At 33.4% G+C, this 61,214-nt stretch overlaps 1 protein-coding gene and 1 long non-coding RNA gene across 6 annotated transcripts; one reads left to right on the top strand and one right to left on the bottom strand.

The window, feature by feature from the left end:
* Positions 1-2,214: 2,214 nt before the first annotated feature.
* LOC105790853 (callose synthase 3) lies at positions 2,215-23,696 on the bottom strand. Of its 4 annotated transcripts, none has more exons than XM_052635232.1 (43): positions 23,537-23,696; positions 23,412-23,449; positions 22,863-23,108; positions 21,859-21,959; positions 20,674-20,798; positions 20,467-20,560; positions 20,198-20,308; positions 20,005-20,121; positions 19,806-19,898; positions 18,666-18,757; positions 18,427-18,553; positions 16,223-16,360; positions 16,013-16,089; positions 15,844-15,934; positions 15,158-15,283; positions 14,952-15,069; positions 13,812-14,146; positions 13,674-13,726; positions 13,524-13,584; positions 13,155-13,236; positions 13,021-13,070; positions 12,838-12,924; positions 12,319-12,453; positions 12,120-12,214; positions 11,954-12,038; positions 11,718-11,878; positions 11,463-11,586; positions 11,266-11,366; positions 11,021-11,162; positions 10,500-10,651; positions 8,481-8,590; positions 8,273-8,398; positions 8,071-8,139; positions 7,724-7,910; positions 7,483-7,633; positions 6,794-6,913; positions 6,519-6,637; positions 6,355-6,438; positions 4,557-4,989; positions 3,679-4,476; positions 3,540-3,590; positions 3,238-3,423; positions 2,215-2,761 (listed from the first exon to the last, which is right to left on the bottom strand). In XM_052635232.1, exons 3-43 carry the CDS (start codon positions 23,047-23,049, stop codon positions 2,513-2,515), a joined length of 5,943 nt encoding a protein of 1,980 aa, XP_052491192.1. In that variant the 5' UTR covers positions 23,050-23,108; positions 23,412-23,449; positions 23,537-23,696; the 3' UTR covers positions 2,215-2,512. The 4 variants fall into 4 exon arrangements, with proteins under 4 accessions (XP_052491192.1, XP_012474093.1, XP_052491193.1 ...); XM_012618639.2 differs by having other exon boundaries at positions 4,557-4,786; positions 4,877-4,989; positions 23,412-23,693; XM_052635233.1 differs by having other exon boundaries at positions 23,570-23,588.
* Positions 23,697-24,385: 689 nt separating this feature from the next.
* Positions 24,386-27,350, top strand: LOC128042901 (uncharacterized). Of its 2 annotated transcripts, XR_008198431.1 has the most exons (5): positions 24,386-24,760; positions 25,382-25,461; positions 26,262-26,358; positions 26,797-26,943; positions 27,027-27,350. It is a non-coding gene; the product is annotated as an uncharacterized LOC128042901 (long non-coding RNA). The 2 variants fall into 2 exon arrangements; XR_008198430.1 differs by lacking the exon at positions 26,797-26,943 and having other exon boundaries at positions 24,390-24,760.
* The last annotated feature ends 33,864 nt before the right edge of the window (positions 27,351-61,214 follow it).

The raw sequence follows: 61,214 nt of genomic DNA, 5'->3' as shown, positions 1-61,214 counted from the left end.
AATATTATTATTCTACCCGAAAATAGTCAGAATTTATTTCTAAGTATAAATTCTATTTTCTAGGAATAACAATTTTACTGGTTTCTATAGAGAGATTTATTTTCCTATTGAAAGTAGGAAAATTATTTCTAGTTTTGAGTTTCATTCATGATTGTTCGAGCCTACACTCGAAGCGGTTCGTGGTACAAGAATAGCAGAGGACATTCGGTTGAAAGTCGGGAACGTCTAGGATCCGTCTCGGACAAAGCATAGACATTTTTTGTGAAACATTTATTGCTATAAATATCACAAAACAGCTTGATTTTCCAATTTTTAATTTTTTATTATGACAGAAAATCATTTTTAAACTAGATTTTTCCATTAGTTGATCCTCTCTACCTTATGATAAATAAGGTTTTATCAACAAAGCCCCTTTCAAAACCTTCAGTTTTAAGGAATTGTGTTAGCCATTCATACCCTGCATGAGGTGTCTATTTAAGACCATATAAGGCTTTACTCAATTTATACACATATTTACTATGTGTAAGGTCTTCAAAACCTTTCAATTGTGCCACATACACCTCCTCTTTCAAGTAGTCTTTTACAAAGGCACTCTTGAAATCTATTAAATACAATTTGATGTCAAGATGAGTGGTCACAGGAAGCAACATTTTGATGGCCATAGGATCGTAGCTTAGTGAGTAATTCCACTATCTTTTATCACAAATAAAACAAGTGAATCACACCTCATCACTCCCTATTATAGATATCTCACATTTGTACGTAAAGACTAGAACACTTACCTCCAAATCCTCCCCACGAGAACTTGGACATTAAACACCTCACCAATGTTTACAATAAAAGTTTGCACTCTCTTATAAAAACATTTCTTAATGGAAAAATTAGAATACACTCAATAAGCTCTCATTATATAAACCTAGACAAGCCTTAAAGCATAAACCAAATTTGGCTTGCTAACATAGAATCTAAGTGAATACAAAGTAAGTGCTTGAAAATAGTTAATACTGCTGGAATAAATCGAGTTTGAAAAAAAAATTCTATCATAATGGAAAATCAAAAATTTGAAAATTAACCCGATTTTTGCTATTTATAGTAATATTCTTTTCTCGAAAAGTATTTGTGCTTTTTCCGGGACGAATCCTAGAGTTCTTGACTTTCAACCGAACACCCTTCACTATTCTCGTGCCACGAATCGCTTCGAGTATGAGCTTAAACAATCATAAATCAAGCACAGAACCGAAAACGACTTATTACTTTTAGTAGTAAAGTAATTCTCTCTCTACATAGAAATCGATAGAATTGTTGTTCTCAGAAAATAGAATTTACACTTAGAAAATAAATTATCACTCTTTTCGAGCAAAACAACAATATTAAAAACTATTGTGTCAATAGCTCTACCAATGCCATCAATTTATAAGGAGAGATAGAAGAATATTGATTGAATTAGAAAAACTCAAATAATATTAATTTAATAGAAAAATTAGTCTTTTGGTTTAACTAAAAGAAGAGGACAGCACACCCTAGTTAAATATGCTAAGGTCACCGCCCCTCATATATTATGAGGGAATTTTGAACCTCTTGTATCGAGTCCAATTATATGTATTTTTTGGATTGTAAAACCAACACTTCCAACCCAGTACATGGTTTTTTTTTCAAAATAAATATTATTTATTAATTTAATTTAATTAGATAACTTATTTTTTAAAATTCTCAACTCAATTCTAATTTTATTAAAATTTTTCCGTAGAAAATCTATGAGAATATATTTAATTTTTATATTTAATTAATTTACAATGACCAATTAATTTAATTCTATTTTTAAACATCAATTATCTGATTTAGAAAGATCAATTAACCATAAAATATTAAGGCTCAAATTATTTATAATTAAATTTTAATTTTTATCTATTAATTATAAATTCATTTAATCACGAAATCATTTATGACTAAACTCTCCCTAATTATATATCATTAGAGAACCTTCTCAATTAGTGCTCATCCAATGACCTTATCATTAGTGTGTAATCATCCTAAAATATTCTTAATCTCTTTGGAATAAACACAAAATAATCTAAATCCAAAGACAACTCGGTCCAAGCATGCCGAAACCCGCCTATTTGCCACTGCTAAGCCAAACCTAACCCATAAGCACGTTTTATTGTTCACAATATTAATGCAGGGTGCAAGGGAATTGAGTTGCCCAAAACTCTGCCCTTGAAAAGCAATTAATAACGTTCATGTCTATTTCCCAGCGGCGTTCAGCCGACAAAAGTAATAGATAAGCAGAATAATACATTGGTAAAACTTACAAATTTTGTTCAGAGCCATGCTAGGGTTAAACAATTGGCAGCCATATCATAAGACTGTTGCATTCAAAATGCCAAAATTGCCAAGCCCCGTCTTCCATCCATAACCATACTATAATTACAACAATTGACAAGATTTTCAAGATTGAATTCATGCGAGGGATCAATAACATCAATATAATTACAAACTGCGGCTGCTTAGTATATTACTCCTTGTGACGAGATGTGCGATCTTTACGGTGTCCGCCTAGAATACGAGAAATCTGCAGACCTCTGCTGAATGCTTGGTTGAAAAGCATTCGAGTCTGAAACTCAGAGACAAATGGAAACCAGGCAAGGAATGCAACAGGAGTGAAAAGAAGCAAGCCCATTACAATCTCATATCCACGAGCAAGTGTTCGAACTGATCCCCAGAAGCCAGCTTTCTTAACAACAGGCCTCAAAGCCTGAGCAATCTGATGACAGATATGGAAACAGCATTAACATCCATTATGAAGTAAAATTACCACGAATGATTAGATTGCCAACTCCTGTTAGTCTCCACAAGCATTCATCAATTTGTTGACTTTTTTAAAATGAGTGCCAAGAGAAAAGAAATGCGCAACTGGTGCACTATGACCAATTGCCTTTTACCATTTAAGAGCACAAAAATTCTAGGTGCAAATCTCTATATAGCTTTGAAGAACCATTTAGGTGGCAGCAGATCACTATAGATTCTAGAAAAACAAAACAACCCATACCAGATCAGCAAACCACAAGCATTCTAATTCAGAGGGCAAATTTTTTTGAGAAATCAGCAGTGCATAATGGTGGAAGCTCATCTTTTGAGCTTCAATATATAAAATGTGCATTTGAGAGCTAAAGAGAACTATGCAAGTTAACCATTGCCATATGATTGTAAAACTGTAAGAGAGAGAGGAGACAAGCTTACCAGGAGCATTCCCCAACCCGTAGGCATGAAGATAAAAATACACACTATAATGTCTTGAATTGTCATATGAGCAAGTGTGACCAAAATAACCAAAATGGACAAAAATGTCAAGAATATTAATCCCTTGATGAGCCGGAAAACAAGCTGATAGCTTGCACTGAACTTCCGCCTTCCAACAGATACAGTCTACGAAAAAGAAAAAATTATTAAGATAGATGATTCAGTTCCAAATTAATACCTGAACTTATGCATAGTCTAATAACTTCAGGAAGATAATAAGGAACTATTAACTAGTCACCTACCTTCATTACAAACAATATTAGAACAATCACAAGCCATGATGCACCATAAACCTGTGACAAGAGAAATGAAAATACCCAGTGTAAATATATCAGGATGAAAATCAAGGGAAAATGGCCATGGAAATAGAGGGGAACCTACCAAAAAACTTTTGGTTTTCCTTGTAACATGCAAGTGATAGACAAGCCCATACTGGTAGATAAAGAAACGTAAAGCTAACAATATCTCAGCAATAATACCACGCTTTCCAGAATATTGAAGATGCTCTTGCTCTTCTTCCCACCACGATTCCCAACTTTTTTCTGAAGGTACACCTATACCACCTCGGTTGTTTATCCACTTATTCCAATCAGTCCAATCATCAACAATCTTCTGCCACTCAAAACCAGAAGGATTGAATAGGAAGGGAGCAAAAAGCCATGTGCCCACCATAAACCACAAGGATGCAGTGATCAATACATAAGCAACTGTACTTCTGTAAGTATGACCAAAGATTTGGTACACGATAAGCAAGATCATCATCTCAATACCCTTAACAAAATGGCTACGTGAATAAAGCCGGTAGTTTTCAGCAAACTTTGCATGGAACACCACAAACCCTCGGCCTGTAGGCCTGTACTTAGCACCTCCATGAAGCAATGTCCTTCCATAATAGTGGGTTTTTGTTCCAAGAGAAAATGTGAAAAATACTGGTGCCAGTTGCAGTTGCATTAATATAAATTCACTCAATGCAGTTCGGAAACCCCTTTCCAAGCCAATTTCCATCAACATGGGTAGTGCCATCAAAAATCCAATTTGAACAAAAGATTGAGAAGCAAGAGCCACTTGAAGAGGCTTATTATCACGGATTGCTGGTTCCTGACTCAATTCTTGTTCAAGGCCACTGAGTACAAGATAGAGGCGCCCATAAAGGAACACATAGACGGTGAGCACTGTTACCTGCCAAAGAACACGGAATGATGTTTGGTTTGTATGACATTTTAAAGCTATAGTTAAAAGGGGAAAGTTTGCGGAATTACCAGAGTACTGAAATAAAAACCAACTGTAGTGAAATAACAAGACAGCATTCTGAAAAAGTCAAAACGATGTCCCAGCCGGTATATATCTCGACTCAATGTCTGCTCACCATTGCCATTAGCTATTTTGGCCTCAAACATAGATATCTGATTTAGACCCACATCCCTTCCCTTCCCAACTTGTATGTATTCATGATGAGTCACATTGCCTTCACGAAGTGTAGAATTGAAGCCTGTAATCACAATTAAATCACACAAGTTACAAATCAAAGTCGGGCAAAAAATCAAAACCCAGTAAAAAAAAAAAATCAAGGCCTTCCTACCAGCAAAAATATCTTCACTTAAATTAATGACTTTGGATGCTTTACTGACACCTCCTCTTGTAAGGTGAAAGAGCCTATCAAATACATCTGGATGACCATAATGGAATCGAACCCTATACAAACAGGAAACACATAAGTGATCCAGCATTGGTTAACCAAATGTAATAAAAATGTAAAGAGAGCCAGAGATAAAGGAATGAAGGAACATTTTTTGTTTGCTTGGAGTAAAAACCCACAGTACCATACTAGCATGGACAGGGAAGATCCATTAGTATGAAAAAAATTGATGATATTTTATGACATCTTATTTGAGAGTAGAGAAACAATTAAGTGCGATGAGTTGTCTAATATATATAATAATTTGACAGTAGATAAACAAGAAGCCGATGACCTCCAGAATTAGAATGTTTTACATAGTGATATCCCTATTATCCCACATCTATTAAGTATAGGTTTTCCCACTGTCTGTAACTTAGCTCAAATCTAATCTAGATTTAATCATATTCAAAAAAGGCTCCCAAAACTTTGATCAATTTCTATGGTTTAGCCAAAAGGAATGCACGAATTTTAGATGAGAATTAACAATGATAATTGCAAATGAAATGTTAACTATTCATGCATGCAGTTTGAGCTCTAGAATTAGAATTTGTTAAGTGGCGTTATCCCCACATCTATTGAGTATTGGGTTTCCCATCCCCTCTATCTATAACCAATTGATTTTAGGGTTTTATACTTCACATAGTATCAGAGCCCAGGTGTGTTCTACCGTCCCTGCCTTAACCCATGTGAGGTTGTGCACATGTAGACCCTCGTTGAGTTACACATGAAGGAGAACATTAATTGGTGTTATCCCACATAAAATATTAGGCTTCTTGTGGCCTTATATTAAAGTTGGGCTACCACCTAATACGAAGTAGTTTTAAGTAGGATGCTTCACAAAATGCATTTAAGCAACCCTAAAAAAATCTATTTAGGATTGTTCTCATGTTTATTGTTAATAAAGTGACCCACACAACAAACTCTCCAACTTAATCAATGTTGGATATTACCATTTTAACACTTCACATCCAATAGGCTCAACACCAACTCCTAAACCTGATCAAATTTTGGTAATACCATTTAACAAAATCTCTCTAGGCTCAACACTAATGACAAAAAAGTAGGCCTCCAATGTGGTCATGAATATAAAAGAACAAAAATGAAACAAAAAATAAAAAAAAATAAAGAGCAACAATAACCTGGGCTCTAACACCTTGTCTGATATCCAACTTAAAAAACTAATCACTAGCTCAAAAAGGTTGTCCTTAGTTTTCTTCTAGAAGAGGGGAAAGGGTAAATTGATCATGTATTCCAAAGGAACAAGCATATCTAAGAATTCACACTTATCTTTTTCAATAAGAGATTAAAATCCCAACAACCACCCCTCTAAACAAATATAAAAGTAATATTACTCTGAAAGGTCTAACAAAATAGCTTACTTTAGAGGGTTGGCTAACAGTCGCTGACCAATAGTAACAAAACTGGTCTCCTGATTTGACATAAACCACGCGAGAGAAGAAACACTGCACCAAACAGTAGAGTATCAACAACCTATGAAAAAAGAAATAGTTAATAACATAGAGAAAACAGGCCGCCAGTATACCTTCCAGTAAATATGTGCTCTCTGAGCCCAAGTATGGTTGGGTATCTTACACCATCATGCTTTTTGAGGAATTCTTGCAACAAATTCCTCATTTTCAAGGCCTCTTCCATGTAATTATCCTATGTGATACAATAAGAAAAGATAGAAACGCAATTATCCTTTGCAATGCATTCAAAAAAAGGAAAGGTATTTTTATCCCATGAGAACGAGCAATAAAATAATAGAAGGCAGCATCATGAACAATGATGTTTAATAAAAACATGACAAATAGCAACCTGGTTCATGTCTATTGTCTGCAAGCCTTCTCCTCGTGTGAAGATAATAGCATGGTTTTGGTTTTCTGGTTTTCCTTCACCCAAGATAGCAGGTCCTGGAAGCTTTATCCGATAAATTTCCTGTTACAGAAATGATCACAATGAAAAGATAATTAAAAAATGAAAAGCTTTAGGATGCAGAGAAAGTGATAGATATCCAAATTGAGAGTGGATATTTAAAACTGCGTACTTTGAACAATCAAGTGATAAAAATGCACTGAATTTAAAATTTAAAATAACCAACATGAAAGTTCAAGAACAAAATGCATACCCGAAGCAACAAATTCAATCTTTTAAAGCTGTCACTAGAAGAGTAGGCATATTAAGAGCACTTATTAGATGATACCTCTCTGTTATCTAACCAGTGTTTGATAAACCAAATAAACATCTGGCAAGATGCAATTTAAAGGCCAATATTGTATTTCTATCAAGAATGGTCATTGATCTTCTTACAGATCCGTCAAAAGGGGCCAACTAACAAAATGTTGAAGCGGCATCTTAACTTCTACATGTATGGCCATATGTCAAAATGGGCTAAAGTACTATGAAAGGCCCGAACAATTCCACTGTTCTTAAATAATCCCCAGGAAACACAAATAACAATCTAACAGCTAGCAACATGTGATATTGAAACCATGGTTTTGCATTACCTGGTCTAGATTTTGCTCTGAAGAATCAATGGATTTCGGCACAGCCCTCACTAGCACTGAGAAATAATTAACCTTGCCATTAAGCTTCTTCGACCTATCCTCACTACGTTGTTCAATCTCATCAATATATGCTACACGGAGTGATGGGTATCTGCCAATAAACTCCACTTAATGAAAAATATGTACACTTGTTAAGCAACTGAAATCTTCTACTACTACTAATGGAAGTTAGCATGCTCACTTTGTCATAAGCCTCAGAATGTCCTGTGCACGCTCACTACCAGATCGCTTCTGAATGCCATATTGTTGGCAAGACACCACATACGTAAATTTCATATCAGCTACAGCTTCACACTGTGCCTTCAGTGATCTGTTCTCTTTACTATCCTCTGTATTTAGTTCTATGGCCTTATAGCCTTCCATCAAATCTAAGCAGGTGGAAATTAAAACAATGTAAGATTGAACAAATCTCAGATCACTAATAATTCTTACAAGCAGATAAATTTGTAATCAATATGTACGACTAATTAGTGATTAGCAGCGTACAATCAATTATACTGGAAGTTTACGGGAAACAGGAACATATACCTTCATGTTTGGCCATATCAAGGAAAGCCTGAAGCTCCAATGCTTCTCGATAGTACATCATACCTCTAACTGCCATTTATAGTGCTCTATTAGTCTAGAAAAATGGAAACAAATCGCAAACACAGCCGCAGGTGCCAAAACAAGCAGGCACACACACACACACACACACACACACACACACACATAGAGAGAGAAAGAGAACCAGTTCTTGTTAAAGTTTGCCCCCTATATGATGCCCACAGACGAAGTTTTTCTTGTAATTCAGGAGATTCTTTAAGTTCTTCTTCATTGTTTCGTTCCACCCTTTCAAGAAAGTTATTCCATTCATCTGGAAATTATTAATAGCAATCAGCCACAACTTAAAAACAGTGCATAGATTTATCATTTGCAGCATACAAGCAAGTGTAAACCTGGAAAGATTTTCTGCAAGTAAAACAGAATGGAAACACCATCTTCATTTGGCTCTTCCAATTCTTGCAAGGAGAAGAGAACTTCTTCTGTGTAGTAAGGAGTTAAAACACTAGAAAAAAGAAAACAGAGGTTCAACAATTAGATAGATTGAAATAATGATAAGTATTAAATTTTACCAGATAAATGGGGAACAATAACTCATTTGAGGTACCTAACCAGCGGATCAACAATTACAACTACAGCAACTTATGAAGGTCAACTCAATTGCAAGGGAGTTTACCTCAAGTTAACAATTTTAACCAACTTGATAAGCATGGCCAAAATGAATATTAATAATTAAGTAAATTAATTTATTCTTAAACTTTATACATTTCATTTTGCTAAGTTATTTAATTTTTCATGCGATTACATTATTTAAGACAGGAATGGAATCGATTAGGTTCTTAAACTTTATAAATTTCAATGTGTCAACTTGTTTATTTTTAATGCAATTACATTATTTGATGCAGTTTAGTCAAGGCATGAGGCTTAGGCATGCCTATGCCAGCGTTGCACTTCAGCACCAGACAACAAAAGTGCCTCAAACCCTTTTGGGCAAGGCCCATTTAATCAGGTGCATGCCTGTTGCTCCTAGGCACTTTCTTTAGTAAGGAAATAGGCATAAAAAGCCGACGTCATTGAGGTCTTTTTAATTTCTTTTATTTTTCACTTTTTTCATCAATTATACCTTTACTAGTAAGAAAAGGATAGTATTAAACTCTATGCTTCTAAATATTTGAGTATTCAACAATAAACATGGACCATAAGAAATCATGTACATTGACCAATAAAAAAGTTTAATGTTTTGTAGATATAGATCATACTTTAGAGTTTACTAATGTCTTATGCTATAGACACAGAAAAACGCACACATAAACATATTGTGCTTTTACTTCACTCAGGCTAGCACTTATTTTTGCGCCTTACACCCCTGACAACACTATGTTACACAAAGCCAACTCTAAAAGAGGTAAAAGACAGAAACTTTGAAGGTAAAACCACGAAGAGTTTTACTTTGTTATTCTATTGATCTTTCTATTGTGTTATATAGAACAGTAGGTGTAAATAATAGTAACAAAACAAGAATACACCCCTAACAACACTCTGTTACACAAAGCCAACTCTAAAAGAGGTAGAAGACAGAAACTTTGAAGGTAAAACCACAAAGAGTTTTACTTCGTTATTCTATTGATCTTTCTATTGTGTTCTTATAGAACAGTTGGCGTAAATAATAGAAACAAAACAAGAATAGGAAAAATAAAAAGGAAAAGGGAGAAAATAAAAGGAAAAACATACACCAAAAGATCTTCCATTCCATGGAAGAGTAATAGACAGCTAGGTAGGGCAAAGCATAGGGTTTATAAATAGTAATACACCAAAAGACCTTCCATTCCATGGGAGAGTAATAGACAGATAGGTAGGGCAAACCATAGGGTTTATAAATAATAATTTTAAGTATTTAACTCTTTAGGTAGTTCGTGCTAACTATGAATAACCAAAATAAATGGCAATTATATTACTATGAATATCCTAACATTTTGCTGAAAATTGAGCTAGTTTAACTCAAAGTCTAGAACAATACTTTTGCAAGGCATTGATCAATGTCATAGATGGTAGCTGGCAGCCCAATTTGTCTAATCTACTCCTATTTAGAATATATAAATATTTTTAAAAAGCATAGAAAAAGCTTCTCTCTTTTTCTGAAGTCAACCAGTCTATTTATTTCCATAGGTAAAACAGCCCAAATACAAATAAAATGGAGATTTCTACTGTAAAACAAGCAAAACAAATGGCTCTGTTGCAAAGGAACACCCAATTTATATATCAATAATTGCATAAGAAAGTAGTACAAGAAAGCTCTCCCAATTCCCTATCCAATCAACAACATGATATATTCTTTAGTTATAAACCTATTAGATGCATAACAAAGAGTAAACAATAGCATTAGAATGAAACAATGAATCTAGGAGAAAGCTTACGAGAAAGAAAGCATATTGCGAACTTTAGGTGCAGCAGGCATGTCCATAAACAAAGAATTTGAGAAGAAAGAAATTCGCCTCCTAGCATCTATATTAGAGGGTACATCCATTGCAGATTCCTTTGTGGTAAGCAATAAATAGAGCCGGTTGATCTACAAAAAAAAAAAGAAAAGGAACATTAAGCATACAACCTAAAACCGATTGGCAATGGGTGAAGGGACCAAACTTTAATATAAGTCACAGCCATAGAGAAAGCCAATACTTAATTAATGTGGGCTAACACCACTAACACTCCCACTCATGTGTAGCTCACAGGGCCAACACATGGACAACCTCACCAAGGATCATCAACATCACATAGGGTAGGGCAAGGCACTAATATCATGTTCAACATCCAACCTAAAACCATTTGGTAAGAGGTGTAGGAGCCCAACTTTAATACGAAACCACAAGGAACCTAATACACAACTGATATGGGATAAAACCACTTAATGATCAGAAAAGCATAACAAAGAGCTCACCTTTTCTCTCCATGCTTCTGAAACAGGAGTTGGAAATTCGATAGCTCCAGTAGAAGCAAATAACTGATCTAACTTTTTTGTATCAAATAATTGATGAAGTGGATCAATCATCCCATCATGCCCAGACCCTCCATGTTCCAAGCTTTAGAGGAGAAAGCATCAAATAAAATAAAATAAAACAATAGTAAGTTATGGCACTAGAACATACTTGTGTTTGAGGAGACAATCACATGAAGATGCCAAACCTGGAGAATTCTTCATCCGCCATTATGTCCTTTGTCACAATCTCCAGCATGTCCTGGAAACAAAGTACCACTTGACCCCTTTCGTCCTGCTTATTTTCCAACTGCAAAAATCAACATGCTTATTTTACGACTTCCTATTTCACCCAAATGCAATAGGAATTAAATCTACTTAAACCAATTTAATTCTTGAATATTACCAAAAGTTTTATCAACTTCACAATGTGGTCATAGAGACTAGGAAGAGCACTCATTCTGTAAGTCTTAATCAGACTACCATCGGCTATACGTTTGTCAACCTTGGAAAATATGTCATCTATAACTCTGGAAACACATTGGAATCAATACAAATGAAATTAAGCAACAATATGCTTCACAAAGTAATAATTCCAACAAGAGGAAAATGCAGATTAACTAAATATTTGGCTAACATTCTAAGTTAAAGAGAAGCTTACCTTTTCTCACGCAGCCCTTCAACTAGAAACCTAATAATGCTTCTGAATGAAGCATAACATTCACGAATTGCACAGAACATGTAAGGGTCAGCTTCAATCCTCTTTTGCAGCTCTCTATCCCTACTATCACTGTCCTTGGCCATGTCTAATGCTATTGGGATCTACATGAAAATTCACAGCTAAAATCAAGAAACTCAACTCTAAAGGTCACCAGAGAAAAACAGGTTGAAGCAAACCTTGCTCGCAAGCAAAAAAGGTGGCCACTGGATTTCATCTAAATCACGGTCTGCCCAATAGGGAACAAGCAACAGATTCATCTCCCTAAAAATAAAACAACTCAATACATAGAAACAGTAAGATGAATGTAACACATATATAACATGGAGAACAGAGTGTAAATACTTGTTGCTTATAAGATCTTCCTCCCGAAAACTACTGATTATTTTGTTCCACAACTGAGCAAATTTTGCAGCCTCTTTCTCTTTATTAGACCGTGGCTGAGAAATAGAACAGTATTAGATGGAAAGTGTATTTTGTGATTCTTCAGCCAAAAACTCAGAGAGATCAAAGTTTATAGTATATAATATTAAAGAGATTTGACCTGCCCAAAGCTGCGAGAGAAAAAAAGCCAAAATCCCTTTTTCTTTTTCTCGCTCTTATCCCCCGGAATTAAACGGGCATTAAAAGCACCAGGCAATGATTCAAAACGAGACCGGAGCATTCCTAATGTTCGAATCTGGATTCCAAAACAATAATATAGAAATAATATAAACGTACAAACACTGGAAAGGGAAAACAACTAATATAGGTTCTAAAGAGTTTCTATGATAATTATAAAGAAGCCGAGAATGAAGGGGTTTTCGATATATTTAAAAAGAAACTGCCACTTTCATTACGTGAAGTTTACAAAATATAGAGATGCCATGTGCTCTACATCATCTACATAAAACAGGTGAACAGAGCAAAGAAATGGTTGACCACCACCATAGTGCATGTTTTCATAAAAATGCTTGGCAAAACCAAGACATTTTCATTGGAAAATTTGAAAAATAAGCAAGCTAGGAAAAGGTAATAGAAAAACAATGGTAATAACTAACTAGTTATGTAAAGCTCAACTTACCTCTCCAAGGCGTCGAAATGCACCATAAATACCTCCAAATAGTGTAGAGAATATTGCATACCAAATCTGGGTATCCATAAAATAGACCTTGAAAAGTAAAAACCAGCAAATTAGACCTTGGACTATCAGAGCCAAGTAATGACAGAAAACATGTATCAATTATGATCAAGAGATATGCCATACAAGAATGATTGGAGCCCAAAGAGCAATCACAACGCCTATGTTGTTCCTTGCTGCAATAAATGAAATCAAGAAATGAACTTCCATGTTCTGGAAAAGTCGAAAAGATGATAGAATTGACATTTTAAGATTCATACCTTGAGGGAAAAATTCATGCCATTGGAAATGCCTTATCCGAACAGACATAATAGCTTTTGTGGGACCAACTAAAGGTTTTATCTGTAACACCAAAAGGAAGAAGTGATGGATTATTCAGTCTCTAAAAACACATCAAATCTGACATGCTAATCAAAGAAGGAAGATGCAAAAGATCTTTTTAAGAATTAAAACAAGAGAAACACCAATGGAAGTGATTCTAGGTAGCTTAAGTTCATAGGATCGTAATCACCATAATAATGGCCAGCCTTTTGGTACCAATATTTTGATTGATTAATGATCAGTGGAAAGAAAAGATAGGAAGTATGATTGTATGTGGCAATTTTGAATGAAATGAATGGAGGGCACACCTCAATATAATAACTGAATGCCAACTTAGTGATGATAAGTAGGACCCAAAACATTGTATACCTGAAAGTTCAAATACAAATAGAAATCAAGTATCTCAAATAGTGGTCACAAAAGCAAATTGGTAGGTCCTACAAGCATTGAACTCTTACTTGAAGAGAGAAAATGTGCTCTCATGCATTCCCCTACCAACATAGAGACGAGGCTGAAAGATTCAAGCAAGGGAATAAGTAAACCAGAGAAGAAACAAATTTGAGAGAAGATGATGATATAAGAGAAGTTATCTCTACCTGTGACCACCACATCATAAGCATCACAATCTTGTAGTGTGAACTTTCAAGGAATCGACGAACAAACGGAAAGAGAAACAATATTGCAGCCAGCATATTTGGTGACAAGTAAATCACAACAGCTAAAATGAATAAGGAAGGTGAACTTGAGGCACTGCCAAACCAGCTTTGGATTGTTCGGGCAATTCCTGAAGGATTGTCTGAAGTATAAGCATAAGTAACGGGCAGAACAATCACCCATGCAGCTGCTGAAACAACTTTCAATATGTATCTTAACTTAACATGAAATGACATGCTCTGCTGTGCTTTCCAACTAAGGATTACATCAAGGACAGCTGCAAAACATTAAATAAACATCAGTAGAAACTTCAACGTAGCTGGTATACAATAAGATGAAAAGGTTGTGCAAATAAGAGTTAAACATGTATGCATAGACCCACAGTAAAAAAAGAAAATTCCAACTTAATTGATACACAAGCATGCAGATTAAAACACCAGACATAATCAAAAACACTCAATAATAATTGACACTTCAAAATAACCCCAATAGTATTTAGCACCTTAAATTGGAGGCTTTCATTAATCAACAGTATATAACAGATCATGACCAGTCATATTATTAGTGATGATGAAAAAAATGTTAAGGCTAAACCAACAATGTGCATGTAAACAACATAAGGTTAGCCACTTCGAATGCCAGAAACAGTCCGTACAGTAATAATAGATTGTCTACAATATATAACCAAGGAGGAGTTATATTAAGACAACCAATAAATTGTGATCTACTTGAAGTTACAATTCAGCATGCAGAAAAAGTTATCTGCCCTCCAAAGACTGAAGCAAATCTGCCAGCTCAGTAAATGTTTCCGAACTACAAATATTTATTGTTACCCATGCATGAGATCTAGGAACAAGGTTTTAGAGTTAAAAAGAAAATTGCTTAATGCTACGGACTTGAAGATATTCACCAGAGTAACCACAGAATTCAGAAAGCAACAGGATGCTTTCTTTTCTTTCTACCTTAATAATGGCTTCTCTACCATTTAAAAGGTTTGTTCCACCTAATCAGGAAAACTTGAATTGCCAACAACTAAAGCTATAATGACGGATAATAACATAGGATTAACCGGATTCACTCACCTTGGCCAAGCTTTAATATAGCAGCAGTAATAAAGACAGACAGTACTTTCTTGAACACATCACCCGTAAAGATGGAACTTGGTTGACCATTGCCATTCCAAGCAACAATGATCATAACCTTGAACAAATCAGACAATATCAACACCATGGCAAAAATATTCTCAAAGGAAGGAGGAAAATGATTTGCGAAAGTGTCAAAGTTTTACCTGCAAGCAGAGAATAAAAAAGCTCCACATTCGATCAAAGCTTCTAAAAACATGCCAGAACGAGCGTATCTCAACAAAGTTAACTTTCCCCACCCATCGGTCCCTAGTAGCTGGTGGCTTGTTATCCTACACACATGCCACAAAATTTAAACAGTAAATATGATAAGAGAAATTATTCTTGGTAAATAACAATTAGACAGGTGCAATTATTGCTCCCTTCGAACTTATTTTTAGCAACTAACACAACGTGAAATCTCCACCATAAGTTGGAGTTACAGACTACATACTTCAATTCCCTTGACCACAACACCATCAAAAGACTGACTTCTATACCATTACAGGAAATAGAGAACGGAACATTTGAGACTTATTAGAGACAGGAGATTGACATTTATTTAACTCTAATGTCCACTACAGAGTAACTGACCCAAGTAAATCAAGCAAACATGCAAAGAAAGAACCAATAATAGGACAATTTGCAAAATCACTTGAATTGCCACAATCGATTTAATTGTACAAAACCTCCAGATGCAAGAGCAGGGAACCATAGATAAACATACTCCTCACTCCCAATTGAACATTCTTCGTTTTGTTTAACAAATGCGAGGTCTGTTTGATATCCAAAACTGTTCTGCAATAATCCTAGGTGGGAAAGAGCAAGACTAGAGATCCAAAAATATGCTTACTCCATTTTTTTCAACAAGTTGTTCAGTTGGCAGGCAAAAGAAATCAGCATCAGCACGCATTGGCCAACCCAATCGGAAGCAATCAACAGACCTAAAATTAAACAAAGGTAAATAAATCGCCGAGTATAACAGTGTGGACAGATAAAAGTTGTAAATAAAAATTCCATACCAGAAGTATTCATTTAAATCATCATAATTTCTCCATTGTGAATGCTTTGATTTCCCTCGTTTACTCCTTTCAGCTTCCTGCAGTGAAAGTCAATTGTTTCACAGTCAGAAGATGAATTCTCCAACATCATCACCTTTTTTACTAAAATGGTACACAAACTCTGAGAGAGAGAGAGAGAGAGCAAAAGTAGACAGGAAATGCATATGATACCCTTCGAATAACTTCATAGATAGGTGTAACAACTTTCTTCAGAAAAGCTTCCTCCTCTCCTCCATAGGCTGGCTGGATATTCTCTCCAGTCAGTGGACTGACATTTCCAGCCAGCATACCATAAAGTTCAAATGCCATCTACAGTAAACAAAGGATAGAAGCATTTAATATCTACAAAATTAAAATAGATCTGGGAAAGTATCTATCAGAAAAAATTATTGCCAGAAACACAAACCAGGCATCATACAGACATTACATAAATTCAGTCCAAGACAAGTAGAAGAAACAACATTGAAAACGTCACTATGTACGGAAACAAATTACAAGGCTAGTCTTCTTTTATTAACATTGACAAGCCACATGTTGAGGTGTCCATGGATCAGGCTAGGTCACATATGCTAAACCTTTCATTTTAAAAGTCAGGACTGAGACAGGCTTATCAATTTACATACCAGTTATGTTAAACCAATAAAATATTGTATTATTAACATTTCTAAAGAAGCTTTCTAATTAAAATTAAATAAACATGTTTTTACTCGTAATAAAAAAAATTCAGGATGGCTCAAGCCTAAAAACCTATGCCCAAGCCCAAATGCACAAATCAGGCCAGGCTAGCGCCTATGGCAGACAGTCAACCCGTGGACACCAATGTCTAAATCATGGAAACAAAGTCATTTCACTAACAGTATTGAAATATGGGCTGACAGAACTTATATTAGCTTGTCCAATCATACAAATAACAAGGCATTTAACTCAAAACCAAATCAGAATGGACCATGAGAACTCAACTATATTAAAGAATCCCCAAGAGATTCCAAACTTAATCATTAAGATTCAATTTTTACCAGTCTCAATTCATTTTAAAGATCCCAGAAACATCTAAAACTTAATCATCATAAAATTTGTGTTAAACACCATCTTCATTTGCCTCAAATTTAGGAATGATAGGCCTATGACATTGTAAGTACTTGATGTTTAGCAGACAAGTGGATAAAATCCTAAATCCTACTTCATGACATGAATTTAAAACATAGGCATAAGAATCCCTCTTGGAAAGGTCAATAATGGGGGACAACGTGCTTTGATTGTTAAAATTTCCAAACGTATTACTTGCACACTCTCATATGAAACACCAAGTTTACCGACATGTGATATATTACTTGCACTCTCTCTTATATGAAAAACCAAGTTTACCCAAACATATATTACTTACACTCTCTCTCATATGTAGGCCCAATATTAGCAATTTAACAATCTTGCATCATTAAAAATAGAGAGTAGCAACAACAAACATAACAAACTAGTCAACAAGCAAACTAGGTTATGAATAGTAACAACTAGATAAAGTGAAAAGAATTAACTTAAATATAAGATACAACAATCCCAAACTTGGCCAATGTGTGACATATTACTTACATGCTCTCTTATATGTATAGGACCAATATTAGCAATTTAAACAATCTTGCATCATTAAAGATAGAACAAGTAGCAACAACATAGCAAACTAGGCAATGAGAAAACTAGGCTTTGAAATAGTAATAACAACTAGATCTAAGTAAAAAGAATTAAATTAAAAATAAGACACCACAATCCCAAACTTAGCCAATGTATGCAATAACAATACTCAATTCATCACTAAAAATTACTGCTATATACACATGAAAACTTGACTGTGGCACGATGACTTAACCAATTTTACAAATGTATCAGTTAACTAATAGAAATTAGCACCAGATGCAATTCAAAACCCAATAGCATATTACCATTTTTGGCTCCAATGAACTAACATTTTATCAAACCTCGCATCATGCATTAAGTTTGATAACCTCTTCTAATTAGCGAAAGTGCAATGTGATACTATCAAAGGATGACCTATTCTAATTTGACATCTACCATCCAGGGCACCAATGAAAACATTCAAGTGTGATAATGTCCAATTCCACAAAAACAAGATTTCTATCGAATAAAAAGCAAACTCTTAGAACAAACTTCATATCAGTTGCTATTTTTTTCTTATGGAAGTCAATCTAAATAATGCTAATAATATGGGAAAGAGCAGTTGGGTCAAAAGAAAATGACTATTATCTCCATAAACACTATAGACAAGCCCGACCCCATTTAGTTAAAACCCTAAAAAGTGAATACATGAGTAGGCACATTTATGATTTTGGGGGGGGGGGGAGAGAACAGTGTTTAGAGCATACATGATGATAGATGTAGCAAAGGCATTCTGGCATGAACCGCAAGTTTGCAGCTTCACCCCATATTAAAAGGTACAGACCCATGTACAATAATTTTCTCTGTTGCACTTCCTGCTGAATGGTGGGCAACCTGCAGATTTAAATATCAAGAAGAATTAAAGACAGAAAAATATGGGAACCTATTTATGTTGATATTAACTTATTTCATAGCATGACTGCTTGATAATAGCTTAGCGTCTCACCAAAGACTACTTTTGCGATCCAAGTACTTGCACCACTTTTTGTAGTTCTTAAAAAGTTTCTTCATCACTTCTGTCAGGGCATGGTCATCCAACTGTGCAAGAAAAAAAGTCGCAATTTTTATCCACATAAAAGCATCAAAATTCAAGCAAGTAGATAATATCCAAAACATTTTTTTTAACAGACCAAGATCAAGAATTTTGCATCTTTTCTCTTTGAGAAGTTAGATTATGACTGGAGGATTTATTCATTTTATGCTTTCCTGTGATAGTTCATAAATCATCACTACAGCTTTGATAAACCTTTGCAAGTTTAAATTTTCAATAAATTTTTCATTGCGCTTTATAACTCATTTTAGATATGATTTAATGAAAGATTTAAGATCAGAAACTGTAGAAAACTTACAGCAGCTAGAAACTACTTAATGCATTAAGTTACTTTTATTCAAGGAAAATTCTGTTATTCAATTACATTAATCTTATATGTTCCTACTAACCACACTTATTTTCCCTTTTGACTTCTGATCAAATGAAAAGATACCTCTAAAATTATCTCTCTACGAAAGGTCAAATACAGAATCGACTTAAAATTAAATTTTCAGTAGCTTACAAAAAGAATTACCATATCATACATTTAGCGCTTCTAATTTTCAAATCAATGCTTAATTTATTTCAATTTAACAAACAGCACCCATAACAGTTTTGGCAGAAAAAGAAAAACCATATCGCTCACTTAGTAATGCCAAGAATGACACCACACAAGGACTTCAATAAAGATCTATGAGATAAGGTTGCAAAATTATTTTAAAAGAAAGGAAAATGGAGAGACAAAACATAATTATATACATCAGTTAAAATCAAATATATTAAGAGAGAGAGAGAGCATATGCGCATACACATACGCGTACACATAGAACTAATAATGCCGTTTTGGTTATTTGATCAAACTCAATAGCCCCATAATACTAATTCACCCCAGTAAAAGTTTAGGAACAGAAAGACCCATAGTTAGGATAAAAATTCACCAATGAAATTGGCAATACATAAGACAAAAAGGGATAAACCTAACTATCACCGTTCCCATTTTTTCATAGAAAGTTCATAATCACAAAAAAAACAAAATTATCCACTTGACAAGCAAACCTTGGGTTGTTGATCAGGCTTTGGAAATTGCCGTATGTGGACATTTGCAAGCAATAAGATCAGATGCTCCCTTTGATTTGCCACATTATCTTTCTGAAGAGATCACAACTGAGATATGAGTATAGGTGCAAAAAACATACTGAACCGACTCTTGAACAGTATTCTATTGTTAGTTTACTCTAGTTAGTTCATTTTTCACCTGAAACCCAAACATTTCTTGAAGCCAATCTAGAATGTCTTCATCTTTCTTTCTCTTGTGATCACTGGGCCAAGGAAGACCCCTTGTGTTACGAAGAGCATAAACAGCTGCTTGGATCTGCATTTAGGTAAAAAACAGAATGTAAAAAAGGAAAAGTAAATTGTTAGTTCAAAAATACAAATTCAGAACATACCTCAGGGTATTGCATAATAGCCTGGTTTGCACTATCAGGATCAAGCGGAAGGATGTTGTAGGGGACCAAAATCTGTGTTTGTTCTGCTACTCTATCCTGAGCTTCCAGAATCTGCATAAACCTTAATAGTTATAACATCCTTCGCATACAGAATTTTGAAATTGTTCATAAGTTTCTAGTAAATTAATCTTAGCCATTGAAAGATATCTAAATCAAACAAAATACCATCAAAAAATGATAACAGGTCAAGAAATCTAGAAGAGTTTCACCTCGCGGTCAACTTCAATAGCCTGTGTCAAATTGACAGCCTTTAAAACCTCAAAGAGAACATTTGCAGTCTGGTATGCTTTTGTGAGTTGTGCCCTACAAAGGAACAAAAATTTTACCATCAAATGGAAAATTACGAATAAAATTCCACAACAATCATCCAAATAACTTAAATATTAAAAATATAAACATGTAATATGATGACTTACCGATCAGCCTTATCGGCAGCATTTGTCAAGGCCTGGATGTATTTTTTGTAATAGTGTTGATAAAAACTTTGCATTTCACGAGCATCACTTTTCTTAACCCTTCCCTGTAGAGTTGGATCATTCTCCTGTAATAATAAGATCATATCTCTTCATGAGACCAAGAACAAAAAAAGGGATGTGAAGAACTAGAAGTATAAACATGTACAGATGAAGACATGCAAGGATGCTTTGATAGTCTAATATGGTAACTTCTAAGAACTACATACGATCAAACAAAATAATATGTTTTTCTAAAACCCCTTAAGTATCGGATAAATTAACATGAAAATTCCAGCCCATGATGATTTTTAAACAAATATTGCATGCCCTTTTCTATGTTCCAGGTAAATATAAGCAATTCGTTATGATTCATAAACAATAAATGTCAGTTGTCACTGCTAAGTCTCATGTCACAAATCACTGTTGGAACTATAATCACCCTTGGGGTTATCAACACACAGCATCCAATGCAAAGTTATGTATGAGCTAACATAAGTTTCCATAAAAATAAATAAGCACAAAAATTCATTCAGCAAAAAGGACAAACAATGTTACAACAGATGCATCCAATGCATGGGAGAAAGGAAAAAGAGAGACAGTAATTTAGAGTTAGTTTAACACGGAACCTTAGAGGAATTATAATACAAGTGAAATTGAACAAGCACATAAGCTCATCCTCAATTAGCCAATTTGTGAAAATCCTTTTGGCATGCATAGATTTCTCAAAGAAAAAACAAAACAAAACAAAACAAAACCAAACCTAAGCTGCAGGAATGGTAAATCACATTCATATGAAAGAAGCCAAAAGCCTGAAACCGACTTTCAACTGATCCCAAAGTTCTAAAGAACAATTCTAACAACAAGAAAAAAAAATTGTATAAAACGGTCTGTGTTCTCCCCCCCCCCTTGCATAAAGCAGCTTAATTTCAGTGTGGCAACTCTTACTCTAAGAACATGTTTAACAAAATACAATTTTTTGACAGTGATAAAAGTAAAGTGACCAAAGATAATTAAATGCCAATGCTTATAGACCACAACATTATTGTCACACTAATCTACCCAAATTGCAAAAACATTTCTATATTTCAAAGGCCTTTCCAAAATATGCTAAGCAAAATCTTTAGATGAGAACACAACTATACTCACTCTTTCGAGACGCTGAAGGAGTGCAGTTTTAAATTGGCGAACGCCACGTCCACTAGAAGTGGGATCCAACCTGTGAGCTTTCTCAAATGCATAGAATCGGCCTACAAAAAAATAGCATAAATTCTACTGAAGACTGCAGATAATATGACAGAATCACACAGCAAGTAACCATGAAGCAAGAAGCAGATTAGAGCAAGAATGAAATGAAATAAGCAAATCCAAGATGCTTATCACTGAAAATAGACATATAAATAAACATGTTTATAGATGTAAAAAGTATGTTAAAAACATAAAATGCGGAATTTGATATATCAGCCCCAAAGCAAAACTAAGTATGTACGGATGTCAAACATACACTAAATTACCGCACTCTGAAAAGTATGATTTTAAGGTCTTGAGGACAGCAAACAGGAAAAAGTACTATTTCTTGACCATTTGGGTGAAATAACTCCAACACTAGAAAATGTCACAAACAGTTTTGGTTCAGAGTTCCAATTCTTGCTACTTATTTTATAACAGATAAAGGGGAACAAAATAAGGTTTTTTTTTTTTTCAAGATACTCCTAATATAGCAACAATAAGACCAAAAAAATCCATTTTTAAACAATATATAATTGGAAATAACCCAAGAGCTAGCAAGGCAGATGTTTCTAACCAGAGTAAGTATCATAACAAGAAAGTAATGCATATAAAAGCAGTAGTACCACAAAATAATTAACACAGTGAAGTAGAAAACCGTGTGCACCAACGTGTCAAGAGACAAAACCCTATGTATATCTTCACTGGCATGTGCAATAACACAGAATGTATATCCAGCAGTACACAATAAGTATTAACAAAGCTGGTTAGATTTCCTGTTATTCAGAACTGCTCCGGAATAAGGCTAGCTCATATTAACAGCTAGAAACAAACGCTATAATAATACGGCAAGTAACAGCATTAATCAAAAATCACATAAAAAACCCATAATCCTATTAGAAAAGCAAACTAAAGCAAAAACTTACAGAGGTAAGCCACCCTTGGGTTGCTTGATTCAACCTCATTGGCAACACGGAGAATGGGTGCAATCTCGCTAAGAGAAGATGGCACCACCTCACTATCAAAAGCGGTCTCTCCCAGATTACCAGCAGTCTGTGTTCGTGTGATCCGCCTCATCGGCTGTGATTGATCTGACCCCCTGCTCGAGGACATTTTTGCCCTCGTCTTCCACCCAGAATCTCAACAGAAAAAAGGGAAAAACACTCACTTCCCTGCAACATAAAAAAACATCATTTTCATCTTATACCATCCTTTTAGAAACATACAACATCAGAACCAAAATTTAACCCTAGCTCAACTTAAACACCCAGAAACCAAAAAAAGCAAAACAAAACGGGAAATTTTCGGAAGCCTAGAAAGCAAAAGCAAGTAAATCTGGCATTCAAACGAGAAGAAAAAGACTTGTGAGAGCAAATAAACTACAGTAACACCGAGTAAAAGTTAACAGGCCAAGCAAAGCAAAACCTTAATCGAACATCATAAAATAAAGTAGCTGGGAAAAGAAAGTGAAGTACCAGGTCACTAGCAAGAAGATGTTAAGCTATTAAATCATCTGCATAAATAGGAACAGGGTAAACACTGGAACAGTAAAGGTAATGTGAGGAGAAAATTAGAAAGCAAAACTAGAAAGAGAGCTCACAGAGAGAAAAAACCCTAAGAGAGAAGAGAAAACCAGATATAGAGTGAGAAACAGAAGGGCGGCTACTTTAAGCTACTTAGCATCAAAGGAAGCAAAAAAGAGAGTGAAGCTTAGAAAAAAACACAAGTTTACATTACAACCCGCAACTATGGTCTCTTCCCTTTTATCTTTTTCATTTTCTTTTTTCCTTTTAACTGCTATTGGTGGAGTGAGGTGGGCATAGAATGAGGTTTCAAGATTATTAAAATTACGAAATTGCCACTGTCTGCTTAAAGCATTTTGTTCTTTATTATATTAATTACTTGTTTAATTCAATTAAAATACACGCTGCAAATTTTCTACTATTAAAAGAATCTCTCTAACAATCTTCTGTTTACCTTAAATTCTTTTTAAATAACAGTTTTATTTAGTCAGCAGTTATAATTTTAAAATTGAAAGATAATAGAAAAGATATGTAAATTACCAACGGATAAATTTTTCATTTAAATTTTATTTATACAAAAGTTTTGTCAGAAAAACAAATTTCACCATTTATATCAAGAAACAGTAACAATATTATGAAAATCTTTTATTAAGAGTGGAATTATGTTTTGTCTTTTTATTTAAAAATAAGTAAATTAGTTTCTATCGTTAAAAGAAGAAACACATAATTATGTATAAATATTTAATTATTTCGTCTATTATGTTAATTTTAATGACATAAATGAATTAATTTTTAACAAAATGATAAATTTATTTTTGATTAATTTATTTATTTTTTGAGTAAAACAATAAAATATAATCTAATTTCTAATGCAGCAGGCTATGATACTTTTATCAACATGACATTGACAAATATGAATGAAAATTCCAATAACATCAAAGGTATTGGCTCTGGTTGTTTGAGAGTAATATATTTTCTTGAAAAGCTTTCCATCCTTTTCTAGTGTTTATTTGGCTAAAAATATTTTACTAATATAAAATTAATTACAAAACACGGGAAAAAGAAGCCCTTAATTTTGGAAAATGTCTTACCGTTTCTAATTCGGTAAGACATTTTCCGAAAAATTAGAAGCCGGCATCGATTTTCTGCTTCCCCTTCCCCCATCCTTGACACCTGATCTTCTGCTTGCCGTCAGCCAACACCGATTCTCAACACCAGACACCGGCGTTCATCAAATCTTTTCCCCATCTTTGCCTTTCGTTGTCAAAATCTGCACTGGCGTTCATCTTCCTCTCTCGAAGGTAAGCATGAAAAAAATTGATATGGGGAAAGGGTGTTGTCTTTTCTGATGTTTAACTTTGGTTTGTCGTTAGCCGGTTTGAGGAAGGGAAAAAAAGAAACATGTGTTAACTGTAGTTTATATAATATCTATGGGATTTTGACAGGATATTTATCTATTAAACAAACTTGAAAGCTGAAGTTCTGCTCTTTTTTACAGACAAACAGGACCATAAAACAAAAATCCTCTAGTTTCATGAACCCATTTTTCTTCATTACAGATTCGATCACAGTGCTTATTGTTACTTCTTTTGGGTTAAAGTGAAGCAGCGTTGGTTATGATTTCTGGTTTTTGTTATCTAAGATAGAATGATTACTGGAAATGGCTAAGGATTTTGGGTATAATAGAGAAGAATGATAACATAGAGAACTAGGAAAAACAATGCAACATTCAACTTTATGGTACCTGGCCTAGATTGTGAATACACATCATTATTCACCTATTCAGCTATGGGATTATGAATATGGAATTGATTCACCTATTAAGCTGGATATTCGGTATAGTTAGGATCTCTGTTCTTAATTTCTTCTTATCCTTCTGTAATTTTCTGCTTTTTAAGTTCACATAGCTTTTTGTTTAACAGGCTGCTGAAAAGAATCAAAGTACTAAACCAACTAGCATCGTTTGTGCTGATTGCGAAGGAAATGGTAACGAAAATTTTAGGTAATTACTTTTTTTGTCTGGTCTTTTTTTTTTCCTGAAATTAGGTCTCTTGCTTCATATAACTATAGATTTTGTTGATTATCATTGTTCTCTTGATATCTACTGATACCGACTAAACTATTAGAATTTAAGGCTGTAACTAAACTGTTAGAATTTAAGGCTGTGCTGTTAATATTGTGTATGGCAATATGGCATCTTAAACATCAATCTAGAAGGATGGTTTGAACTCCCAATTATAAGAGTGTTTAGTAATGATTCTAATTTCTTTATATAATATATATATGAAGAGTAAGCAGATCTAACCATCCAGCACGTCTTTTTATATGTAGCCTATGGTGCTTGTATTCATTCGATGCCGTGTAAGGATCTTAGATTGGTTAAACATAGATATACTTAGGTGTTGCATGGTTCATAATGATTCATTACATGGGGCTATGGTTTCCTTTTGATGGAAGGGACAGAATGAACAACAATTTCATTTCTTCTCAAGTGTGGAAGAAGCGTTTCTCTCTCAATTCACTCTTCTCTAACTTAAAAAAAAAAATTCTTCCTATTGATTAACTTATATTCTTCCACATTATGAGCCTATGTTTATCAGGTGTGAATACTTTGTCTTCTCTAACTTATTTTAACTTTTTGGATAATTATTCCAGACAACTTCCTTTATTAACAAATGTTCAAGTCAACATTTAGGCTCTTAAAGTTTTTCAATGTTCAACTCAAGAGTTCATTGTTTGAGTTCTATTATTCTGAAACGACCAACAGACAAATAATAACTAGTTTTTATATCAAACTACCAGGTGCAAAACAATGTTCTCAATGCAAAGGAACTGCGTTTAATTCAGTTGATCACTTCAATGGACAATTTAAAGCTGGTGGGCTGTGTTGGCTTTGCAGGTACCGTTTTCTTTTCCCTTACCTACCCTGATAATGATACCGAGCAGTAATATCATCTGTGTCATTTCCGGATATGATCACATTCAAAGTTTGTTATTTATTCTGTTGTCTGCATTCATCAAGGATTGAAAATTCAATTTCCTTTTTGAATTGGTATTGAGAACAACATAGAATACTGATGTTGAATTTCTGTTCTAAAAGAAAATAGAATTTTTATCTATGAACAATTCAATTGAGCACAATTCATAGTACTTTTATCTGAAATTTGTGTTTAGCGCAGACAGATTCTTGAAATGTTTTTTTTTCTTTCACGGGTAGATTCTTTAGATCTCTAAGAGAATGACTTTAGTACTTTACCTTTTCTATTGGCAAAACAAAGTAATTGATAATTGATACCTAGTATTAGGACTTATGGGCTGTTGAATTTGTCATTTCCAGTTGTAGAAACTGGCACATTCTTGGTTCCAAAGAAAGTGCTAAAGTCATTCAAGGATATAGGCAATGGTGATGCACTCATGCTTTAATCTTCCTGCAACCATGGATTAGCATCAAAATTCTTGGAAGTGATTTTATTTCAGTGAATCGGTAGCATTCTAATCCCATGGATGAAAAATGTAGAAGTACTAGCAATTGGCATTTGATAGAATTAATGTGTGCTCTTGTTGCAGGGGAAAAGGGAGATTTTATGTGGGAATTGTAATGGGTGGATTTATGAGCACCTTGGATGACTGATATAAAAGCTACAATTTTGTCTCACCAGAGGAGATTTACCATAACAAGCTTTTTAATCTCGCCCTGTTTCTTGGATTTTGGCATGCACAAGTTTGTTATATACTTAGTAAAAAAAAAGGGAACAACCTTTTTATAATTATTCAATCTTTGTTTTTTTGTATTTTTATGACACAACTAGAAATAATTTATTTGCTTTGCTTGTTTTCAATGTATGACGGTTAATATTCTAGCTTAATAATTAAGTATTGTTATATATTTAATTTGATTTATTTATTTATAAATAAATCATTGCAATATATGTAAAAACAATTTAAATTATAAATTTATTAATATATATAATAAACTCAATTAAACAATGAAAAGATAATAAATTCTTAAATATATATTTGTTTCATTTAAAACAGCTTTTATGAAATATTTTAAGAAATCGCTAAACAATGAAAATATTTTACATAAATTCATCCAAACACAAATGAAAATATTTTACATAGATTTATCCAAACACCGAAAATTAAATCATTTTCGTAAAAGTAAATCATTTTTCGAAAATATTTTCCGAAAATATTTTACTAGCAAACAAACGGAGCTTAAATAAATTCAAATTTCAAGAAAATGGTAAGATTCTTTACAATCAAACAAAGTTATCGGGAAAAGAAAAAGTAATCATTTCAAATATATAAAAGGACCATTTTATCTTCAATAAACTCATTATTATTCAATATTTATTGTTATTTTATTTCATGTTCAGTGTTAAAAGTAAGAAATTATAAATGAAAGAGACATGTATTTAAGAAATAGTGACTAATTCTCTAAGTTAGAGGTAAGATAATCATGAAATATATTTTATTTTTATGAGTGGGGATTCAACTCTCAATATCATACTTAAAAGATCAGATGAGTAATTATTACAATATGTATTGTAAATTTAGAATTTTCCCTCTTTATTAGGTGGCGCTTAAAAGATTGGGTTGATGGTAAACTAGAAGTTTGATTAAAAGAAAGGGATAAGCATTTTGAAAAGGAAAAATAGGCTTATAAGATCATATCCCACTGTTGGAGATGATTGTAGGTTTGTTTTGTCCTAACTCTGAAATTCCCATATAGGTTTTTTTCTAGCTAAACCCCGTAATCATACACAAAAGTCCACGCTCTCCTCAAAATGAGTTTAGCTATTACAACCCAGAATTAACAAATGGAAAGCTTTCGTTATTCTAAAGTAAAGTCGATTATTTAACCTAATATAATTATTATTTACAATTATAATTTTCAGTCTATAAGTAAATCTGATATGTTTGAATGATAATTAATTTTTTCTATCATTATAAATTTGGAGAGTGAATGAATTATTAGAATTTGAGTTTTGTTCATTGGTGTCAACTGTCAACCAATAACAATTTTACTATGATTTTATTGGCAGTTAAATAATAGACATTAGTGTTGAAAGAAGTTATTAAACTAGCCTTCCTTCCTTTAAATTGATTGTATGTATAAAATTATTTTAAATATAATATATTTATACTATTTTAAATATATTATATGCATAAAAGTTGCATCAAAATTAATATTAAATAAAATATGGTGATATGAAATTATAAACATAAAATTGAACTATAAAAATACATTTTTTTATGTCTAAGTCGTACTTTAATATTTATATTATATGAGTAATTTAAATAAAACACGATATATTTTTAGACATAATTCGAAATGTTTAATAATAAATAGAGGTGCTCATGGGCCGGGCGGCCCGGCCTAGCCCGACGGCCCGCCCGAAATATGGGAGGGTTTGGGTAAAAATATAGGCCCGAAATATGGGCTTGGGCAAAAAACGAGGCCCATTTAGAAAATGGGCCGGGCTTCGGGCACCACTTTTTCGGCCCGGGCCCGGCCCGATATAATAAATATATTTATTTTTTTAATTTTAAAATTTTTTTACATACTTTTTTAATTTTTTTTAATTTTAAAATATTTTTAAAATACTTTTTTTAATTTTAAAATATTTTTAAAATACTTTTATTAATTATTTTTAATTTTTTAAAATTTTAAAATAAAAATAGGCCGGGCCGGGCCGGGCCCGGGCTTATGATTTTTTTCCCGGGCCGGGCTTGGGCAAAATCTTAGGCCCATATTTCGGGCCGGGCTAAAATTTTTTTATGGGCCCGGCCCAGCCCGGCCCATGAGCACCTCTAATAATAAATATAAATATCATTACTTTTTTAATTTTTTTAAGGTTTAAGGGTGTAAACAACTTTTAAACTTTTGTAAGAAAAGCAATTAAACTCCTATTTTTTCCCACTCAATTAGGTATTTGAACTGTCAAAATGTATCAAAAAAAATCTTTTAACCGTCAATTTAACCGTTGACCATTAAAGTTAGCGGCACTCAATTTTTTTCAATTAAAACCATCACGTATTGCATCATGATGTGATATGTGGCGAAAAATGATAAAAGATAAAAATCAATAAAAAGTTATAGAAAATATTAAAAATGATAAAAATCATTAAAATTTTATTTAAAATAGAAAAAATTATAAAATCTTAATGAATTTATAAACAATGTATTTTTTATAAAATCAGTAAAAATATAATTTTTATAAAATTGTAAAAATATTATAAAAATTATAAAATCAAATAGAGGAAAGTGTTATATCGTTGAATGAATTGATAAAAGTTGACGAAGATTTTTACATCGAACTACTATGAGAGTTGCTTCTATTGGGAGTGTTACATACATGGGTAAAAGTGTAAAATATTGATAAAAGGTCAAATATGTGAGTTTAAGTGTTTTAAAGTATTTGAATTGGTTAATTGAATGAAAATATTATATTTAGATCAAGAAACGGATCAATTGGTTGATAATTGCGGGAAAGGAAAAGTCGTCGAGTAGTTGTCGTTGAAGTTTTTGTAGCTATTGTGATTAGGTAAGTCTGCAACTTAGTTAAATTAATTAGTTGTTGTTTTTGTGATATATTATCTATCTATATATGTTGTGATTGAGCTTATTTACGGGTTAAATGGTTAAGGATGAAATGGGCTAAGTTGAAATGATAATTAAATTAAAGTTTATGTTTGAAAATGAGAAACTACATGGACGAATTCTTGTGATGAAATAATGTGTATATGACTAAATGATATAGATATGAAACATGACCTATATGAACATTGTGAATGCTTAGGATACAGATGACATGTCATTAGAGGTTATTCATAGTTTTGAGTGTTGGTCTTGGATGTCCTACCGATGGCTGAGGTCTTGCATTTGTTGCAGATTCTCCATAGCTCGTGTGAGCAACATCGTGTTGCCTAACATCCTGCCCACAGCTCGTGTGAGCAGGCCCATTTCATAGCTAGTGTGAGCATTTATAGTTACAGTGCAGTTACAGTTACAATCACACTTTGTGTGAGCATTGTTCCCGAGTATCCAACGTTATTTCATTTAGTTCATCGGGTGTTAAATGTATAAAATGGAACAGAAATGCAAAACTATTATAATGAATGAGACATTGAATGGAGAAATTGATATGATTTATTAAAATGAAATGTGATATACAAAATGGTTATGAGCTAAATGTGTAAAATGAAATGGTTATATGAAATAGATATACAGAATGGTATATGAATAAGTTATATGGAAACATATATACGAAATGATTATATGAAAATAGTTGTATGGAGTTTTTATACGAAATGTTTATATGGATAGATATGTACAAAGGGACAATTGAAATGAACTCTTGAAATGGAAATGTAATGTAACATCCCGTTTTTCAAAAGTGTCGGAAACAGTGGTTTCGGGATCACAATTTTGACATATCAATCTATAAATATTAATTATTTAATATTTACGAAGCCAATAGTGTCGTATTAAAAGTTGGTTAGGAAATTTTAATGTTTAATTAGTTAGTTAAGAAAAATAGACTAAATTGTAGAAGTTGCTAAAGTTAATATATATTAGTTAAATGTGATAAATGCTATGAAATAACAAACTAAGGGATTTTATTGGTAATTATGCCATTTTAGATTAGGGTGGACTGATTAGGTGGTTTATAACATGAAATTATATTACTTTTAAAAAGGTAAAGAAGTAATTTCAAAATTAAAGAAAAATTAAAATAAATTAAAGACTAAAGAAACATAATCTTTTTGGGATGTTTCTTTCTTCTTCACAAACCAATTTCCATTGATGAGCTAGGGGAGAATCGGCAAGCTTTTTTTTCCTTGCATGTGAGTCGATTTTGATTCTGTTTTTAGTAATTTTTATGTTTTTAAGATAGTTGCAACTTGGTCCAACTAACCCGGGTGTCAAATTATGAAATTGTTAAATGTTTTGACTTGTGCCATTGTTTAAATTGTTAGATTTTTGAAGTTTTATGATAGATTTATAAGTTTGATAGCTAAATAGGATTATTTTGTAAAGTGATTTTTAATGATTTTGATATTTAAGGATTTATTTGTTAAATTTGTAAAATCTCATGAATTTTTGTGAATTGGATAAATGTACGGGCTGTTCATGGAATATAAGAAATTCGGCTAGCATGAATTAAGCTTATTTGTGTTCAATTTGATAGTTTAAAGTTTAAGAACTAAATAAAAAGGAAAGTTTAGGGGTAAAATTGTAAAGGTGATTAAAAGGACTTAATTGTTCAAATTGGGTATTTATAAGATTTGAATGGATTTAATTAAATTAAATTATACTTTAGATCAAGAATATCAACGTGTGGAGGACGTACGAGGAAAAGGAAAAATCGTTGATTAGTCCCTGATAGTTTATTTATCTACCAAGTAAGTTTCTACTGATGTTTTGGTTATGATTTGATATTAATGTTATTAATTATACCTATATACATATTGAGTTGTCATTATAGTGAATAATTTGATCTATAAAGAGTAGAAATAAATTTTCTGAAAAAATTTCGATGGATCGAGTAAAAGTTTCATACATGAGAATACTGTCTGAGTATGTGTTATGGACCGAGCTCCTACATGTGTTGCAGACTCGGGTTAACATGAGACTCAGATTTAGCCTGAATTAGCTATCTGTTGTCGTTTAATACATTTACCTAGCTCTAGCCAAGCTAGTTTACTTGTGTTGTCTTTAGTTTAACTCGAAAGGGTAACCTGATGCAACTAATCTGTATTCAATTAGCTCTTATGAGCATTATTTGTTTCTGGACTTACGTATTGAGTACTTTTACAAAGATCCATTGTAATAATAAAAGTTATTCGATATGGATTTATTCCAAAACGTATAATAAGTTATGAATTCTAAATATTCGTATGTTTAAATGTTACCGACTATGATTTTCTGAATCATGTTGAAACAAGGTTGAAGTTCAATTGATTATAGGCTCATAGCTATTTAATGAACATAGTAAGTAGTGTGTTGATTTTGTGTAAGCTTACTAAGTATTTCTTATACTTACTTTGGATATTATTTCTCTGTAGATCTTGAACTATTGGAGCATACATATTCCTTCATCTCTTTTTGGTAGTTTTTGAAGTCTCAATCTATGGTTAATCATGGCATGTAAATAGGGTGTTTGTTTTGTAAGAATATGGACATGTTTTGGTACCTTGAGTTGTAATGTATCTTTATACAAGTTTAGTCCTAATAACTATATTGCAAGTTTGATCTTTTGGTTATATATGGCATAACTCATATTGATTTGGTATTTAATGGTTAAATGGATGAATTGATGAGTGAATTTGTGATAGATGAATGTGCTTTTTTTTAGGTGTTTGAATTGTGGTGTCAATGAGGACACATTGGTTAGACATTTAGGATGAATGTTTTGGCATATTTTAGGCTTGTCAAATGTGTTTTTAAGGTATGAATGGCCGCCTTCGGACATACTAACGTCCAGAGTGTGAATACTGCTACAAAATATATGGAATTTGGGGCGGTGTTCGCAAGTATATGGGTCAGGTTGTAATATATTTTGTTTACAACAAAACACTTAGTAAGTATTTCAAAGATCATACCCAAGGGAGGCTAGTACTAAATTAATTCTAACCTAAACACCAATAGATTGAATTAGTAATTTAAGTAAACTATATTACGAATGAACATAAATAAAGGATTTTTAGGGGTTTTATAATAATAAAGACAAAATAACATAAAAGAAATAAACTTCAAGAGATAAAAAGGGAGAATAAATCAAATCTTGATGATGGGTATGTAACACCCCAGACCCGACCTAGACGTTATGGCCGAATCTGACGACATCACATGGTAGTGCTTTTCGAAAAATATGTCATCGCTAAATCATCTTTTCTATTTTACCATTTTTTATTATCTTATGTTAACTTCCAATCGTGTTGTTCGTTTTCAAAACATTATTCATTTACAAATCGTTATTTAATTTCAAAACATTTTTTTTATTGCGAAAGCTTTTAAACGGTTTGCTTATTCGTGGTATTTTTGATAAAACATTAATTTCAATTGAAAACCTGAGTTTTACCTAACACTAGTAGATTTAAATCATAAAACCGTATAAAATCCAAATTTTATATCAAAATTCGTAAAGGCCATAATTACAGCAAAATACTCTGAAATAAAAGTAAAATCATAAATAGGGAGTAAATAGTGTAAAAGAAGTCGTGTGGCCACCACTGAGTCCTCCGTTGCACCGATCCACCTAAATCTGGGGATTACCTATACAGATTAAACAGAAGGGGTGAGTTTACGTAAACTCAGTGTGTAATCCCCATACAAATGAATAGACAATAAACAGATAATCACAGTTTGAGCTTAAGCCCTTTTTTGTATCAGTATGAGTCTCGTTTGGGCCTTAGCTCATCTCAGTACAAAAACAGTCGTGCAGTAGGGCTTTAGCCCAACACAATATTAGTAGCAGTAACAGATATGCAGTCACAAAAATCCTACCCATCCAGCCTCTATACACCATCTCCGTCCAACCTTACACTCCATGTGGGGATATAATTAAGCCACCCATCCCTACACTCTAAGTAGTACCAAATGCAACACTAGACAGTAGTTTGCAGCTGAGCTGCCAGTAAAGTAGGCTCGAGACCTTTCAGTACACTTCCTCCGAACATTATAATCCTCCAACCCAATGCAATGCAATATATAGATATGACGTGCTATAACATAATATCATGCATGTAAACAGGGCATACAGTATCAAATTAGTGGGACATCATCAGGCTTAATCATATCAGTCATATAGTCATTTCAGTCAATTAGGGGTCTAGGTAAACTTATCGACCCTACGGTAAGTTCATAGTCGACTTGGGCGACCCATGCAACCTTATCAGTCAAAGAGTGAAAATGGGCCTACTAGCCCATGATGTTCGCCCATGTGGTCCGCATGACCTAAATTAGCCTTGGCCTCGTGATCCATTTTAATGTAACCCATGCTAGTTAATTATTCATATGTGTTTCCACTATTTACTTATATGATCCTTCAAAGCTGTCTACTTGAGTCACTGTTACTAAATTATTTGTATCTTAAGCTACAGAATTTCGAATTAAGATCTGCAAATTTTCCCTAAAACTAGACTCACATATCTTCTTACCATAAAATTTTTAGAATTATTGGTTTAGCCAATAAGTACAGTTTATTCTTTAAATTTTCCCCTATTCTGTTGTCTGACAGTTTTGATTTTTTTGCACTAAAAATTAATTATCTTCTCGTACAAAATTTGGATGATGTTCCCATTTGTTTATCTTGAAAATAGGCTCATTCAGGATTTTAAACATATAAATTATAACCAATAATTATTTTTATACAATTTTTAATAATTTTCCAAAGTCAAGACAAGGGATTCCGAAATTATTCTGACCTTATCTCACTAAAATTCAAATATCTCATAATATGAAATTCTTTTGCTTATTTCATTTCTTCTATGAGAAACTAGACTAAAATATATTTAATCCCATATTTTTTCATCCTCTAATTCAATTTCCACAATTTATGGTGATTTTTCAAAGTTAGCCTACTGCTGCTGTCCAAACAGTAAGCAATTTTGGCTTTTCGCCGAATCCATTAATTTTGTGTTTTGGGTACACACCTGGTTTTGTTTGATGCTAAAATAGTCCCCGAACACTCCAAAGCCTATAATTGAACAAATAACACCATAATCAGTCTTACCCAGTGATTAATCAAAATCCCGAAACCAAAATACTTATGCATGAAACGATAAACACTTACTACAAAAACTTCAAATCGGTATGTTTACGAAAATCGCGAGGAGAACCTTAATCCTCTCGAAACGCTGCTGCCAACACCCCGGAATTAGACTATTGGACACAAAATAATCTCTTAAAATGATACCCAACAACTTACTGAATTTGCACAAGTGTTGCTTAACGCTACAAAATTAAGAGGAAAGAAGGGGGAACAAGGGAATTTCAGCAGTAGAGGAAAGGAGAGAAAAGATAATCGCGAAAGAAGCAAAGAAGAAAAAAATTCGACAGAGATGGGAAAGAGATAACGTCAGAAAGATGGAGAGAAAAACGAGTCTCTTTTTTTTCAAGAAAGGAAAAAGTGATAAGATTTTGGATATTCTCCCCCATAATCCCCTAATTCACTCCTACAATCGCTCCCTCAGTTCCCACTACACATCCACCACTCAGCAACCCAGTTCAGCACAACTCTTGCCGAAATTAGGAGCAAAAATACAACCTTTGCCATCCCAAAGATTCGAATCCATGATATCCCTCACACTAACACTCCACTTATCCACCCGACCAGCAGACCAATTTTGTTAATTATTTGCCAACTTTTACTTAAAAACCTACTGACCAAAGATATGGCTTATTCATAAAAACACCATAATTTGCCCAAGTTCTAGCTTAAACTATTTGTGTCAAACATTCACAATACCCAAAATTAAAATTTTGGGGCGTTACAATTCTACCCACTAAAGAAAATTTCGTCCTCGAAATTTATCTGATCAGAATAGACGAGGACACTGCTGACACATCGCATCCTCAGGCTCCCATGTGGCCTCATTAGTGTTATGATTATGCCATAGAACCTTTACTAATGGAATGGATTTCCTTCTCAGAACCTTAACGTCGCGATCCAGAATTTGAACTGGCTTCTCCTCAAAGGTCAGATCTGGCCTAACCTCGATCTCAACAGGAACAATATGTGTGGGACCAGAGCGGTAGCGCCTCAACATATAGACGTGGAACACGTTGTGAATCCGATTTAATTTTAGAGGTAACTCTAACTGGTAGGCAACCGGTCCTGCACGTTTTAGTATGCGGTAAGGCCCAATAAACCTAAGGCTCAACTTACCCTTATGACCAAACCTTAATACCTTCTTCCATGGCGAGACCTTAAGAAAAACGAAATCCCCCACAGAATACTCAATCTCTCGACGCTTGAGATCGACGTAGGACTTTTGCCTATCAGATGCCACTTTCAATAGGTCCTGAATCAGTCTAACTTTATCCTCGGTATTAGAAACTAGTTTAGGGCCCAGAACACGCCGCTCGCCCAACTCAGTCCAACATGAAGGTGTGCGACACTTATGATCATATAAAGCCTTGTAAGGTGCCATTTGAACGCTAGACTGATAGCTGTTGTTATAAGCAAAGTCTGCTAACGGCAAGTAATCCTCCCAACTGCTTCGAAAATCAATCACACAACTTCTCAACATAACCTTCAGTACCTAAATCACCCTCTCTGACTGACCGTTAGTTTAAGGATGGAACGCAGTACTAAAGTTCAATCTTGTACCCAGAGCTTCATGTAACTTCCTCCAAAATCTGGACGTGAAACGAGGATCCCTATTAAAGGTGATCGAAACTGGTACTCCATGCAATCTCATTATCTCAAAAATATAAAGCTTCACCAGCTTGTGCAGAGAATAATCAGTACGAACCGGTATAAAGTGGGCAAACTTGGTCAATTGATCCACGATGACCCATATTGAATCCTTCTTAGTGGGTGTTAGAGGTAACCCATTAACGAAATCCATAGTTACGCGCTCCCATTTCCAAAGGGGAATCTTAACCGACTGCAACAAACCCGAAGATAACTGATGATCAGCCTTATCCTGCTGGCAAGTTAGACGTCTGCCTACAAAATTAGTAACCTCACGTTTCAACCCTGGCTACCAATATAACTCACGAAGGTCTCGGTACATCTTATTTCTGCCAGGTGTATAGCATAAGAGCTATTATGCGCCTTTTGCAGTATAGATTGCCTTAATTCAGTATCTTTCAATACACAGATTCTCTCAAGAAAATAGAGTACCCCTTTGCTATTCAGTCCAAAATCCTCGCTATTTCTACTCTCAACCTGTTGGAAACGAAGTCCCAACGACTCATCCTCTTTTTGCTTACCCTTAATCTACTCTATCCACGTCGGTTTAACTTGTAATTCGGCCAACAGACTACCATCATCAAATAAACTTAGGCGAGCAAATATCGCCCTCAAATCAGTCATAGCCCTACGGCTCAGTGCATCAACCACCACATTGGCTTTACCAAGGTGGTACTCAATGGTGCAGTCATAGTCTTTAAACAGCTCAATCCTTATGCGCTGTCTAAGATTAAACTTCTTCTGAGTGAGGAGATACTTGAGGCTCTTATGATCAGTGTAGATGATACACTTCTCACCATACAAATAATGCCTCCAGATTTTCAGTGCGAATACCACAGCGACCAACTCCAAGTCATGCTTTGGATAATTCGCCTTATGGGTCTTTAGCTGACGAGATGCATAGGCTACCACCTTACCATCCTGCATTAACACACATCCCAAACCGACATTTGATGCATCACTATAAATAGTAAACTCCTTTTCAGGCTCTGGCTGTATCAGAATAGCATTAGACAGTATAGTCTTGAGCTTCTCAAAGCTCTCTTGCTATGCACCAGTCCAGTTAAACGGCACACCCTTACGTAACAACTTAGTTAAAGGTGCTGCAATCAATGAAAAACCCTCTACAACTTGTCAATAATATCCTGCTAGTCCCAGAAAACTACAGATCTCAGACATGTTCCTAGGCTGCTTTCACTCTAACACATCCTTAATCTTTCGAGGATCAACTTGAATTCGCTTAGTCGGAACTACATGACCAAGAAATGTCTCCTCGCGTAGCTAGAACTTGCACTTACTAAACTTAGCATAGAGCTGTTTTTCCCTCAAAGTCTAAAGAATGACTCGAAGGTGCTTATCATGGTCATCCTTATTCCTCGAGTAAACCAGTATGTCGTCGATGAATACCACTACAAACCGATTCAAATAAGGCTGGAACACTCGATTCATTAAATCTATGACAACTACCGGTGTATTAGTCAGTCTGAATGGCATCACTAGGAACTCGTAGTGTCCATAACGAGTCCTAAACGCCGTCTGATGAACATCAGCATCCTTAACCCTTAATTGATGATATCCAGATCGAAGGTCAATCATAGAGAAAATCAAAGCTCCTCGGAACTGGTCGAACAAATCATCTATCCTCGGTAGAGGGTACTTATTCTTAATGGTCAATTTATTCAGTTGCCTGTAGTCGATGCACATACGCATGGATCTATCCTTTTTCTTTACAAACAGAACCGATGCTCCCCATGCAAACACACTACGGCAGATGAACCCATGATCTAAAAGCTCTTGGATCTGAGCCTTAAGCTCCACAAGCTCCTTCGATGCCATTCTATAGGGAGTGATAGACACCGGAGTTGTGCCAGAAAGGAGCTCTATCCCAAACTCCACTTCTCGATTCAGAGGTAAACTCGATAGCTCATCAGGAAAGACATTTGGAACATCCTTTACTGTTCTGATATCCTTAAGTGTAGAGTCCCTAGAATCTGAAACACTTACATAGGCCAAGAATGCCTCACATCCCTTACAAACCAACTTCTCTGCCACCAGTGCAGATATCACATTAGATAAGTAGTTCCGACGTTCTCCAATCATGACTACCTCCATATCCTCCTTAGCGATTTTCGCCTTGTTGACCAGGGCAAAAAGATCTCGCTCCCTCCACGGGGCTATCAGAACTCTCAAATTATCTCTGAAGCCATCCTCAAAGCGGACATATCGCTCATACTCAGATGCCACCATACCTAGCATAGCCTGGGACAATACATTGTTCCCAACCATATGATCTTGAGACCCAGTCCCAGTAGCAGGCGACACTGGCGTCTCACTCATATCCAAATTTGACAGATTGCCAGATGACGAAGACCCAGCTTGAGCACCTCTACGGCCTCTACCACGGCCTCTTGTACCCCGTCCGTGAGTACCTCTAGTGCTCATTGTCTAATTTTATTTTATCGGTATTAACAGTTTTATGCATCAGTTTATAGTTCCAGTGTTTATTAGCAGATATTGTATGAAAACAGTATCAGAAGTGTAAAGTTTGTTTTATCCATTGCAGTGTCAATCAATGTCTATCACTTTTACTACAGTCTCAGTATACACTATTTTAAGTGTTTTCAGTATAGTCTATCTTTAGTAGTCTCAATATATACTACCTATAGCAGTTTCAGGATATACTATCGTGACAGTTTACATTTGATTTAAAAATTCACGATTTGTAAAACTTATCGAACGCCGCAGAGACTTCAGTATACCAAACTTTTAGTAAAACATTTAGAAATCAGTTTTCAGAAATCACGTCTTAAAAACCCACATCCACAGTTGGGTTTTGCAACCTGGCTCTGATACCACTAAATGTAACACCTCAGACCCGACCTAGACGTTATGGCCGAATCTGACGACGTCACATGGTTGTACTTTTCAAAAAATATATTTTCGCTAAATCCCCTTTTCCATTTAACCATTTTTTATTATCTTATATTAACTTCCAATCGTGTTGTTTGTTTTCAAAATATTATTCATTTACAAATCGTTATTCAATTTCAAAATATTTTTTTTATTTTTATTGTGGAAGCTTTTAAACAGTTTGCTTATTCGTGGTATTTTTGATAAAACATTAATTTCAATTGAATACCTGAGTTTTACCTAACACTAGTAGATTTAAATCATAAAACCATATAAAATCCAAATTTTAAATCAAAATTCGTAAAGGCCATAATTACAGCAAAATACTCCGAAATAAAAGTAAAATCATAAATAGGGAGTAAACAGTGTAAAAGAAGTCGTGTGGCCACCACTGAGTCCTCCACTGCATCGATCCACCTAAATCTGGGGATTACCTGTACAGATGAAACAGAAGGGGTGAGTTTACGTAAACTCAGTGTTATCCCCAAAATTAAAATTTTTGGGCGCTACATGGTAATTAGCTCGCTTCGGTAATCTCCATCAACTGTCGTTTTAGGTTCCTCGTCATTCAACTAGTCTATAACACGCTAAACCCGACCTAGACGTCCAATCTAAATTTAGAGAGTTACATCATCGATACTCAATTACCACACAAGTAAAACAATAATACTAAACCATGCTTCGCATAATGTTCATCACACAGATTAGTTAAGTGCATAATCTTCCAAATTCATACTATCATAGTTTTGCCAAAACTTCTAACGTAATACTTAAAAGAAGGTAAAAGCTCGACCGAGCTCCCGCGGTGCCGACCCATTGAAGACTAAGAACCACTTATAAAATAATTCTAAATTTAAAGATTCAGTTCGATACAGAAGTGATTTCTGTTTAGATTCAAAGCAGATTAGGTACACATATATAAGCAATTTCAGTTCTATATACGATACATATCAGATTCGGAAGCAATTTTCCTACCCCCATCCGCTACACACCGTCTTCGGCCATCCCAACACACCGTTAAGGACATTGAATACCCAACCAACCCTGCACATCTTAAAGTGTCTGTTTGACACTTTTACAGAGACATAGCTTAGCTGCTAGATCAGAATGTGACAAAGTGCCAGAATCAAGTTTATACGCATTGTGGCTTAGCCACGATACGTGTTTCTTCTGGTCATTGAACTTCTTGATCTAAAACTTAATTTAATTTAATTAAATCCATTCAAATCTCAAATCTAACAAATTTATGCATTTAGACATAATCATGATAGTCATTCTTTTATTCAATCCATCAAACCATTTATACTAAAATATGAAATCCAAACCCTTCTCTAAAATTCAACTTCCTAAATGAAATTTGGAAGTACTGAACTCTTAGATTTTTTACACCAATCGAAGATACTACTACCATATGAGATTTCCATACATAATTATAAGGTTCAAAGAAATTATTTTAGTTCTATATGTTCAAAGTTTGAAAATCAACAATTTTTCATTTTTCAAGAAAAATATGTTTAAAAGTATATATTAGAAAAAGAAACAAAGTACGCAGAGATCCATTAATAAAGCTATCAATAGGCTAAAAACAAAATTACCCAAAGATACTTACCAATCGAATTTCACAAAATTTATACTCGGTCTATTTCAATCTTTTTTTATCATAAAATTTTCATGAAATTTTCTTGTTTCACAAATAAATCCCTAAACTTAAAACTATTCAAAATCACTTAACAAAATATTTATTCTTAGCTACTAACTCTAATAATCTGCTAACTAGATTCAAAACACATTCATTTCATTCATGATAAGTCTTTAGAGTTTTAATGATTTTGCAAAATAACACCCGGGTTAACTAGATTTAACTAGTACAAACTCAAAGACCTAAAAATAATCAAAAACAGGTAAGAAATAGCTTACATGCAAAGCTCAAAACCCAACCGAAGCTTGAAGCTTTCCCCAACAATGGTATTCAACCAAAGTAAGTAAAAGAAACCCCCAAAGATGAAAAAGATGAGATTATTGCACATTTTGTCCATTGCCATTCATTATTTAATTACTATATTAGCCTTTATAAAAATTATCAATTCAAGTCCTCATTATCCACTATCTATAAACATGGTATTTTTATCCATTTAGTCATTTTATTTAATGTCCCACAAACATTTACTACTTTTACTATGGAGTATCACATTTATAATTATCATGAATTAATCCTTTCTACTTAATTTACCAACTAAACCTTAAAAATTCTTAATGAAAAATTAATATGACATTAAGAAATATTATTTATTATTAAATTAATAATATTTACCACCTCGCTTTTCGGATCGTGGTTTCGAAACCACTATTTCTAACACAATTGAAAATCGAGATGTTACAACTCTCCCCCTAAAAAATATTTCGTTCTAAAAAATCTTATCAGAGAATAAATTCGAGTATTGAAGTCTCAAAGATTCTTCCGTTTCCCATGTAGCTTCCTTTACTCCGTGCCGACGCAAAAAAAACTTTAACTAACGGAACCCGTTTATTTCTTACCTCTTTTATTCCTCGAGCTAAAATTTTAATAGGTTCCTCACTATAAGATAAATTAGGTTGTATCTCGATTTCTTCTAATGACAAAACATGTGACGGATTTGATCGATAGTGATGGAGCATCGAAACATGAAAAACATTATGGATTTTCTCTAACTTAGGTGACAAAGCTAACCGATATGCTACAGGTTTGATTCTTTCTAGAATTTCATACGACCCGATAAACCTTGGACTAAGCTTTAATTTTCTACCAAAACGTAATATCTTCCTCTAAGGCAAGACCTTTAAGAATACTTTAAATTCGATCTCCTTTCTCTTTAAATCATCATATAACTTCTGACGATCAGAAGAAATTTTTAAATGATCATGACTAAGCTTGACTTTCTCTTCAGTTTCTTGAACTAAATCAGTTCCAATTAACTTTCTTTCACTTAACTCAGACCATTACAATGGAGTTCTACACTTTCTTCTGTACAACGCTTCGTACGGAGCCATTTTGATACTAGCTTGATAACTATTGTTGTAAGCAAATTTTGCCAAAGGTAGGAATTTTTCCCAACTACCTTCAAACTCGATAACTCAACATTTCAACATATCTTCAAGAATTTGAATTACTCGCTCGGACCATCCGTTTATCTGAGGGTGAATACTGTACTAAAATTCAATTGGGTGCCTAAAGCTTCATGTAATTTACTCCAAAATATAATAGTAAATCTTGGGTCTCGACCGGAGTTGATTGACAGATGAACGCCATGCAATCTTTCTATCTCAGCGACATACAATTCAGCTAGTCTTTCCAGTGAATAGTCTGTTTTAACTGAAATAAAATGCGTTGATTTAGTTAATCTATCCACAACAACCCAAACGGCATTTTTGTTTTTCGGAGTTAGAGGCAATCCAGAAACAAAATCCATTGTGAGACGTTCCTAATTCCATTCTGGAATTGTTATAGGTTGTAATAAACCCGATGGAACCTGATGCTCGGCTTTCACTTGTTGACACACTAAACATTTAGCCACAAAGATATTTCGCGTTTCATCCTTGACCACCAATACATATGCTTCAAATCATTATACATTTTTGTACTGCCAGGATGGATCGTGAAGTTACTATTGTAAGCTTCATTCAAAATATCATGTTTCAGTGACACATCATTTGGAACACACAAACGACTTTTGAAATGCAAATTATCATCATCCCCAATACTAAAATTCGTAGTTTGACCCATTTCTGTAGATCCATGCTTCAAATTCAATTAAGAATTAATTTTTTGTAACTCTGTAATTCACTGAAGAGAAGTCAGTTTAACTCTCAATTAGGCCAAAATAGAACCATCATGCCTTAGAGTCAAGTGAGTATTCATCATCCTTAAAGCAAATAAAGATTTTTGACTTAAAGCATCCTCAACAACATTTTCTTTTACCAAGATGATAGTTAATAATCAAAACATAATCTTTTAATAGCTCAAGCCACTTATTGATGAAGATTCAATTTTATGATCGGTGTAGATATGAAAATTTTCTCTATAAAGATAATGTCACCGAATTTTTAGAGCAAACACTACTGTAGCAAGTGCTCAATCATGCGTCGGGTAATTCTTTTCGTGTGATTTCAATTGGTGAGAGGCATACGCTACTATATTTCTTTTTGCATAAGCACACAACCCAATCCCTTCAGCAAAGCATTTCTAAACACTGTATATTATTTCCCTGATTCAGGCTGTGTCAACATTGAGGCTTCTGTCAACATCTTTTTCAGTCGATCAAAACTCTATTGACATTTATGATCCCATACAAAACAAACATCTTTCTGGAGAAGCTTCGTCATCGGTGAAGCAATAATCGAAAAGCCTTTCATAAAGCGTCGGTAATGCCTTGCTAGGCCAAGAAAACTACGTACTTCTGTAATATTCTGCGGAGATTTCCAATTCACAATAGCTGAAACCTTGTTAGGATCAACATGGATACCTTTTACAAAAATTACATGTCTTAAAAATTTGACTTCTGGTAACCAAAATTCACACTTGCTAAGCTTAGCATAAAGTTGCTTTTCTCGCAATGTATGTAACACAATTCTCAAATGCTTATCATGATCGGCTTCATTCTTCGAGTAAATCAAAATATCATCGATGAATATGACCACAAATCGATACAAATATGGTTGAAAGACTCTGTTCATCAAATCCATGAATACAGTAGGAGCGTTTTTCAAACCAAATGACATAACAAGAAACTCATAATGCCATTTCGAGTTTTAAATACTGATTTTGGAACATCTAGTTCTTTGACTCACAGCTATTAATACCTTAATCGTAAATCAATCTTTGAGAACACCGCCGCTTCTTTTAATTGATCAAATAAGTCATCAATTTACGGTAAATGATATGTATTCTTTATCTTCATTTTATTTAATTACTGATAATCAATACACAACCTCAGTGTTCCATCCTTCTTCTTAACAAATAACACAGGAGCTCCCCAGGTATAATATCAATTACAAACTCTACTTCTTTTTCTGGTGGTAATCTAGGTAATTCTTATTGGAAATCATCCACAAATTCACATACTGTTAGAAACTGGCTTATTTTTGACTTAGATGTCCAATTGTCAATTATATAAGCCAAAAAAGCTTCAGCACCTTTTTGAATCATCTTTTGAGCCAATAAAGCTAATATCAAATAAGATGCACCATTCAATCGTTCCGTCTCTACAATAACCAAATCCCCATTAGATCGTTTCAACACAATTCTTTTCTTTCTACAACTAACTACTGTATCATAAACGGTTAACTGATCCATACCCAAAATAACATCAAATTCTTCAAAAGGTAACAACATCAGATCAACAATAAATTCATAACCCAAAATTTTTAGTGGACAATTTTTAAAAACTTTATTAACTATCACACTTTGACTTAATGGATTCGACAATCTAATATCAAATTCAGTCAATTCTACTGATAATTTCTTTTCTGTAGCTAATATTGTGCATATATAAGAATACGTTGATTCAGGATCAATCAATGTAATAACAGTAACATCAAAAAGAGTAAAAATACCAGCAATGATGTTCGGTGCCGTAGCTTCTTCCCTATTCTGAATTGCATAGGCTCTAGCTTGATCCCGTCCTTCAGTTTTAACAGCTGAATCCCTTGCTTCACTTTGACTAACTCCTGACGCACTTCCAGACCTCGTCTTCCTATGCCTTTGTGAGACAGTCACTGATTTGTCCGGTTGCTCAGAACCCGCTTTAGCTCTGTTTGGACAATCTTTCACAAAGTGTTCTATTGAAACACATCAGAAACAAGCTCGTCTTTTTGATCTACACGCTTCAAAATGAGTTCTACCACAATACTCATGGGCAACTGGGTCTGCATTTCAAACACTGTAAACTCTCGCAATTGATGTAGCCTGAGTCTTCGACTGAGTTGGGTAAAATGTACTTTTTCTCACATTACCCGTATTAGGAATAGATTGGCTCCTGAACTCTTATGATCTCTTGGGTAGAGGGCTTGAGAAATTTTGAGACATACTTCTTTTGCTTGAACTTTCATTCTAAATCACTTCTATTTTCTTTGCATGCTCGGATAATACTACAAATTCTTTAATATCCAATGCTCGCACCATAGCACGAATATTCTTATTTAGTCCCCACTCAAATCTTGAACACATCTTGGCTTTTGAAGCAATTCACTTTCGAGCATATTTACTCAAATTTACAAACTTTCACTCATATTCAATCATCGACATGCTATCTTAGTTTAGATCCATGAACTCATGCTTGTTGCCTTCTAAATATAATTTACTTACATATTTCTTTTTGAACTCTGCTTGAAAGAAATCCACGTTACTCGATCTCTTGAAACCATCATTGTCAACGTAATCCACCACTCATAAGCATTTTCCTTAAGTAATGAAATAGCACACTTCAAACTATTTTCAGCAGAGCAATTCAATTCACTAAACACCTGTTGAATATTTTCTAGCCAACGTTCAGCTTTAGTCGGGTCATCATTAACCAATCCTCAAAATTCTTCAGCTTTACACTTACGAATTTTATCAATGGGGGGTCGGTGTACGGTTATTTGATTTAAAATTTGAGGATGAAATGACATTGGAGGAGGCACTTGAGGCGGCTATAATGGTGGTTGCGGTGCCATAGGATTTGTTTGCATATATTGTGCAAACCATTCATTCATTAATTGAAAAAAATTACCACAATTATTACTTCCCGGTAGCAAGGATCCATATATGCTTTGACTTGCTCATTGATAAAAAACTGGAGCATGACTTTCAACCTCATCATTTTCAACATGATTAGAGTCGTTTGACATCGCAAATACACATAGTTAACATAGTTAGATCAGATCAGAAGCTCCACACAAAAACTAGGGTTATTGTGGCATGTATTTTTAGACTCAATACGCAATATGTTCCGTCAGAGAACCGATTAAACCATGCTCTGATACCACTAAATGTAACACCTCTAACCCGTCTCCGTCATCGGATAAAGGTTACGAAGTGTTAACTTACGAATCGTAACAGTGAACCACAAAAAGAACATCAATTAAGCTTACTTATAAATTCTAATAACTAGATATAATAATAACAACTAAACACAGTTTGAGCCTTAAATCACGTCTATGAAACTAATTTTTTTGTTTTTTTGGAAACAATCTGGTACTAATTTAAAAAAATTAGAAAGTTTGGGAAAAAATTGAAAAATTGATAAACAAGGGTCACACAACCATGTGACATAGCCAGACCGTGTGGAACCTGTACCTATCGTAATTAATCACACATACCATTCATTAATAAAACACTATTAAAATATCCTAAATCATGCAAAAAAAATAACCTAAGACTCCTAACCAATATGCCATTTTAGGAACATCAAATCATAACCATTCATAATAAACTACATGCACACCAAACATATAAGTGTATATATAGATTGAGCCATTCATTCACAACCAAGAACTAAACTTGCTTTTACAACTATAGAACTTCCATTTAAAAACATAAACTAGATGCCATAGTATGTATATAAATTAACAAACAAAATGACTTATATACATGCCACACTTACCGACAACAACTAAAAAAGTTCCACCAAATTAAAATAATGATAGGTGTGAGGTTCCTTGCTGATCTGATCGACATGTTCCAAGTTCCAAAAATCTACATGTAACATCCTTAAAACCCTCTTGGTCATAAAATATATGAGATAAAATCTTAGCGAAATAAGGTATAAGATCAAAGAAAATGAAAGTTGCAAGCTATCAAAAGAGAGTTAAATCAAGAAGCATGACATGATGTATTAAATTAAGGAAGAGACTAAATTATAAATATGCAAAAATTTCTATGGCACAAGTCTAAATGTAACATACCTAAACTTGACATATAATAAATGTAGTAATAAATTGAATAATGTATAATTGATTTTTCGGTAAAATGAGAAAATGATATAAAGATGATAAAAGAGAATATTGAGGAGTATTAAAATAATAATTAAGAAGTAGGTTTTAGTATATTGATTTAAAGTAAGGACTAAATCATAAATATGTGAAAAGTTTTTGGCTCAAGTGTAAATATGTAAAATTTAGGGGATCGAAGCGTTAAAATGAGAAAGTTGAAGGACCAAAAGTGAAAATAACCCAATTTACTATTATATGGAATTGACATGCAGGGGTCAATTGAATAGGTGAAGAATTATGAGTGACTAAATCGAAATTTTACCAAATTAAGTGATGATTCAAGGTATTTTAAAAAATCATAAAGGACAAAATGGTTAATTAGCAAGAGGAGATTTCTAAAATGTAATGATGATGTTGATGATATTTTGGTGATATTTTAATTAATTAATTAGTTAAATATTATTTTATTAATATTTTAGTTAGATATTTAATATTTAATATTATTTTAATTAGAAAATGGTAGTATAAAAAGAAAAGAAGGATAAAGGAAAATTATCATCCTTCCAATGTGAGTGAAAGGGTGAGAAAATAAGTTTTCTTTTCTTTATAATTTAGTCCTTTGCCATGAAAACTTACCATTTACCCAAAATTTTTGAAAATTTCCTTAGATATTAAAGAGAGAAGATGAATTAGAGATTCTAGAGAATATGTTCATTAATTTAGAAGCAAGAAAATAGTAGATGAAAATGGAGAAAATAAGAAGAAAAAGGAAGGAAAGTGGTAAATATGAGAAATGCATGGAAATGAAGAAGAAATGAAGAAATTCTTGACAAGGAGGTAAGTTTCATGCTAAGTATTTCAATAGATTGAGTTAAAGATGTTTTGAGTGAGATGTATGAAATATGTATTTAATCTAAATACTAGAAATGAAAGTATTCGATGAAGAATAGAGACTTAAAACACTAAATTGGTAAGAGAGAATGTGATTTGTATGGTGAAAACTATTAAGATTAAGAAATGAATATGTAATCTAGTCATAAACATAAGTGATTAAAAGCATGACAATTATGTGTGATTGAATGAAAGATAGTGCAAAGAACCATGGAAATGAAAATATTTTCATTAAAATAGTTTGGATAGCAACAATTAATTAAATTTGAAAATTTAGCAAAAATATAGAAATTTAGTTAGAGATTTAATTAGATATGGAATTAAAGCTTATTGAGTCTAGTTTCATATAAAAGAAACGGTGAAAGAAACAGAGTTGTATATTTTATATATATCGCTTTTGTGGAATAAGGTTGAGTGGATTCGGGTTCCTTGTTTTGAATTTGGAAAATCATCAAAATTTTAAAATTTTTTAGGATTTAAATTTATTTATTTGAATTTTAATGAGTCTATTTTCAATAAAACAAACAAAACATCATCCAAACTGTGTACTAAGAGATAATTAATTTTAGTAAACAAAGGTCGAAACTATCAAGCAATGAATGGAGACAAATTTGAAGAATTTATCTGTACTTATTGGATAAATTTTAAGTTTCAAAATTTTTATGATAAAAGATGTTTAAGTCTAGTTTCAAAAACATTAAGAATATCTTAATTTCAAATTCTGTAGCTCATGATATAAATAATTTAGTGGATATGACTCAAGTGGATAGTTTTGATATGAACACATAAGGAAATAGTGGAATTATAGATAATGTTACATAAAAGCATGTTATATAGTAAAAGATAAAGATTCTAATAAATATATAAATAGAGGATGTGGAATGGAGAGGAGGAGGAGGAGGAAAAATATATAAATATATATATAGTAGATGAATTTGAAATGTTTCAAGTGATTGTAAGTGATGGAATGATTAATACATGTGAGTATGTTTAAACGAATTGATAAAATAATAAGTGAATAATTGTTAATTGATGTGATATTGAAATATATATTAAAATTTTATGAAGAATTAAATTGATTGCCACAATTTAGAAATAAATATGAAATATACATAAAGCGGGTAAACTACTTTTGAAAGTGCTAGTCCTCCAATGGTCTTATTTGTAAAACTTTAATATTTGTATTAATTTTATAAACTTTGTTATATTTAATTGAATATCATATTTTTATAAGGACCTGAGATTAGAAATAAATGTAACTGGATGATATGTAAAATGAAGTGACAGTTATGACATCTGAATACGGTTTAAGCAATGATATAAAAATAAATAAATGAAAATAAAGCGTGAAACTTGTAAGAAAATGGAGACAATGTCACGACGACAAGTTCGCCATGTCATGGCATGGAAACCCCAACGTCGCGATGATAGGTCAAAATTTTTTATGAATTTTACAATTTTACCTTTGATAAATTGTGGATGTTTTAATGAGTTCCTTAAACTCATAATTAGTTCTGTCGTAAATTTAATTATTACTAAAATTAGTTAATGATCTACATTAATTAAATAATATGATAAGTTGATCTGAAAATTTCAGAAGTTGCTTCGACAACAAATGTGATATCCTGGTGCATTGACTCGGCGATCGGGTTGGGTATGGGGGTGTTACACTACAAAAACAAATAGAAAGTTGTAAGTATACCAAATATTTAAAAATAATTAAAATTAATCCATTTCAATAATTGCAATACTCAACAACTACCAAAAGAACTTGATCCATATATAACCCTCAACCATTTAGAAATGGTATTCACATTATTAATATAACTAACTCAAATATTTCAACCACCCCATATTTCATGAGCAAATCTTCTATTCATCAATTAGACAATTATGAATTAGAAGTTCAATTTCATGAGAGATTCAATTTCAACTTTTGTTAACAGATCTTCAATATTTAACCCACAAGTTTTTCTAAATGAAAGTTCGTAATTCACTTCAATATACAGATATAGCAGTAATATTTGGTTTAACCAAATGGGTCAACCTACGCAAATAATTGCCTAGCCAGGGCTTATTATTTCATATTCTCTAATTTGCCACAAATGCGAGAACTAGGAACCTAAATCTATATTCATCTGTCCGCAACGTATGAAAGAACTACCCGAATATTCTTTTGTTTTTGAGAGGATAGTATCCGTGGATTTAAGCCACATTTACAATCGATCCTTTCTAATAAGATCTATTGTTAGGCAGTAAATAGGCAAGAGACATACGATTGTTCTTAGTCAGCGATCTAATAGGAGCAGATCGCGTGGTACTCAATCAAGGTTGGTAGTGATTATTGTTTGGGGATTAAGTGCTTTGAACAATAATATATGAAAGACTGATTGTATGTGGAATGCATGTAGGTTGGGCGCTTGAAAAACTTGGAGCGGTTGTTTAAACAGGTGTGTACATACACCACTCCAATTGTAGATTGGCAAATGCCGAAATCTTGAAATGTCAAAAAGTCAAAAAGCTGAAAGTACGGCTACGACTACCACACGAGCGCACGAATATGTGTGTGGATAAGTCGATACAATGACAGAGGTCACCACGAGCGATCTCGTGGTCTTAGGCCGTTTTTGGGCCAAATGGATTGGAAGGGGCCGTGGGCCCTATGCGAGTAAAATTTTCCTGGATGGATGGGAAATAATGAGTCGGCCATGAAGATCGCATGGCCAAGGGCAGTTTTGGGCTTAGTGGGGCACACGAGCATGTGGGCCCTCTTGGGCCCATTTACACCGTTATGACTATTTAGGTTATCTGGGTCACTCAAGGCGACCGTAGACCTTTGGAAAGGTTGTAAAATAACTAAAGTACCCTTGATGGGTAAAATGACTGAAATACCCTCGATGGGTAAAAGTACCAAAATACCCTTGAAGGATAAAATTACTGAAATACCCTATAAGGTAAAATGATTGTTATACCCCTAAGAATTGAAATGTGTGTATGACCGACTTGTTCTATGATATATATATGACTGATTCTGAGCATGGCATACTGCATACACGACATACTGCATGGGGTTGGGATCTTGTATTGGAGGAAGTGATTAATATATGAGGGTCGCACGGGTCGCATGAGATGACTATTAACCCACTGATGGCTTTTAGCCGATTATGTGATTGGCAGCTCTGCTGCAATATTGGTTAGTGTCGCGACCGGTGCTACATTAGGAGTGTAAGGATGAGTGGGTCGATTTAATCCCCATAGAAGTGTAGGGTTGGACAGGAGATGGAGTGCAGGGTTGGTATGGGTATTTATGCATTACATATACTGATTCTGATATTGAGATTGGCTTAGGCCAAAATATATGTGATATGTGCCATTTGATATGGGCTCAGGCCCAACCGAGGCTGATGGTGGCTAAGGCCTTTTGCCACCGTTACCGTAATGGGCTAAGGCCCACACTGATACTGTTACTGTTACTATTAAGGGCTCAGGCCTAGACTGATTCCGTTTCTTTATGAAGGGGATTACACACTGAGTTTTCGTAAACTCACCCCGTTTTTAAGTTTTCAGGTAATACCCAACGTTAGACGGTTCGGAGCTGTAAGGGACTCAGAGAGGGCCACACAATTGCACATGTTTTATTCTATTTTGCTCATTTACTAAAGCATTTTATTTTTTATTCGGGTTGTAATAAGGCCTCTATAATTTCTGGATTCTAAAATTGGGATTTGATGTGATTGTGATCTATATCTGCTGGAAGTAGAACACGGTTTTCCAAAACAATAACTGTTTTCTTGTAACACCCCAAACCCGGTCTAAACGTTATGACCGAATCTGGCGATGTCATATTGTAACACCCTTTACCCGTATTCGATGCCGGAATAGGGTACGAGGCATTATTAGAAGACATGTATTTGCATATGTATTAAATCGAGTTACAAAATTTCATTTGAATTAAAAATTTTAAATTATTAACGTGCTTTTATAATTCTTTACAACATATCCTCTAAATATTATATTCATAACAAATAGGGCCTACGAGACCCGATATTTACTCATGTAATTCAAAGCTTCATTTCAATTTCATTCAATTCACAATTTCTCATGTTCACAATTCAAATTAATTTCTCAATCCAATATATATATTTCAATCATCTAAGAATATAATTCAAGTTACACGAACTTATCAAAGTTAATTTGTAAATACCAAAATTCGTGGATATTTTGGTAATTTTCTATTTTCCTCAATTTCCACCCAATCTTGATATAAATTAATATTTCATTCAATTTTTAATTTAAATAATAAAACAATTCATTTCATGCAAGTTGGTCACTTTTTGACATTTTTACCAATTTACCCTTAAAATATTACCTTTATTCAATTTAGTCCTTGAACCTAAAACATGCAAATTGGTCATTTTTAATGAGAACTCATGCTAGTTGAATAATCATTTATTTTCCTCCTCCTCCTCTCCATTCCACATCCTTAATGTATAATAGGCTTATATGTAACATTGTCTATAATTCCACCATTTATTTATATATTAATTCAAAGCTGTCCACTTGAGTCATAGTCACTAAATTATTTATATCTTGAGCTACGGAACTCCAAATTAAGATCTGCTAAATTCATATGAAACTAGACTCACATATCTTCTTACCATAAGATTTTCAGAATTTTTGGTTTAGACAATAAGTACAGTTTATTCTTTAAAGTTTCCCCTGTTTCACTGTTTGACAGTTCCGACCCCTCTTCACTAAAAATTAATTATCTCTTTGTACAGAATTTGGATGATGTTTCTATTTGTTTCTATTGAAAATAGACTCATTCAGGATTTTAAAAATATAAATTTAATCCTCTAATTAGTTTTATTAAAATTTTGATGATTTTCCAGATTCAGAACAGGGGAACCCGAATTCATTCTGACCTTGTCTCACAAAATTTATTATATCTCATGATTTACAATTTCATTTCTTACACCGTTTCTTCTATGAGAAACTAGATTTAATAATATTTAATACCATATTTTTTCATCCTCTAATTCAATTTCCAAAATTTATGGTGATTTTTCAAAGTTAACCTACTGCTGCTGTCCAAAACTGTTTTAATGCAAGATGTTGATTACTAGGTTTATAACTCCCTAATTCCCTTTGTCTATAATATTTCCCATCATTTTCACTTATTTCCCTTCAGTAATATATCAAGAACATAAGACTTTATTTTAGAAAACTCTACTATAACATCATTTCCATGCTTTTTCAACAATAACAAACTTAAAAATATATTGAAATCTTGATGTTCTTACCTTGTACTATTGATTTCAATCTTTAACTTGATTTTCTCTCTCCTCCAGCTTCTATTTCTTGAATCTAACTTGACATTCTAGCTCTATATTGTCTCCTTATTATTTTCTCTCTTGGAAGCTATGAAAATTCTTTTGATTTCTAAGTGAAAATAGTGAATTTTTGGTGAAAGGACCAAATTGTAAAGAAAGCAAAACTTTATTTCTTCTCATCTCTTCTAACGTTGGTTGCATGGAAAGATGATAATTTTTCATCATCTTTCCTCCCTTTATATATTAATCATTTAATAATAAAATAATACTAAAATCTTAATAAAATATTAATTAAATAACATTTATCTAATTAATTAATTAAAATATCACAAACATCATCATTACCTTCTAGAATTCTCTCTCTCTATTTGACCATTTTGCCCTTTATAATCTATTAAAATTACATCCTTGAGTCATCACTTAATTTGGTAAAATTATAATTTAGTCCCTCAAAATTCTTCACCTTTTCAATTTGGTTCTAATTCATCCATTTTCCTTAGTTTCTAGATTATTCCACCCTTAAAATATTTACACTATTGGTCCTTCAACTTTTTTGTATTTACACTTTAACCCCTCAAATTTTGAGTATTTACTCTTGGGCAACAAAACTTTTCTCACTTTTGCAATTTAATCCTTTTTTGAATTAATATGTCATAATATACTTCCCAATGTTGACATAACTCAATATTACCCTTTTTTATCACTTTATTTCCTTATTTTACTATATCAAGGATATTATCTTACTTTCTTACTGTAGTAATTTTCGGGGTATTACATTTCTAACATTACGTTTCCGCAACTCAATTTTTAAAATATCACGTTTTTGTAAATCATTTGTTTTAAATTAAGCTTCCGTAAAAATAAGGTTTTTAAGGTAACAACTTTTCTTTAATAAACCTTGATTGAAAATAAACAAACGCAAACTAAGGTTTTGTACAAGTTTTAAATGGCAAGAAGTTTGAAATTTCAAGAATGGGTTTTCAATGAAAACATGGTTTTCGAAAATCACTTCAATGTGACACACCAGATTCAAGCCTAACTTCTAGGTCGGGTTTTTGGGTGTTACAACCAGTCTGCAACAAATGTAAGAAATGGGAACCTAAATCCGAATTCACCTGTCCACAACAAATGCAAGAGCTGGGAACCTAAACATTAGTCACTAATCTATATATGACCATTTACTACTTTCATCGAATTATACAGAGAGGAGATTATATATATATATATATTCAACATTTATATTGAATGATAAAAAAATACATATTACTAAAAATAAAGAATAAATTTCGATAAGTAATAACTTACATGTCGACTTCGTAATTAACTGTCTAACAAGGTCACTCGGTAGCCTTTCCCTTTCACGTGTTTGTTTCGGTCATTGAACTTCTTGATCTAAAGCATAATTTAATTTAATTAAATCAATTTAAATCTCAAATCCAACAAATTTATGCATTTGAACATAATCATGACAATCATTCTTTTATGTAATTCATCAAACCATTTATTCTAAAATCAAATCCGCACCATTTTCTAAAATTCAACTTCGAAATGAAATTTCAAAGTATTGTACTCATAGATTTTTTGCACCAATCGAAGATACTACTACCATATGAGATTTTCCACACATAATTATAAGGAACAAAGAAATTATTTTAGTTCTATATGTTCAAAGTTTGAAAATCAACAGTTTTCATTTTCAAGAAAAATATGTTTAAAAGTATATATATATATATATATATATATATATATATATATAAGAAACAAATTACACAGAGATCCATTAATAAAGCTATCAACAAAGCTAAAAGCAAATTTACCCAAAGGTACCTACTAGTCGAATTTCACAAAATTTATACTAGGTCTATTTCAATCTTTTTTTTATCGTAAAAGTTTCATGAATTTTTTACTATGTCACAAATAAATCCTTAAACTTAAAACTATTCAAAATCACTTAATAAAATATTTATTCTTAGCTACTAACTCTAATAATCTACTAACTAGATTCAAAACACATTCATTGCATTCCTGGGAAGTCTTTAGAGTTTTAACAATTTTGCAAAATAAAACCCAGGTTAATTAGAGTTAACTAGTACAAACTCAAAGACCTAAAAATCATAAAAAAGGGTAAGAAATAGCTTACATGCAAAGCTCAAAACCCCAACCAAAGCTTGAAGCATTCCCCAACAATGGTATTCGGCCAAAGTAAGAAAAAACCCCCCCAAAAGATGAAAAAGATGAGATTATTACACCTTTTGTCCATTACCATTCATTATTTAATTACTATATTAGCCTTTAAAAAAATTATCAATTTACACCAACATCAAGTCATCATTATCCACTATCTATAAACATGGTATTTTTATCCATTTAGTTCTTTTATTTAGTGTCCCACAAACATTTACTACTTTTACTATGGAACATCACAGTTATAATTATCATGAATTAATTCTTTCTACTTAATTTACCAACTAAACCTTAAAATTTCTTAATGAAAAATTAATACAACATCGAGAAATATTATTTATTATTAAATTAATAATATTTACCAACTCGCTTTTCGAATTGTGGTTTCGAAACCAATGGAAATCGGGATGTTACTGACTTGGGGTGAAGGTGTTCATGGATGGGCCATACCAATTTTGGGTTATTTCCCACCTTGATGACTTTCCGGGGTTGTTAGACCTAGGTTTTATTCCATATTCTTCCTTTCCGAAATAATTGATCCGTTAAGTACCCTACAAAATAGTTAACAGATCATATCTCCCCTCGCTAATCCCTCATGAGGGGATTAGTTTCTCATGGCTTTCATAGACAATATAGAATCAATTTAAAAAGAAAGCACGCTACTTAAATCGATAAGATATAGTAAATGAAAGAGCCTGATTGTATTGAGATTAATTGTGAATCCACAAAGTTTGAATGCTTCCACAATTCAGATATCTTGAAATCAACAAGAACAATTGAAATAAATCTAAAATCTAAGAATGAAAGAAAATGCTAAACCAAATTTTAGAAAGAGAATCTAGGATAAAAGAAATGATGTCCATAACAAGTGACAAATGAGCCTATTTATAGCCTTTAGGTGGCCGTCGTTCTTAATTGTAGGTTAGCTGAGGTTCCCGAGCTTTAAGTTTGATTGTGTAGACCAAAACACCCCTACTTTGTGTTTTAATTTCCATTATAGAGTCGATGTCGCGACACACCAGGACCTATGTCGCGACATAGCAATGGATTTCCTCATTTTCAGCTATCTTCAGGGGTATGTCGCAATACCCTCAGTCTGTGTCACGACATCGAAGGCAGTCTTAAGCTTTCTCCATTCTGCTCCCTATGTTGCAACATCGAGTCATCTGTGTTGTGACATAGTGACTATTATTCATTTTATACACCTTCTAATGGTTTCATACACACTTACAAAGTGCGTTAGCTCATCCTTAGGCCTCACTTGACCCTTAAGGTTAATAAAAGACTCAATTTGCACATTTTATTAACTTAACGAGAATTTATAAAAAAAACATAATTAAAACCTACTAGAAATGCTTGCTTTCAAGCTCCTAAAGTGTAAGAATTAGTTTAATCTACAACACTGAATTACTGCAGATCAATGGAATTGGTTAGTTTTGAATTGGCTTGGTACCTAAGTTTTGGTTGAAAATGTGCCTTGTTTTGTAAAATTTTTAAGGTATACACGGCCTGGAACAAGGGCTGTCACACGACCGTGTGTCACACACGACTCACTCACATGGCCATGTGCCTTATTTTTTTCAGTACAGGTTGGTCCACATGGGCATAGTGAGTTACACGGCCTGGCCACACGGTTATGTGACCTTAATTGACACTGGAACAGTTAGTTACAAGGTCTACGTACACGAGTGTGTGAAATAGCCACACGGGCGTGTGGAGTAGCCACAGTGCCGTGTTCTAAGACAAACAGTCTTGGCTCTGTCATACGGCCTGGCCTCACAACTGTGTGACCCTTGTTTTCAAAGATTTTCAAATTTTTCATATTTTTCTGTTTTGCTTCAAAATGACCCCTAATTATTTTCAACTTATTTTTAAGGCCCCGTAGGCTCGATTTAAGTTCTATAAATGTATTTTTACCTTGCTTTATATGGCTTATTGAATGCTATAAGATAATTTGCATAATCATTTCTATTTGCATTTAATGTTTCGAATGATACTGTAATACTTCGTAACTCTAATCTTACGATGGAGACAGGTTAGGGGTGTTACATGTGAAATGTTAAGTGAATTTATGTGGAATGAATGTTATTTCAAATGTATTTATTTGTACATATTTTATGACATGATAAAGTTATAAGTTTTGTATATGTGAACTCACTAACCTTGTGAGACTTGTGATATGTATAAGTTAGTAATGAACTCATGACCATGCTTATGAATTTAATTTGCAAAATGTTTAAGTTACAACCTTTACAGTAAGTTAAAGTTTAAGTTTCATATGAACTTACTAAGCAAAGATTTGCTTACATCCATTGTATTTGATTTCTTGTAGATCATTGGAAGTTTATGTCGGTTGGAAGTTCAAGTCAGAGCTCACACTCTCATTGAAAAATTCGGCATAAGTTATGATTATTTTGACTTAGGTTATAAATGGCATGTACTTGGAGTTTTAAAGTTTACTTGTTCATGGTTTTGTTGTTTTATGTTCTAGTTATGTAATGTTGTGAAAGTGTTTCTTATTTGGTACTTTTGGTATAGTGTTGTTCATGTAAGATAAGTGAGTTGAACCATTCCTTATGAGATTAGTTTGAAATGTGGTAAGATGCTATGGTATGGATGATAGTTACATGCTTATGATTGATAAATGTGAAATAGTTTAATCTTTGAATTGTGGTGCTAATAAGGGTACATTGGTTAGCCACTTAGATTGAATGATATATGATGTATATTGGCATGTTTTGGTATGTTTTAGTGTGCTTTGAATAGGTGAATATGAATGGAAATAATATGGCTTGAACTTAAGAATTTCTTGTTGAAATAGCTTCATTTTGAAGTCATTTTTGGTACGCACGGCCTGGGACAGGAGCTTTCACACTATCGTGTGCCATACACGGTCACCCCACACAGTTGTGTGGTTTGTTTGATTATAAGTGCATGATTTTTCATATGTTTTAAAAATGTTACATGGCATGGCGACACGACCATGTGACCCTATTTTTGAATTGTACATGGTTTGAGGACACGGGCGTGTAGAGTATCACCACACGACCTCAACCATGTCACATGGCCTGGCCCACGGCCCTGTGACAGCTATTTACAACATTTTTCACCCTTCTCTATTTTTTTTTTCAGATTAGTACTTACTTATTTCTAAATTGAGTTTTAGGTTCTGTAAGCCAGGTTCAAGTTCCATTTTCGCCTTTGTGCTATGAATAATGACTAGCTATTGATTTATGATAATTAAATTGAACTCTGAATTATTTTAATTTATTATTGGACTTGTTAATCATCGTAGCATCTTGGAACCTTAATTCGAAGATAGAGACGAGTTAGTGGTGTTACATTTAGTGGTATCAGAGTTACAATTTAGTCAGTTCTTAGACTGAACGTAACATGTATTAAGTTTAGTAATACATGTCATCTTGTGACCTGTGATAGAGTGATGTCTCTTAAATTGATTCTATTTTTCATATAGATAAAAGATGTCATCTGAATCCAACCGAACTAATTTCGGTGAAGTATAGATTAATGTCCAAGCCTCGATGCATGATGCTGCTCATAGTGCATCTGTTTCTGAGGACCAGGAAGGCGAGGCTCTGAGAGCATTCTTCCATATGATGTTAGAATAGTTGACTTTATGAGGCCCATGGACCAGTGCGTGTTGCGACATTGAGACCCCCAAGATCCATAAAATTTCCACTATTTTGGGTGTTGCAACACTGAAACCTAGGTGCTGCGATACTGTTGCCTGATGGGGAGAAATTAGCTGTAGGGTAGTCGTTTGTCCAACACATTGCCCAATCAAAACACAAATTCTAGTGGCATTCTAGTCAACATTTTTTTTATTTTAATTGTATGCTTGAAAGCCTCTTTTGGGTGAGAACTAAAGGAGAGCTGTGGTATTTACTTTTCTTTCATCTTTTTAGCTTTCTAGTTAGTTTTCTTCTTCATTTTTAGATTTAGTTCCTTGATTTTTTTGGTTTTAGTTGTTAGGTTTTTTTTTTATTGTAGCTTGGTGTTATTTTCATTTTAGATCTCAAACTTCTTCTTATATTTTCATTTTCATCCAAAGCTTTTAATATAGTTCAACTCTATTTTCTTATCAAAGTGTAAAAATCTGAACTTTCTTGGTATTTTCCACCTCCATTGTGGCTAAAATCATCTTCTTCAAGCAACAATCAAGAAAGCATGAAGCTTTATTTAACCCTTATTTTTGTGCTTTTTTGAATGTATGCTTTGCATTTTAATTGGGTTGTTGCTTGTAATGGAATGATGTTAAGTAACTAAATCTATGGTGGTTGGTTGATGAAAATGTTTGTTAGTTAGTTTTTAGTACAAGAACTAAATCATAAAATTAAACTAAATCGAATAAATTTAAAAACTTAAAATTGACGCCTCTAGGGGAAAACATAGATAGGTAAGACTAAGAGAAGATGATTGTCTTGAGTTAGTTCAATGAGGTCGAGAGATAAACTGTACTAAATCGTCTAATTTGTTAAAACGGTGACCTAGAGATAAAATCTAGCCAATTAGAAGTTTAAGCTTTTTAGATCCCTAATATAGATAATCAGTAACATGAAAGTCAACTAACCACATTTTTTATTGAATTTTTAATTATTGAATTTTTATTATTTTATAATTTTGTCTTTTTTTTTGTGTAGGTAGCCAATTAGTGTAATTTAACCTTGATTATGAATTTCTGTAATACAACACTTAGTGAGAAGTTAGCTAGAATTTTTGTTGCATGCTTGTTACTGAGGAATCACATTGCCCCCGAACTCTCTTAGGTTTGATCCTTGGAATACTAGGGTGTTCCATTGTAACACTACAAATATTACGACTCAACTTGTCACACTTGTAGTACACTACTAGATTATTATTAGTATTTGTGTTGATTAATAGCCTTGATGCACGCACGTCGTGGCACAGTTAAGATGTTAGTGCCATTGAAACAACTCGATTACCAATGGTGTCGAAAGAGGCAGTTTTGGGATCCTGTTTTAGTAAACCAAATCTGTAAATACTTAATAGAGATATTTAAAGAGCCATTGAATTGATGA

This window comes from Gossypium raimondii, chromosome 8 (genome assembly GCF_025698545.1).
Source record: "Gossypium raimondii isolate GPD5lz chromosome 8, ASM2569854v1, whole genome shotgun sequence".
NCBI lineage: Eukaryota > Viridiplantae > Streptophyta > Magnoliopsida > Malvales > Malvaceae > Gossypium > Gossypium raimondii.
Note: the sequence above shows the minus strand (reverse complement) of the source record. Positions and strands in the feature narration are given on the sequence as shown.

Bases quoted from the DNA above. Each gene is read 5' to 3' on its own strand.
- LOC105790853 (XM_052635232.1), bottom strand. From the start codon at position 23,049: ATGTCCTCGAGCAGGGGGTCAGATCAATCACAGCCGATGAGGCGGATC. The intron at 15,070-15,157 runs GTAAAACTTTGA...GATTTGTTCAAG, and splicing joins TTTTTATTCTCTGCTTGCAG to GTTATGATCATTGTTGCTTG. The intron at 12,454-12,837 runs GTAAGTTGAGCT...TTTGGAATCCAG, and splicing joins CATTTCGACGCCTTGGAGAG to ATTCGAACATTAGGAATGCT.